This window comes from Ursus arctos, unplaced genomic scaffold (assembly GCF_023065955.2).
Source record: "Ursus arctos isolate Adak ecotype North America unplaced genomic scaffold, UrsArc2.0 scaffold_32, whole genome shotgun sequence".
Taxonomy (NCBI): Eukaryota; Metazoa; Chordata; class Mammalia; order Carnivora; family Ursidae; genus Ursus; species Ursus arctos.
The window spans coordinates 8,185,859-8,256,546 of record NW_026623008.1 but is presented as its reverse complement, the minus strand read 5'-3'; the positions used below and the strand labels follow the sequence as shown (position 1 = coordinate 8,256,546).

At 52.5% G+C, this 70,688-nt stretch overlaps 1 protein-coding gene across 1 annotated transcript; it reads right to left on the bottom strand.

The window, feature by feature from the left end:
* Nucleotides 1-16,792: 16,792 nt before the first annotated feature.
* DISP3 (dispatched RND transporter family member 3) lies at nucleotides 16,793-44,327 on the bottom strand. Its single transcript, XM_026520181.4, has 20 exons — nucleotides 43,229-44,327; nucleotides 42,096-42,315; nucleotides 35,128-35,264; nucleotides 34,099-34,233; nucleotides 33,639-33,799; nucleotides 32,172-32,311; nucleotides 31,095-31,243; nucleotides 30,727-30,888; nucleotides 29,726-29,887; nucleotides 27,559-27,672; nucleotides 26,627-26,763; nucleotides 25,344-25,528; nucleotides 23,341-23,471; nucleotides 23,091-23,263; nucleotides 21,962-22,088; nucleotides 21,277-21,422; nucleotides 19,250-19,409; nucleotides 18,561-18,674; nucleotides 17,930-18,096; nucleotides 16,793-17,155 (listed from the first exon to the last, which is right to left on the bottom strand). The coding sequence occupies exons 1-20, from the start codon at nucleotides 44,325-44,327 to the stop codon at nucleotides 16,793-16,795; spliced, it is 4,182 nt and encodes a 1,393-aa protein (XP_026375966.3).
* Nucleotides 44,328-70,688: the final 26,361 nt, after the last annotated feature.

Here is a 70,688-nt window from a genome sequence, read left to right as displayed (position 1 = left end):
ATGTGGGGCTTGAACCCAGGACCTTGAGATCATGACCTGAGCCAAAGGCAGATGCTTAATTGACTGAGCCACCCAGGTGCCATGGAAGCTGCCAGTTTCTAAGGGCTGAACCTGGAAATAAGGAAAACATTACTTTTGCCATATTCTAGTGGCCGACGGAGCCACACAGTGCCTGGATTCAAGGGGAAGGGATATAAACTTGCCCATGAGATGGAAGGAGTGTCAATGTTACACTGTGAAAGAACATGTGGGATGGGACATATTGTGGGGGTCATGAATGGAAAAATACAGCACACATATACTCAGTCTTAGTGTGGTTGTCAATAAGGGTGTTTTTCTTGTCTAGGAGTATGAAATTTTGGGCCTGTGGTGACCCTCTTGGCTACCGGCTGGGGCAAGATGCCTGCAGAATGATCCCAAGCAGACACATGCAGAGCTGAGAGTTGGAAAGAGACAGAGTTCTAACAACATTGTTTGAGCCTCTGGGTAGAGTCATGCCCCCATCCAGGTCTTTTCCAGGATTTTCATGTTTCTGGCACAACTGAAAGAATTCTTAACAATAAAGCAAGGGAGAGAGAGATGATTATACCACAAAGGTAGTGGAAGGGCCAAGATTTTGAGCCCAAGTCTCATTTGGTGGGGGAGAAAATTCCTCCAGAGGGAAGCAGAACATCTTTCAGGGGAGAAATAATGGAGACTGCTTTGGGGAGTTTCCACCTCCCATGGAGTATATCACCCCCATTCTTTCCTCTCCTCTCACCATTATTTTATCCCTCCAAAATCCAAGAATCATGGAGATAACCTAGAAGTTAGGCAATTAAATGTAGCTGCTTTCCATTCCTGTGATATTGAGCAAGTCACTTAAATCTCTCCTAACCTCACTATTCTCATCTAAAATGTGGAGATCATAGGGTTATGGGAAGTTTAAATGGGATGACACATGGGAAACCATGAGCACAGTCCTGGGCACACTGCAAGCTCTTGATGACTGGGACCTATTACCTGAGCTCTTTGGGTGGTCAAGATTCCTCTAATGTTAACACGAAGATGAAGGTCTCTCACCTCCCAGATAGTCTCGGCTCTGCTCAGCCTTCTCTCAGTGCAGCCTGTGGAACTATTAGAAATGAGAAGAGGCTCTTTTGCAGATTTATATGTATGGGCGAGTGGTAATTTCCATAACAAACACAGGCACACACAGGAGGGGCACAGATTCCTCCAAGGCCCAGGAGCTGCAAAGGGAACACCTACTAAATCAGGACAGATGAATAAAGCCCAAGGTGTCTTCCTCCCTTTTCCCATGCTAATGAGCTGACATATTCCAATTATGAGCCCAGTGGAAGGGCCTGGCCATGATGGAATTTGCCAGAGGCCTTGAAACTGAAGTAGCAATGTATACCCAGAGGCTGCATGGAGCACAGGCATCTTTGTGCCTGTTTACCCCTCTTGGGTATAACCAGAGAGTTTGCAGGATAGCCAGGGCCCAGTAGGGGCTTGAAGGGCCTGGGAGAAGGGGAAGGGGATGTCTGGAGTGAGATGAGTAAGGCCCGCAGAATGCACTGCTGTCAGTTCCTTCTAGAAGAGTTAGGATTTACCTGAATGAGTTGTAATTGCATCTAAGCCCTCTCTCATTCAGTTGGTAAATTTGTGAACAGTACTTGTGACCTTGAGGCCTCAGTTTTCCCATCCTGAAAAATGGACATAATATTGCATGCTTTCCATGCTTTTTTGGGATTTGGGGAGTACAAGAAGAGAGTCAAAAGAATGTGGGAAAAATTAAGGTCCTGGGGCCATTACATATTTAGAGATTTTTGAGCTAGAAAATCATGAGATTCAAATAAACCCCTCATTTTACAGTTGAGAAAAATGAGGCCCAGGGAAAGGAAAGGATCTGCCTGACATCCTCAAGTGAGTTTATGAATGAGATGAGACCAAGTGCCAGAGGCCCTGATGCTAAGTCAAGTGATCTTTGTTTTTCCCCTCATTGCTCAGTTTGCTCCCTTCCTGGTGGTCATATTGGGTGCAAATTCCCAAAGCTCTTATGGCTGGCAAACTTAATTGGGTAGAGCATGAGTTTGTGCACTGTGCATTTGTGGTCTCCCCGGGTCCTCTGGCTGGTCTGAGAAGTAATATCCCTGTTACATTAATGCTTTAAGTATCATATATGTTGATGCTTTTGTTCACTGCATAATTAATGGTGTATAGTCTCCCCCATTGGCATCCCATCAGCATGAGCCTACAGTTCTCACTGTCTTGATGAGGCTATTTCTCAGATGATGAGCCATGAGAAGTGGATTAAGTGCTCCACATGTCCTTCCTCCCCAAGTGGTAACCCATGAATTGAAAAGAGTGAGAAAAACTGGCATCAAAGAGGCAATAGATTCTATTTCTAGATGAGACAGGCTTCTCTGAAGCCACCATTCATTCATTCTTTCAATGGTAAATAAACCATAATATGTGACCCTGTGCATGTTCTCTCATAATATCTCACAATAACCAGTGTGTGGCCCTGGTTACAAGAGGGACTGGAGAAAGGGAACATGGATGGCTCAGAGAATGTATCCTTAATTTTGGAGGTAAATTGCACGTGGTGGGAGGTGAGAAGGGGTTATCATCACCATTGTCTCTCAGTGGACCATCGTAACAGCCTAACTTGGTCTGCTAGCTTCCTCTCCCACCTCCCCAGTCCATTCTCCACATAGCAGCTAAAAAAGCAGGTTGTTTTAAACATAAATCAGATCACTCTCATGCTTAAGATCCAAATGTCTTATATGACCCACAAAGCCCATGTGATTGGGTTCCTTCCTGCTTCTCCAACCTTATTTCCCCCATGTCTTCCTCTCATGCACTATATTCTATCCACAATGGACTCCTTTCCACCCTTTGAACATGCCACACCTGTTCCCACCTCAGCACCTATGCACTTGTGGCACCCTTTTCCTGGAATGCCTTTCTGCCAGCTCTTCACAAGTCTGGCTCCTTCTCATTGTTCAAAACTCAACTCATACATCATCTCTTCAGAGCAGGCTTCCTTGACTCTCCTAGCGAGAGTAGTTCTCACCCCGTCACCATACAGCCCATTTCTCTACTTGTTTTCTTCGTAGAACTTACAATGAACAGAAATTATCCTCATTATTGATATATTTATGTGTATACTGTCTTTTTCTCCCACTAGACGGTACGCTCATGAGAGCAGGGAATTTATTTGGCTCACCATTTTATCTCCAGTGCTTAGGACAAGGCCTGGCACACACTAGGATCTCAATAAATATTAATTGAATGAATGAATTAATTGATAGTGTACATATGTTAAAGGAAAGATTTCTAAATGATCTTGCTTTTCACTCTCTCAGAGAGGAAGGTATTCTTGCATCTTGCTGAGGGAAAATAAGTTGGGTCCCAGGGGTTCTGTTCTTCTACCCATGTGCTCCACTGACAAATCTACAAATGAGAAACCCCATTTACCTGGGCATTCCCTGAAGTGTGGGTCCCTTGGGAAACACCTGGATTGGAGGAAGAAGGTGGAGGTGGAAGGAAGGTAAATGTTGGGTGTTTTCCAAACCAATCTTCTCATCACACATACATTTTTAATGCTGTCAGAATTTAATTTGTTATACAAAACTGGAAGGAGTAGCGTTGTGTGTAAATAGCAAACTGTGGGAAGATTGCTCTCTGCAAATACGTTTTGCCAGACCAGTCTACTTCCGTACCCATTTAATGCACGAGTCGCTGTCCCTGGTGCTGAAATAATAGAATCAGCTGGGCACCTCAGCCTCGCGGCGTGGGGGGCACCTCTGTCCGAGGTGCTGAAATAGCCTCTGAGAGTTACACGTGGCGTGTGGTCACTAAGCCCTGCCATGGTTGGGTCACTGCATTGATAGCTGTTGGAAATCACAAGGCTGGACTATAATTCAATTCTAATTTGGCATCTCTTGAAGTTAATCCAGGAGTTGCTGCGACAGCCATCCTATTCTGCTCTAGGGAGAGTGGCAGGGCTGTGGGATGATGAGAACTTTTGGCAGCTCCAAGGGGCATGTCCAGCCTCAGGCGTTGTGAACCACATCAATAATGCCATGAAGAAGGACAGAGGTGACACAGATCGCGGTTCACAGCTGTACTCACCATGACACCTGTCAGTTCAGCCTTACAATGTGTGGTCTGAAGCAGAGCCTCTGCCCAAAGATCCCATGCCTCATTATCCTCATTTGCACAACGGGCAGGTATGTTTCCATTTCCCTCAAGATGGAAAATAAAGCACAAGCTCTGTGAATTTCATGGCCCTCGAGAAGTGAATGACAGATGATGATTTAAATTTTTATTTAAATAGTGGAGTGGAGTGACCATTTAAAAATATTTGTTAGTCATTTTGAGGAATAACTTGTAAAAAGTACACAGATCTTAAGTATACAGCTTAAAAGTGTGTGTGTGTGTGTGTGTGTGTGTGTGTGTAATCACCATTCAGATAAAGATACATAACATTTTTCAGCACCACCTCCCTGTGTTGCCTCCCACCAGGAGTAACCCTTTTTCTGACATCTGTCACCATAGATTAGCTTTTCTTATTCTTGAACTTCACATAAATGTATTCACTCTTCTGTCTCTGACTTCTTTCATTCAACATTATGACTTGAGATTCATCCATGTCACAGCATATCAGTAGTTTGTTCTTTTTTATTTCTGTATAATACTCTTTTGTGTGAATAAACCACAGTTTATTGATCCATTCTACTGTTGATGGACATTTGGGTTGTTTCCAGTTGGAGACTGTTATGAATAAAGCTATGAACATTCTTGTGCATGCTTTTTGATGGACAAAGCACCCATTTATGTTGGGTTTATAACCAGGAGTGAAATTGTTGATCATGGTATATACATATGTTTCTAAAGTGGTTCCATCGATTCACAGTCATTTTTTGAAAAAAAAAAAAAGGAATTTCTCCTTTCTGATTTTGCCTTTCTTCATTCTTTTGATCAACAGAGAAGATGTTCTAGGAAAGACTCTGTTTAAATAATGTGGGTTTAGATTTTTTTCTGGAACATTTATTGATCAGTATTGATTCAGTGACTATTCCCTACTAGTCTCTTCCTAGAAACCAGAGACATCCTTCTCTCAGACATTTCTTCTCTTTGGTTATCACCATGACTGACCCCTGTAATGGAGTGTGAATGAGATGATGCAGAGCTTAGAAGGAATAACCTTCTCCTTCTTCCTCCACACCCCAAGTACAACATGTTTGAGAGAAGAATCTGATCAAGAAGAGCTAGGAGCATGGTATTTACCCCTCAGTGCAATGGTGGAATCTTGGGAGTTCCACACACTCAAAGGCCACTTAAAAATCTGCAAGGAGCTTTATGTTCCAAAAATGGGATGGGGACAGGTAGCAGGGAAAATAGCAAACTCCTTCTCCTTTGTTCTTTCCCATTCTTGTTTTTATTCCAGATTTTATGAGATTTGGGAGCACTGTATCTACTGCTAGTACATAATGTTTAGATAATTTTAAGATTCAAATTTGGGCTGTATTATAGACAGCTCAACGATCTCAAGGGCACACGTGGAGTATTTTACAGATTGTCCTAAACATTGATCCATTCATTAGGAGACCCGGTGCTCACAGTCTGCTTCACCTCCCTGGCACTTCTCCCTGACCTTGGGGTCATGAGATTTTCCATTACACATTTACTCCTCTGTAAAATTTCTCTCTCTCAGTTGCTCTATGCTCTCCTTTTTTAAACACTAGGTTTCCGTCATTCTTCCCACTCCTTTCCTCTGGACCTCTCGTTTTCCCTCTCTGCTTTTCCTCCCACTTCCTTTTGTCTGGCAAACCCTTTGGGAAAAAAGATCTCTGGGTTCAGAACAGCCAAAATGGCTAGTGAAAAATAAAACGAGACTCCAATGTTCTCTTGAGATGGAGCTAAATGTTCTTACAGCCACTTTAGAGGTAGCAATAGAGATGGATAATGATTTGTGCTTTATGAAATGGAAGCAATCAGAGCTATGCCAACAAGAACCAAAGACCTTCCACACTGCCTTTCTGAGTTGAGGTTGGAGAAGCTCTTGGCCGAGCTGAGGGTTAGAGGACTTGAAACTTAGGATGAGGAAGGATAGTAGAACACATTTGTGGTGTATCTTGACTTGCATCACTCTGGCCTAGGGAGTTGGGGGTTAGGTAGGCATGGTGGGACAAGAGAGAGTGCAGTTTTCACCCTGGGGCCCTGGGAATCTTGAAGGGTCATACAGGTCCCTCACATGCCTTTAGGGAGTCCCTGCAGGACTGGGATTAAGAGCTCTGTCTGTCTCAAGGTTATTTAACTTCTTCATCAGCCATCAAGGCTACCTGCAGGTCATACAAAAAGTGATCTCCAAATCTGCCACAGTTGCGGGATTCTCCCCTGGCCCACCCCACCCCTCTGGTCTGAAGATGGTCACTGTCAGCACTTTCCCTCTCTATGTAGATCAATAGGGCCCTTGGATATGACCTCAAGTTCAATTATGGCTTCAATTATGGAATAAAGAGGCCGTTATTACACACCTACCTCTTATTAAAAACACTGCACTGGGGGGGCTGGCAGAGACTGGACCTGGGGGAAATCATTAGCCCACTAATTTGAAATCAATTTAAAGTGCATTTGCTTAATGGTATAAGCATAGTGAATTATCTACAAATTGTTAATTTAGTTGAATGTCACACCAGATTTTCATTTTATAAATTGCATTTTGGGGTTGGTAAATGCATGTGTCCTTTCTCTCCCCTCTACCCGTGCTTCCTCTTTTTTTCTAAAACAAAGCTTCATAATCCATCTTCTGGGATTCAACCCGTAACAGGAGGGTTGAACACAATTCAAGCCATAATAGGAGGCCTTGTGTGCTCCCACTCATTCTCCAGGAACCATGACACTGCCTTGTGAACAAGTCTGGTGAGTGACATATGGCCCCATGACCCCTATTCCTCCAGCCTGACAGTGAGCCAAGCCCCCAAAGCAAAACCACTCAGCTAACCTACAGCTGACTGCAGACACAGGAGGGAGCCTCTAGGATCGGAAGAACCACCCAGATGAGCCCAGCTTAACTTAATTAGTTTACGGAATCATGAGCTAAAGAAATGGCTGCTGTGTTAAGCCACTAGTTTTTGAAGTGGTCTGTTAGGGAGCAATAGGTAACTGGTATATTGAAACTCAGAGAGCTCATGTGGCTTTCACAAGGTTGCACAGCTATGGGTGAAACCTAGGCAGCCTGATGATCTGATTACCACATCACGGGGAAAGGATGTGTCCCAAGATCCCCCTGGGCAAGGGCCCCAGGGTTCCTGAGTGGGACCTCTGGAATTCAGTGATCCAGGAGATGAGGTGGGAGGAGTCTTGCCTCAGCTTCGCTATTTGCTGTGGGATCTTGGGAGAAATCACTTCACCTTGCTGAGCCTCCATTTTCTCCTCTGTGAGATGGGGTGGTGATAGGCCTGCTTGGCAAAGTTAGGAGAAACCGGTGAGATGGCGGCTTGTGAATTGCATAGTACTGTACACATTTTAGGCCATCTCTCTTTTTATTGTAATAATGTCATTGATGCTCTCTGTCCCTTTTGACGCTACCTGCACCATTGAGGTGCTCAGGATCATTGCTCGGTGTGGAGGCAGCTGCCTGCAGTAGAAACTGACCTTGGAATCAACCAGCCTGGGTTAGAATCCCACCACTGGGTGAAGATGGGTTACTCACTGTCTTCTTTGAAAAGTGGGGATACAATCCTCCTTTCAGGGAGGGTGGTAGGGATGAAGTGATTTCAAGGCACGTGGAAGGGACTCGGTTGCATGACAACTTCCCTCCACCCCTCCCTCTCTCGCTCACCCTGCAGAATTCTGCCTGTTCTCACCAAGGCAAGGCAGATCTGCCCTGAAGGCTCTCTGGGAGGCAGAGTGGAGTGACTCTGGGGACAGCCTGGTCAGAAACCCTTCTCCTCTCTGCACACAAGCCGACAAGTGCAAGCAGGGTCTCTGTCAGGTAGGCTTGTGCAGAGCAAAGGCTCCACTGATCTGCTGAGAAACCACATCCTTCGCCTCAAGTCCGTTTGACAAGAGGTGGGGGAGGAGGTGAAGGAAAGGAGGGATGCAGGGTTGCTGGAGAGTAAAAGGCACCTGTTAATTTATTCCCCTGTAGTGAAGCAAAGCAAGGGCATCGCTCTGCCCCAGTTCTGATGAGATAGTTCCCATTTTACAGGCAAGCAGATGGAGGCTTGAAGGGGCAGGAAATTCTTTCAGTCAACAAATATTTACAGTGAATATACTCTATGCCAGGAGCTGGGGATTTTCAGTCTTTTGCCTTCATGGAGTATGCCCTTGTGGGGAGAGAGAGACAAGTAGAAATCAGGGCAGAAGCAATCCAAAGGGCTGTGGGGTCATATCCCAGGACCACCAACCCAGTCTTGGAAGCACTGATGAGGGCTTCCTGGCGGAAGCTGAGTCTGAAGGGTAGGGAGGAGCTATGAAGGTGCAGTAGGGGAAGAGTGTTCCAGGCAGGGAGGACTGTCTGTGTAGAGGCTGGAGTAAGCCACAGCACCACATGCATCAGGACTGAAGGAAGTTTGGTTCGGTTGAGGTCTGAGGAGCAAAGTGGAGGCAGTGGTGTGAGATACAAATGGGAAAATTGTCCATGAGATCTTAAAAGAATTTGAAGGACCTTCAACTTTATTGTGGAAGTCATGGCCTATGCTTCAGTCAGCTACTGTTGCAACAATGTTGCAAAACAAATCTCCCCAAACTCAATGGCTTAAAATAACAATCACCAGTGTCAGTTGAGAGTCAGGTGATCTCTGCTAGGACTGGCTCTGTTCTACTCCAGACTATAGTTGGGTCAGGTCTATTCCACATACCTCTCTGCCTCCTGAAACAAGTGGGCTCCCTGGGGCATGTCTTTCCCTTGGAGAAGCAGAAGCTCAGAGGGCGAGTTCCCTTGGACAGACATATTTCAAGCCTTTGCTTGTTTCACTCCTGCCAGCATCCCAATAGACAATTCAAAGTCATATGGCTAGACCCAGCATTAATGGAATAAGAAAACACTTTCCACCCATATTTGGAGAAAAACTAATTGGGGAGCAAATAGTTCCTGTTTGCTGAAGTGCTTTGCAACTCTAAGCACATAAATGCTACCCTGAGTTGGGAGAAATCTGTTTTATAACAATGCCGATGGTAGTGATGATGGTTGAGCAGGTATCGCTATGGCCAAGCCCTTGGCATTATATTACCTCATTCAAAAATGCAACAACCATGCACCATGGATTATTCTATTTAATGGATGAGCAAACAGGTTAAGATGGAGCAAATGACTTGCTCAAATTCACACAGTTAATGAAGGCAGAATGAGGACACAAGCCCTAATTTCTAGGATTCCACACTGGCACGGCCACAGGGCCCAGCCCCAGCCCTTTCCTATCACCCTGTGCTGCCCCTTCCAAGCATTCCCTCTGCCTGCTCAACTCCATGGGGGAGAGGGAGAGGCAACAGGCAGTGCCACACTCCCAATCACTACAAAGGCTCTGATTAAACTCTTTGACTCCAAAGCAGGTGATTGCCCCATGTTTCTGCTTAGAGAAGGAGGCAGGGAGGCTGCTGCTGGCTGCACCAGCTCCGGCAGTGCCTGGGTTCAGACAACCTCAGCTGATGTTTGTTGATGCCTTTTCTGGGTGGGGGGGTGCACCCCTCTCCTTCTTTCTCACTGCCGTCTGTGCATCACTCCACCCTCCTCCAGTCCACCCTCTGTCCTGCAGCCAGAGTGAGCTCTCCAAGGAGCAAATGAAAGCCACATCTCTCCTCTGCTTAAAAAAAAAAAAACATCCAGGTACTATATTCCTGCAGTCAAAAAATCCAAGAATGTGAAAAGATTTATAAAAAAGTCTTCCTTCAGTTGTTGTCTGCCATCTGCCTCGTAGCACCCCCCCCCCATACTGCCAGGTAACCAGTGTTTTAGCTTTTAGTATTCTTCCTTCAGGGGTTCTTTATGCATACACAAGCAAAAATCAGTATATATATCCTCTCACCTACCCCCCCTTTCTTAAACACATAAGCTAGCACATTTTACACACTATTTTGCAACATTGCCCTGTTTGATATAGGTGGGCAATGTTTCACATGCTGGCACTTAGCTTCCTCGTTCTTTCTTTGCAGCTACAGAGTATCCTACTGTTGGAAGGGACTAATTTATTTCATTGGTCCCTGTGTTGATGGACATTTAGGAGCCCCCAGTCCTTTGCTATACCAGACAAGGCTTCAGTGATTAATATCTACACTTGACCAGTGTAAGTTTATCTTCAGGATTAATTCTCAGAAGTGGGTTTGCTGAATCAAAAGGATCATGCGGTTGTGAATTTGTTATTGCCAAGTTACCCTCCTTGATGGTTGGTTACACTCCTACCAGCAACGCATAAGAGAACCTGTTTCCCCATAGCCTTGCCCACAGAGGGTGTTGTCGAATGTATAGATTTTTACCAATTGGATAAACCTAAAATGGTTAAAAAAAACCCTGCTGCTTTAAAAAACCCCGTTATATTCCCATTCCCTTGGGATAGAGTCCGGCTTTCTTGGGGAGTCTTGGGGATGGGCACAGCCTTTTCCTTTCTCAAGGGCTTATTGTCATCCAGGAAGGTAGATGTGGACACAACTCATGACAGCATGGAGCTTGGTGTCCCATCAAGGAGCCATGAGAGAGAAGAGGAAGCCTTCACGGAGAAGGTAGCATCCGAGCTGAGCCTTGAGGGACAGGTCAGAGTTTGACAGGCGTTAATGGGGAAAAGAGAGGGGGACATATACGCATAGTCCAGAATGGAGATGGGGAATGTCTGGGGCAGGTGAGCAGTCTAGGATGGCTGGAGGACCTCGAAGGAGATGAGCCTGAAGGGAGGGTTGAGGCCAGGTCAGGATGGGCCTTGAATGTCATGTGTTAAGAGTTGGGGCTTAAACCTGTAAATGATAGAAACGCTAGAAGCCTTTGGGGGAGACTGTTTAGTTAGGACTCTTGATTTAAAGTGAAAAAGAACCTTACTCAAAGTGGCTTAAGGAAAAGGGGATTTATTGGCTTAAAAAAGAAATCTAGGCGCATTTAGCTTCAGGCATGGCTGGATCCAGTAGCTTAAGTGATGTTATCAGAAATTTGACTTTTACCCTTTGGTCTGCTTTCCTCTGTTTTGGCCTCACTCCTACGCAGGCTCCAGGCTTTCCTCCCACAACCTAGAAATATTAGTCAAAAGAGAGTCTATCTTTGCCATAATTCCCACAAGTCCCCAGGAAGACATTCATTGGACTGGCTTGGGTCATTCCATCCCTCAACCCATCACAATGGCCAGAAGATGGAATGCACTGATTGGCCAGCCCTGGGTTACTTGCCATGTACACCTGGTTGGGAGGTAATGTAAGGGGGTAACCCGGGACTGTGTATGGGGGAGGGTGGCCTCAGCTGCATCTGCACCACAGGTCTGGGATGCGGGCAGATCCTCAAAAAAAAAAAAAAAAAATCAATCAAGGCGCAGCAACCAGAAAAGGGAAGAACAGGTTTGCATGAGAGACAGATTAAAGGTGGGGAAACTAAGGAGGAGACAGTCAAGGCTGAAAAGAGGATGGGGGAACTGGAAGAGGCTCCCTTGGAGCCCCGCTGTTGGAGGTGTGGTGTGGGGGGCCTAAGCGCTTCTTTGTGGCTGGGAGGTGCACTCTGCCATCCTGGTCTCAGGATGCAGACCTCGTCTCTAAGGCAAATCCAGGTAGCCTTGGAGGGCAGGGCTGGGCAAAGACATCAGGCCCTGTGCCAGTCTGAACCCCCCAGGGACAGTGGTGTGTGGACCCACAGCCCCTGCAGGGTGGGCTCCTATTGTACATCCGTTCAGAGTGGCCAGCATTTCACACACTCTGCTGGGCCTTGAATGCCAAACGCAATGGTATTTAGCCTGCTGGAGCAGGTGTGGCCACCACCCCACCTCCTCTAGAGGCCCCAAGAGACAAAGGAGACTGTGTTCTTCCAGAGCAACTTTCTCCATCGGAGCCGAGGCTGGCCTGAGAGCCCTGGGCACAGGGCCACTCCATGTGCTTTGCTTGGCTCTCTTGAGTCACCTGGTGGGTTACGTGTGTCACTCTGAGCCAGATGTTCTCTCCTGGGCCAGCGTGTTGCCCGTTTCCGTGTCTGCTGCACCAAGAAGGCTCTGGCCTTATCCCCTCTAGGATCCAATGATTCTCTTCTTTTATGCCTTCACGTCAGCTTGCAGTAGGCTGTCCTTTGGCTCAGAAGGCCTGTGGCTGGTGGGATCAGCTCCCCAGAGGCAAGGCAAGTGGTCATCATTCTTCTCCAGGGACCCCTCTGCCAGCCCCAGCTTCATGGCTTTGTGCCCTTATGCCTCACTCTTCTCCCTCACTGCCCTCTGGTTTGGGGTTATATGTTCGAGGAGCTCTTTTATGAAAGTTCTTTTCCCCACCTCACCGGTGAGGTCCATGAGGTCAGGGTCTGGGTCTGTGTTTGTGTTCCCTTGTATCACTGAGGCCTGGAACGGTGCCTGGCACATAGTAGGTGCTCAGTAAGTAAGTTGTTGAACCCCCATGAACGCACAGTTCCAGTGGGCATTCTTCTGCTTATGAGATGTGAACAATGATGAGAACAAGACTCTCAGGGGACGGCCACCCATGGCGGGCACAGGGGGCAGCTTGACTTCAAGAGACTCAAACCCTGCCAGCATAGCAGTGGATCAGAGCTTTGGATGTCATTTTGTCCCCTGCCCCATTTCCCAGATTAAATCAGTGTTCAGTGGCTTGTTCACCCGGGCAGGGCTGGAGCTGAGACTCGGATACTGGACTCTCAACTCCAGATCGGGTGCTCCTTTCTCTAGGAGTAGCACGCAGGTGAGGGGACAGCAACTGAGGGAAGCTGGTCAGCTGGCCCTGCAGTCAAATGTGGTGCATCCTGAGAGGCTGTGGGGGACAGAGAGTATGTACTCAGGAGCCAAGAGCCCTGGGGGGGAAGCCCGGCTCTGTCTCTCACAAGCTGTGTAAGCTCAGGCCAGTTACTTCATGTCTCTGAGCTTTAATTTCCCTTAGCAGTGAAACAAACACGAAAACATTCCCTTCTAAGGAATGCTGTGAGGATTCCCCAGAATGCATGGATAGGACCCAGGACACAGTAGGTGCTCCAAAAAAGCTGGCTCTCATTAATAATATCTCCTGGCCTCCAAGAGAAGGAGGGAGAGAAGCAGGGGCTCAGGGAACGTTGGCAGGTGACAGGGGTCTCTCCCCTGGGCTCCCCTTGTGCCCTGTGGCCCTCCTTGGCCTACTGAAGGCCTGCACCTCCTCGCAGACCCCAGGCTAACTGCTGTGCCCGAGCTACCGGGCTAATGAAGGCCATCTCATTAACGCTCGGCAAAAGCTCATTAAGACCGCGAGCTGTGCATCAGTAACAAAGGAAGGTCAAGGTTCTTTTCATGGGAGTTTGTGCCTCTGGGACTCTGTGTGCCGATATTCACAAACAAGAGAAAGGGGGATTTATTTGTAGGCAAGTAGACAGCCAAGCTATGTGGCCCCAGATAGTCACCCACATCCTTCCCCCAGCCTTGCCCCTGCCCCTGGGAGGGAGAGCATTACTGGCCAGGAGCTGAGCAGACGCAGGGCCCGAGGGACCAGGACAGGTCAGTTTTGATGAGGAAATAAAGATGCAAAGTTGAGAATGCCACCTGCAGAGGGTGAGGGTGGCAGGGTGGCAGGGAGGGGCAGGAGAAGCAGCCTGGTGCTGCCCAAAACTGCCTTCCCCTCTCTGGACCCCAGGAGCTCATCTGTAAGGTGGGAACCCAGCTCACCGGAGAGCTGTGAGGGACACCAGAGTTGTACATGGGCGGGCCCGCCCTAGTCACCTGGGGGGAGGTGACAGTGACACCAAGGCCTGGCTGCCTGCTCAACACCTCCCAATACTCCGAAAAAGGCAGAGACCAAGGGGAAGGAAGAGGAGCAGTTTCTTAAAAGGAAATGGGCTGAGGGTTTCTTTACAAATGGGCATTATTTGGCTTGTATGCAAATGACATGCAAACGACTCAGCCTCCACATTAAAACTAGGTTATTGGAGAGGTTATTGGACGGGGCAGTCATTTCTCTGAGCGTCTTCCAGGGTGTCTTATCACCTTGCCAGCTGCCTCCCTCACCCCCTCCCATCTGAACTCCTCCCATGAGCTTGCCCAATCCTCCCACAGCGTCAATCACTGGCCCCCCAAAGAAGGGCTGCCGGAGCCCTGGGTTCTCCGGCCTGAACCCCTGAGCAGCCCCTGCAGGGCTGTGTGGTCCCAGCCACGACCTGCCCCTGAGCCTCAGTGCTCTTTGCTGGGCCTCTGAGGGCTCGGGTTTCACAGAAGGCTGACGAGAAAGTACTTAAGGGTGAAGTATTGTACACATTCAAGGGTTTCCATCCCAGATTTTCTAAGAACAGGCCTCTTGATTTGACCACCAACCTTGAATGTCCCCATCTGTCAGGCTTTGTTACAATTCTCCCAGAGGTTATATACCTTTAAAGGTTGAGTTCGCACCCTAGGGCAGACTGGCTGGGGGGTGGGGGTGTTACCAGCTGTGTGACCTAGGCAAGTCAATCTCTTAGAGTCTTGGCTTCCCCATCTGTAAAATGGGTATCATAGCACACACTCCGTAAGGCTAACGAATGAGCTGATGCGTGTTGAGCCCTGCCTGTTGTGGGTTGAAACGTGTCCCCCCAGAGATACACTGAAGTCCTAACCCTAACCTAATCTATGAATGTGAGCTTACTTGGGAGATAGGATTTTGCAGATGATCAATTGGAGCCATTAAGATAGACCCTGATCTGATACCATTGGTGTTCTTGTATCGGGAAGAGGACGTGAACATCACAGAGAGAAGATGGCCATGTGAAGGTGGAGGCAGAGATGGGAGTGACGTGTCTACAAGCCCAGGAACACTGAGGACTGCCTGCAGCCAGCAGAAACCAGGAGAAAGGCCTGGAACAGATTCCCCCTTGGAACCTCCAGAAGGAACCACCCTGCCAACACCTTGAGTTTGGACTTCCAGCCTCCAGAACTGAGAGAATAAACTTCTTGTTTAAGCACAGTCCCCCACCCCCACCCCTGGTGGCATTTTCTTGCAGCCCCAGCAGACATACAAATCCTGAGAACATCTGGCACAGTAACTAGAACCATGACTTACTTGGGGTCTGGCTTCACCATAGATGGCGGATCCAAAGGTCTGCTGTTCCCCATACAAATACTGAGTCCCCACTTGGTCCCAGGCAAGCACGAGGTGGGGACACGCCGTTGCACCTCTGCCTTGCAGACCTAGCCCCCCAGTCAATATTTACAGATGACCAGGTGAGCTAACCTGGAGGTCACCCAGGACATCTTTCCCACCAGTCCGTGGCCAGCTTCCTAATGCCTGGGGGCGGGGCAATGTCTGCCCCAAGGAAGGACAGGACCTGGCACACCACAGGTGCTCGAAAATGCCCTAACTGGGCCGCCTGGGTGGCTCAGTAGGTTAAGCGTCTGCCTTTGGCTCAGGTCATGATCCCGGAGTCCTGGGATCGAGCCCCGAGTCGGGCTCCCTGCTCAGTGGGGAGTCTGCATCTTCCTCTGCCCCTCCCCCCACTCATCTCTCTCTCTCTCTCAAATAAATAAAATCTTAAAAAAAAGTGCCCCAGCTGATGAAACAGATGAGCCCCTTAGAAGAAGGGGCATGTACTGAGCCCCACTCCCACAGTGCCACCTGAGGCCCCCACCCTCAACCCTGGCACGCAGAGCACTCTGGGACCTTGGTCCCTGGGAATCTGGCACCCTCCACCCACCTCCATCTCCTTCCAGGCCCCGGCCCACCTGTCGTGCCCGGTTCAGGCCAAGCGGCCTGAGAGCACTTAGTTACTACAGTTTGAAGAACGCGGTGGAGCCAGTGATGCTTACAATGCTCGTGTTAACGGCGGTCTGCACTGTCATTGGCCAGGAACCATCTGCTGTGAGCTGGCAGCAGGCTCAGCCAGCCCCCCACCGGGGACTGCCTCCCCCAATTCCACTCCCCAGAGTCGAATGGGGCAGATGGGGGCTTGGATCAGTGAGGAAGGCTGTGTTGGGGCCCCACAGCCCCCTGGGGAGGAGGAGCCCCTTGAGGCTAGGGCCAGGGGTAGGACATGCAGAACCCCAGGCCAGGGTCTTGTGCTCTCCGGCCAGGACCAAAAGGCCTGGGAGGGACCACAGGACCACCCAGCATGGGCTGCCATAAAGCTGGGGGAAGGGGAGGTGGGGGGAGGGGGTGCAAGGCCCCTGCCCTTGAACCCACTGTGCTCTTCCTGCAAATTCCCCGAGGGAGGCACGGGGCTCAGGAGGCAGCTGGGCTCTGCCACCAACCCAGCTACATGTCAATCCATTGGCCTCCTGGTGCCTCAGTTTTCACATCTGTAGAATGGGGGCCCTGTAACCCCCCGCCATGGGAAAGCTGTCGTCAGCACTGAGGCAGTACGAGAGGGACACCCTTGTGGTGAGCCGGCATGGAGGGGGGCTGGGCTCTTCCACTGTCAGGGGGTGCCTGACGCAGCTGCTGGCAGCCCAACAGAATGGGGTGACGGCCAGCTTCCCACCCAGCTCTGGCTGGGCACCGTCGAAGGCAGTGCGGGCCACCCAGGTGGGCGTCAGCTCCCACACTGAGCGATGGGGCGCTTTTCCTGCCCAGGCCTGGGAACAGAACTGGTTACAGTCAAGCTGGGAAACAAGGTGCCACTGGGGTCAAAACAAGCCTAGTTCCACACCTGCTGGACAAAATGTGCACCAGTCAGGACCCAGGGCCGGGGCTATAGGGAGGCCCCAGTGGGCAGGGGAATCTTATAGCCGCTCCGGAGGAGCACGAGGCAGGCGGCCAGCCCCAGAGCCCCTGCCAGCAGCACGGCGCCCAGGGCTTTGAGGAAGGAAGTCCTGGTCCGGGTGAAGGAGCCGGGAGCCATGATGCCGAGCAGGGCCGTGCTGACCGTGAGCGTGTAGAGAATGGACACACCTGTGTTGAGAGCGACGATCTTGCCGAACTTGGCGAACGGGGCGATGATGCAGAAGAAGAGGGGCACTGTGGCAATGACCGTGGTGAGGGCGCTGGACACGATGGCCACTCCCACGTGCCGCACGGCCTCCAGGGTCCGCCACTGGCGCTGCGAGTGGGCATCCTGGGTGCAAGGTGAGGGCAAAGGCTGAGGCTGGGGAACCTGACACACCAGTGGGGTCCCTCCCTGCTTGGGGCCGGCCCGTTCCCAGATGCCCCCCATTCTGCTTCAATAAATGGGGCCGGTGACAGCACCTCCTCCCCGGGCTTGGTGGGAAGATGGACAGATTCCCTGACAAGGGCGCACAGGCAGGTGCCCCGCGGTTGCTAGGACAACCAGGCTGCTGCTGCTTGCGTAGTAGGTCCTCAGAAATGGCTCTGATTGAAACAGATTCCTTTCTTTTGACCAAAAGCAGCTAAAAACATAACTGATTTAATTTCTGTATTTATGAACGTTTCCATACCACCACAACTCTGAATTAGGAGAAAACAAAACACTTTACAAGACCCAGAGCTGGGGCTGGCACGGAGTCTACGAGCATGTTCTTGCAAAGCCACAAAGTTACGACTAGAATGGGCCGCCCCGCTCCCCAGGCTGGAGAAGGAGACTGGGACTCAGGGAGGCAGGGAGGGCCCTTGGACCTCACCTTGTCCGACCCCTAATGCTCATTAGAGAAACAGGCTGGGGGACGGGCCCTCCCAAGGCCCACGACACCGCTCTGGCGGAGCTGCCTTTGAACCCACATCCCCTGGGCGTGGAGATTGGCCGTGAAAACCTCAGCCCCTAGAACACAGTCTGGTTGGGAGTGGGGCACCAGGGGTGTCCAGCTGGCGTTGGCGGCCCCTCAGCTGCACTGGGGACAGCGGATGCATGGGGTAGGGCTGGCAGGGCACTCACCTCAGCCTGGTGGGGGGGCAGATTCTCTCCGGCCAGCAGGTAGCCTTCAACCAGATGGACGCAGTAATCCACGGAGGAGCCGACGAGGATGGACAGGGAGATGGCTTCCACGGCCCCCATCTCCCAGCCGCTCCAGTACATGATGGTGACCACGAGGCAGACGATGCCTGCAAGGGCAGGGGACGGCGGGCAGGCGGCTTGGACCCAGCCTCCCCCACACAGTCCTGGAGGGGAGGTGGGAGAACTCAGGGGGCCCTGGGGAATGGGGCGAAGCCTAGAGTGGAGCCCCCACCTCTGGTGACAGGAGGAACCAGGAGGACCAGGGCCAGAGGGAAGTGGGGGTTCTGGGGGAAGGGACAGGTGCAGCAACGTAACTGGGCCAGGAGCTACCACCTGGCGACATCCAGGTCCCTCCTGAGAACACACAGGCTGGTGGGGCACTGTCCTGTGAATGAGCGTCACAGAGGGTCTTTCTGCCTGGGGTGGGGGTGGCTGGGAAACCTTCACCAAGGACATGTGACAGTTAAGGACGGGGAGGATCCCGCTGACCTGAGGCCATCAACGGGACCCCTGCCCACTCCTGGGCCCACAGCCCGACGTCTATTGCCCCGCCCCCCCCAGGCCCACGTACCCAAGATGCTCAGAAGCACAGGGAGCAGGAGGAGCACGTGGGTGGTGAACACGGCCACCGCGGCCACGCAGATAAGCAGGGACAGGGCCAGGCCGTACAGGGCGCTCTGCACCCCTGGAAGGCAAGAGAAGAGGGTACGCAGCTGGGCTTCATGGGGGGCGTGCCTATAACTACCCCCCCCACCCCTCCGTGGTTCAGGTTACTGGGGTCCCACAGATGGGCACCGTCACAGCTAGCCGTGTCACTCTGGGTAAGCCGCAGAACCTCCCTGAGCTGCCTGGGCAACACAGGGCAGTGAGAGTACCCACCCCACACGCATCCTCTGGAGTTTAAGGAACACAGTCAGGCCCTTGGCAAGGGCGTGGCCCCGGGAAGGCCCATGGTAACAGGGAGAGAACTGCCATTACGGGATCGCTATTACTGTCTAGGTGGCCAAATTAAGGAGCAAAGAATGCGGTCAGGTGCCCCTGAGCAGGAGACCCACACTCGGCTTCTGACTGGGGCTCCTGGCCACTGGGCCATTCCGGTTGCCCCAGGGCTCTTGGCCAGAATGGAGAAGATGACAAGTTGCAGCTCAGACAGGCCATGCCATGCCCTCCCTGCCCAGGTCACCTCTCCATCCCCCCTGCTACCACCTGCCCCTCCAGGCCTGGGGAGTTAGGGGGGTGAGGAGCTGGGCTGCCGCTTGCCTATGATCTCCATGAAGATCTGTTTCCAGTGCTCACAAGTCTGGAATCCTCGGCGCAGGGCCGAGCCCTCGGGGAACGTCTGCAGCTGCTGCTGCAGGAAACTCTCCCAGCGCAGGTAGTCCGAGTACGTCTGGAAGGAGGACTTGCCCTTGTACGTGGTCTGTGGGGCACATGAGCCAGTGAGACAGGTGGGGGGCAGTGCCCACTCACCCTTCCCAGGTGACGGCTGGTCCGCTCTGTGGCAGGTGCAGCCGGCCCTTGGCCACCTGGACACGGAGAGTGCCCCAGTCCAGGATTACTTCCCACTGGCCTCTGGGTACAAGGGCAGCAGGTTCTGATGCCACCAAAGTCCCCATCCCTTTCCAACAGGACCAGCGGCAGCCCCCAGGGCCCCCATGCTCTCGTGCACCAGCCTGTGCACATGCTGTTCCCTCTGCCCCCACAGCCAGCTCCCATCATCCTTCGAGGCTCTCACGGGTTCTGTCTCCTCCAGGAAACCTTCCTGGAAGCCCCAAGACGGGACTCTGCTGGTCTCTGCCAGGCCTCGGCGTGTCCCCATCAGAGCTATTGTCACTGCCAAGCCACCCACCCACCTCCAGCCCCCAGCTCTGCGGAGCCGTTCAGCGGGGAGACAGGCCCTCACCCTGCTCTGGGACCTTCACACGTATGCTCCCACGCCCACTTCTGCTCTCCCTGCGCACAGACTCGCTTATAGCATGTGTGTCTGCGCCTTGGTGGGGTCAGCTTGGAAGGGACGCCCTGTGGTGTGGATGAGCCCGAGAGGGGATTCTGTCCTCTCTCAAACTGTCTCAGGCTTCAGCCTTTGAAAGGAAGGGGATTCGGACAAAGGGCAGAGCATGGGTGAGTCGGAGACCATTATGCCAAAAGGGATGGGCCAGACACCAAAAGACCGGTGTTGTGGATTCCAGTTACCTCGGAGGCCCACAGTAGCCACGTCCACAGAGACACGAAGTAGAACCGTGGGTGCCAGGGCTGGGGGAGGGGGGGAGGGAGGTCGTGTTTCACGGGACAGAGTTCGGGAGGCGGATGGTGGTGCCGGTTGCATAACAATGTAAATGTACTTAGTGTTACTGAACTGAACTTCAAGAACGGTTAAGATGGTCGATTTTACGATGTGTGTTTTACCATAATTAAAAAAAAAAAAACCTGCCCGGGGCTTTGAAGTGGTGTCTACACTAGCCTGGGGCTCCCTTGGAGGAGGACCAGGAGGGGCTCTGGGGCCTCCTGACTTGGTGTGGCTGCTTATGCGGCAAGTGGCAGATGGCAGGAAGGGAAGCAGGGCGGGGGGCCAGAGAACAAGGATGGGTTTTCATTCCCCGTGTCTCTACGTGATGGCCCTGCTGCTTCCCGGGGCCTGCCAGACGGAGGGCAGGGATCTATAACCCTGTGCTTCAGAGGACGCACTGGAGGCCGGCGGGGAGACGGGACTGGCTCAAGGAGACACAGCGGACCAGGACCACAGCTGGGACTGGACCCTGGGTCTCAGCACACGGGCAAGAGCAGCAGGCTTGGCAAGCCTCTGGAGCCAAGTGTCACGGCCACGGGGCCCCGCAGAGGCCCAGGTCAGTCGTGCTTGTGTACGTGGGCCTCCCTCCTTGGACGGAGTCCAGGGAGTGTCAGATTGAGAGGAAGTAGTGAGGTGTGTGGATGGCTGGCCCCTGGCTACCAAGCTCTCCTGGGGGAGGCCCAGCACCCAGGTCTGTGGCCCAGAACCCGGCCCCCCCAGAGTGGCAGAGGGAAGCGTCCTGGACTTTCACCAGGTTCCAGCCCCACTGGCTCCCTAGCCCAGAGGTGACAAACCAACACAGACCCTGGGCTGGTGCGAACAGCCTACGTGGTAGAAAGGGCAGCGCCCTGCGGTCTGGTGCCTGCTTGAACACTTGATGTCAACACTCATAACCATGGGGACCTGGGGGGAGTAATTTCACCTCTAAGAGCCACCCCTCTGATCTGGGCCAGGCACCGTGAGGCGAGCACTGTGCCTGGAGAGGCCGCTGGGAGCTCACCGACTCAAAGGCCATGGAGATCCACTGCACCCGGCCCTCCTTGACGCCCACCGCCCCGTGCGACAGCTGCCCGGGGAGCAGGTTGGGCTCGGGCAGCTCTCTGCAGTCGGGATGTAGCATCTGCAGGAAGGAGGACGTGCTGTAGCCTGCGGGGAGAAGGGGAGAGAGGGGGTCGGGCTGGGGACCCTGGGAGAGCACCCCTCCCCACCCCCCACTCCACCTGGGCATGTGTAGTCACCCACTGGGTGAGCGTGTGGGAGGGGCACAGCCCTCCCCCAACCTCCAAAACATGTCTGTCACCAGTGGTAACCTACAGCAGTCATTTGCCATCAGGGTGGAAAAGGACACCTTGTGGCCCCTTGAGCAGAGCCCTGGCATGACCTCACCCGGGTTATCTGTGTCCGCCCCGGCCCTGGCTCCTGAGTGGGAAAAGCCACGCCAGCAGGTGTGCCCACACCCACTGCACACATCCCCACACACGTGCTCCTCTGCACCGAAGCGTGTCCGTGCACAAGACGGCTCTAAAGACTCACACTCCCCTCGCCCCAGTGTGGATGCAAACTCAAGCACACACGCGTGTCTGCAGGACTCATGCCAGGCATGGGTGTCCTCGTGGCTGTCCACCCTGCGAGAAGCGTGGCCTCCCCAGCGTGTCCTCCCTCTGACAAACAGCTCTTCCGCGCACCTGAGGGCAGGCACTGGGCCCCGCCCGGCTTCACCAGCGCCGAGTTCCCTGCGATGGCCTTGCAGAGGCGACACAGGTGCCCGATTTCTTTGAAGAGATCAAAGCTGCTGTCATAGATGACACTGCCCTTTCCCAAGGAGACACAAGTGGGTGCGGGCCGCTCAGTGAGTTGGGAACTCGGTCCTGAGCCCCGCCCCAGGGAGAGAACGTCCACAGCTCCCTGCCACCGTCACAGACATCAGGCTGGAGCCTCTGCATGGTTGCCTGAGGTCCCTGCCCGAGCCCACTCTGTCCTGCTCCCACCAGCACCTTCTGCTCCCAACACTGCCCATCCTGCACAGGGCCCCTAGGCTCACCCCTGCTTGACTCACTGCTCTTTCCTGGGCTTTCTACTGTCTCTCCTCCCTCTGCACAGCCAAATTCCCTGTCCTCCCTCACCTGCTTTGTCTCCTCCCTGCCTCCCCACCCTCCTCCGAACACCTGGGGGACTCTCGGTTGGGGACTGTGCACACAGATCGCGGACTGTCCTGGCTCCCGAATTACTTCGGGTCTGAAATCCTGTATACGCAGCCGGACTGACTTCTCAAGGCAGGAGCTCTGACCCTACGGTCCTTCCCACCACCTGCTCAGCACCCATTCCACGCCAGACAGACCTAGCCACAGCTCCATCAGTTTCTCTCCCTTCCAACACCCGAGAGCCCAGCGCAGGGCACAAGGATCCACAGGGGTAGGAGCCCACATAGAGAAGAGGGCCCCGCAGTCAGGCATGCAGCTGGGGCTGTGGGTGCAGGGAGGGGCCTCCAGCAGAAAGAGGAGGGTGGTGGGGTGGGGGGGAGTTACACACTTGTATCTCCCTCAGCTCCATTTCAGCCCCTCATGGTGAAGGGCAACCAGCTCAGGCCCACAATGTACCCAGATTCCTGGGCAAGTCTAAGAGCTCAACCCTGATCAGCCCTCAAGAGAAACAGTGCCCTCGAGGGCCCGCGATGGTCCTGTCTGGGCCTCGTGAGCAGTCAGAGGAGCAAGAGGGCTTGTGGGGAGCTGGGCCAGTGGCCACCTGAGCTGGTACTTGTTTGCAAGCCTGGTGCTGTCCGGCCCTTTGGCATCTGCCCAAAGTGGGTCCACGTACCGGGTCTCCGATGACATGGTTGTCCACCTGCTGCGTACGGTTGATGCCAATAATTCCAAAGACCACGAAGACCATGGCCCCTGTATCCACCAGCGGCCGCACGGCTGGCTTCCCGCAGCCCGTGTTCACGCAGGGGTTGAAGCCGAAGGTGGCAGAGAGGCGGGCCTTGGGCACTGCAGAGGGAGTCACATCTGTATGGGAAGGCGGGGCCCAGCCTCCCGAGGCCCCAGTGCAGCCTCCCCGCATGTACCTTTCTCACTGGGCACATAGAAGAAGCCTTTGGTCGGGCCGTCGGGGCTGGAGCTGAGCAGGCAGCCAGGAGGCGCCGCGCATACACGCCCGTGGAAAGGGGGCTTGTGGGACTGAGCAAAGTACACTTTCCTGTGGAGGCAAAGGAGCCCCGTTGAGGCTGGGAAGGCCAGGAGGAGCCTGGGAGGTGAGGCAAGCACAGCCGCGTATGGCTATGTGCGACAGCTGGAAGAATGCAGGGACGGACTTGGGGGGGCCCCAAGCACAAGGATTTAGTCTCAGGTTGGGGGCTGGGGTTTGGAGGTCACTTCTGATCTCGCCACTGCCAGGACGTATCATGTGGCCTGCTCCACAGCCTCCGGCTCTGTGGCTCTGTGTGTGTCTCCCCACCTGCGGCATGAGGGGTGGAGACCAGGAGTTTCCAAACTGTCCTTCAGGAGGTGCAAGAGTTCACAGAGGGGCCCCAGGCCAGCCTTGCAGTTCCCTGCTCAGGAGCACCCCCGCCTTAACCTGAACAGTTACTGAGCCTTAAAATTCTGCATGAAGCCAGGGTGCCATGGTTAGCTTGTTCACCATTGCACCTGACATGCCTCAAGGTTCTTTCTAGAATGTTCTAAGCTCGTCCAGGCAGCCTGATCCTGGTTGCTGTTGTGTATGTGCAGAGTGAGCCCAGCCCTGGGCTCAGGGGAGAATGGGCAGAGGGACCCCCACCCCCTGAGCCAAGGTACCCTGGGCTGGAAGGGCCCAGTGAGCCCGTCTTGGTCACCTGCCCCCACCTCTATGCCACTGCCCTCTGCCTCAAGTGGCGTCCAACCTCTATGGGTGCCTGGCGCCCGCAGGCCAGGCTCTGTCAGAGGCCAGAGCCCTGCGTGTCACCAGCGCAGGGCCCTCACTGTTGCTCTCTAGGCCCAGCACCGCTCCCCCTTCCAGAGCAGAGCACGTGCCATCATGTGTACCGACGCTGTGGCTGACTTGGTAGCTGCTGTCTCCTGCTAGCCAGCCTAAGGGCAGGAGCCACGTCTGTCTTGTATCCCCAGCATCAGCGGGGTGCCGGCACACAGTCGGTGCCGCATGTTTGATCAATGAACAATGAAATACAGCCTCAATGGACACATGAATGTGGGGCTCTGGTCAGAACACAGGCGCCCCCAGCTGCTTGGAGTCCCCCGCCCCTCAGGGAACAGAGTGCTGTCACCCGTTAAGTATTTTGGGGGCACTTTTACATGCCAGGCACTAGGCAGGGCCTGAGTATACAGTAGGTAAATACAATAGACATAGTCTCTCTCCTGTCTCCTTATGGTCTGGCAGGGCAGGGGGGGTGGCATTAATTAAATACTTGCTGAATTAATTATATAGAGAAAGTCAATAGTGCTTTGGAGAAAAGGTACAGGGCGTACCCATCCACTCATTCGGCAAGTGTTGACTGAGCACCCCTGGGTGCCAAGCCCTGCGCTAGGTGCTAGGGACACAGCGGGGGAAACGGTCAAGGTGCCCACCGCAGGATGCTCCCAAGGAAAGACAGGTTATAAATCACAGGTCAGAGTGATTCCAGGTGGCGATGGGGATGGGAAAGGGAGCAGGGGTAACACATGGAGCAGGACCGGGCATGGTTCTTCCGGACGGGGAGGGAGTTCCGGTCAGGGACAGCCTCTCCCAAGAGGGGACATTGGAGTGGACACCTGCATCCTGGAGAGAAGTCATCGTACCCAAGGAGCTAGGGAAGAGCATTCTAGGCAGAGGGAGCGGCAAGGGCAAAAGGCCTAAGATGGCACCTGGCTGGCACGTGAAGGAGCAGCGGGGCCCGCACGAGGCAGAGGGGTAGAGGGGGGAGCAGGTCACTGGCCTGTCCTCTGCGCCGGGGTCCCCCACACCCCAGTCCTGGGCCGAGAACTCTCTGAATGCATGCGTGCACATGGACAGGAGTTTCCTAAAGGTGCCCGCTGACATCTCTCGGGGGAGAGGGGATCTGGCTGGAGGCAAGGGGCTTATCCTCGAGGCTGTTACCGCGTGTGCTGCTGCTCCTTGGCGGCCGCGTAGAAGCTGAAGTCAAACTTCCAGCCCCGCTTGGCGTCGCAGGCCAAGGTTGTCACCATCCACTTGCGGGAGGGGCTCGCCGGCTGGAGCAGCCCTACTGTAGACATACAAGCGGTCAGCTTCTTGCTGAAGTTACCCAAAGGCGCTCGATACACCTAAGCAGTGGATCGACAGAGACAAGACAGGTGACTCCGGGGGCTGCCTCGGCCTGGGCCCGGCCTCAGGCTCCGGCCCCTCCCTCCAAGGCAGGCCCCCCCACCCTGTCCCAGCCCCCGCCATGGGGGGTGGAGGGGGCAGAGCCCTGGGCAGTGGCTCAGGAGGCCTGGGTTCGAGTCTGCAGATGGAGCAAATGCTTCCCTCCCTGTCTGAGCCTCAGTCCTTCCTCCAGCGAGCATCGCCTCTGCCCAGGCCCTGAGCGGGGCTCTGAGCGTACGGCAGCGGGTGAGATGGGCTTGGTCCCTCCCCCGTGGAGCTGCCAGTCACGGTGGCTTCAGGTTCTTTTAGGGGCTAGGAATGTAACAGGATCATAGGACACGGGATAAAGGGGCAGGGGAGGACGAGGGCGAACTGAGAAGTGGGCCAGCGCAGGGCTCTAGGAGGGGATGGCATTTATGCTGAGGCATCGGTGAAGGGCCTGCCATGCGTTACGCTGAAAGGAAAACTTTCTAGCAGCGGGAACGGCAATGCAAAGGCTCAGAGTCAGAAAACACCTCAGAACCTCATCGTTCAGATAGAAATATAAACCCTGAACAAATGAGTCGACACAGGGTATAACTTGTCAAAAAACCACATGATTCTGAGAGGGAGAAACAGGAGACCTGCCGGGGTGGCCCTCAGAGGCTGTTTTCTGGGGTGCTGGAGCAGCTGTCAAGACCAACCATATACTGCCTGCTGAGCACTTCCTGTGCCCCACATCCTACGTACCATGCCGGCTTTACCCCACGTACCTCCAACCCTGGCTGTGCTTCATGCACCCCATTTCACAGATGAGGAGACTGAGGCTCAGAGAGATTAAGTAATCTGCCCAAAGACACACAGATTATAAATGGCAGAGTCAGGACTCGAACCCAGGTCTGGCTGACTTGGAAGCCCATGCTGTCACCACTGTAGGTGCCAAAGACCTGGCTGGGAGCGCGTCCTCGAATGCCTCACAGTCCCTGCCTCTCCCTCCCTACATGGCGAGGGCCCACCCATGCAGCTCTGAGGGCCCCTCCCCCATACTGGTGGTTTATGTCCCGGCAGCCCAGGCTCACCTGGAAGGAGGGTACCTCCCCGTCCCCAGGGGACACGATCTGCCAAGGGGCCGGTACGCTGGCGTTGAGAGAGAACCTGTACACAGCCGGGTGGCCTTTACTCTTCACCTTGGAGACATACACAGTTCCTGGAGAGTCTGGGAGACAAATGGAGGATGGAGGAGGGGTGGACAGTCACCTTGCCTGGCTTCCCCCGACCTGGAGCAGGCCACTCTCTGTTCTGTGGACTGAGGAGCTGAGCCCTGACTTGGGCTCCTCTCTAAATGCTGCCTCTGTTCCTCTCTGTTGGACCGAAACCATGGCCATGATGGGGGTGCTGGTGGTGGACGTGGGGACGGGGTGGTGGCATATATGAAGTGGGAGGTGGAGGTGGTCACCAGGATGGAGTGGCAGCATAGGTGGGCGCATTGACAATGATGGTACAAGTTGTGGTGAAGCTGTGCCATCTGGGCTAGGGTAGTGGCGGTCCCACTGTGTTAGGGGGAGGGGCTGGAGCTGCAAATGATCACGGCAGGCACAGGGGGTGACGACAGCCATGGGGCGAGAAGGACACACAGAACTGCCCCATAGGGGGGCTCATTCCTGCACATGTCCCAACATCCCAGCCTCTGATGGGGACCCAGGCAGGGATAAGCCAGCCTCCAGGGCTCAGGATGCCTCTGCCCTCCTCCGGACACTCAGGATGGATCTGGCACACACTGCATGATCATGGGGCGTCAGAGGCCTGGCTGAGGTCGTGGCAGGAGGGGATGCCACTGTTCTTAGTGAGGAGCACTAGCAGAATAGTGGGCGAGGGCCTCGAGCTCACCCCCCAACCCAACCCCTCCTCAGTGACCCCAAAACACAGACTCTTGTTCCCATAGGAACACCCTCGTATTAGGCAGGATCTCCCGAAGCCCCCCCACCCCAGCCAGACCACACTCCCCACTAACCCTGTGGGGCGGCCTCAGGCCGGCTGGCCCAGGGGACCCCCGAGCCCCGCTTCTTCTTCTCCAGGGACGTCCGGATGTTGTTCTGCACGCTGTGGGGCTTCTCCTGGAACAGACCTACCCCCGCGCCTCGTTAGGGACGGCAGGGCCTTCCTGGCTGAGCCCAGCAGGCGAGGGCAGAGATGGAGAGAGATGGCCCCCCCCCAGGGCCATGGGGCCCCCCGGCTTGGGGGAGGGGTGACGGGGGTCTGAAAGAAACTGGATGGAACTGAAAAAAGAAGCCAAATACTGAATCTTGGCCAAAGAAAGGCACCCGTTAGCTCCATCCAGAGAAAGACACTCGGACGCTTTCCCTCCTCATCCTCGCCACGCCTCAAGTCCCTCCTCTGTCAAACGGGGTGATGTGGAACCGCCAGAGGGTGGCGGAAGGACCAAACGGGACACTGCATCTCATGCATTTAGCTCGTGACAAATGCTTGATGAGTGGGAACAATTAGACATGGGATGTCGTCAACTAGCAGAGATGACAGGAGACTGTCCTGTTTCGCCTCAACCACTGGGGATGAATTTTCTGTTTTCTTTTGTTGTTTCACGAGAGAAATTCTACACCGTCAAAGACGCAATCTTCACGGTAATTCTCGGAGGTCGCTATCATTAACCTCATATGACAGAGCAGAAAGCAGAGAGGTTCGGGGAGGTTCTGTGACCCGCAGAGGAAGTGAGAAGCGGAGCCTCATTTGGATCCAGTCCTGACGGCCCGAAAACCCTTTCTGCTACAGCACCAACAGGCCTCCCTAAGGGCAGCTCAGAGAGCTAAGAGGGGCAAGGGGCCGGTAGCTGGACTTGGGCTCACGTCCTGGCCCTTCTCTGGACAGTTCCAGGAGCTTTGGCACCATCCTGGGTTTTGTCCATCCACGAAAGGGGAGTGGCTTTTTGACTCCAGCCCCGAGGGATGGCAGGTGGCCTCATAGCAGCAGTGGCAATGGAGTTTAATGTGTATGCGCAGGCGGGCGGGAGAGGAGCCGGGCATGCGGCCGGGGCTGGTTCCAATTTAGGAGGGACTCTTCGGGCACTTCTCTGAGCTGCAGTCGATTATCATGCATTTGGCTAATGCCATTACCGGGGGGAAGGCCAGGTTAATGTGAACACCGCCCTAATTAAATGAAGGCAATTATAGCAGTCAGCGGATCTTCTCCTAGGAGCTCAAAGGACTAGCCCCGCATCTTCTCATTTGGTTCTAACTGACCTGGCAAAGCTGTATGACCTGGGCCAACCTCCCCTACCCCCAACCCTGACCTCAGGCTCCCCTCTGTAAAATGAGGGCCTGGATCAGACCTGTAAAGCAAGGGGACATCCTTAACCCAGCTCCTTGCTCATCCCTGACACCCACTCCATCACCAAATCCTATGGATTTCACCTCCTAAAAACCTCTTGACTCCGCTGTCACCATAAGCACACTGGCCCCAGGCGCACTGTCTCATGTTCAGATGAGGGCACCAGCCCCCTACCTGGTCTCCCAGCTAGCTTCCACCCTGGCCCTCTCGTCTGCCTCCACACAGCACCTAGGAGACCGGATCATGGCCCTTCTCTGCTTAAAACCCTCTACTCGCTCCCCCTGCCAATTAGAATCAACTGCAGACTCCCCACTCCAGTCCTCCACTCCCTGGCCCAGCCTACCTGGCTACCCTTAGCTCCTGTGACCGACTCTCTCAAACTTGGCCCTGGTCTTGTCCACCTCTGGTGCTTTCCCCTCTGCCTAGACCTCTTCTCTTCTCTCTCTCTTTCTCTCAGCCTGGCTAACTCCTTCCCTTTCTTCGAGTCTCAGCTTAGACATTGCCTCCTCCAGGAAGCCTTCCATGATGCTGCGCTTCCCAGCCTCCCCATTCTTCCTCCATCACAGCTCAGATCTACTATTACTAGGTTGGTGCCTAGCAGACAAATGAACTCCCTGAGCTCAGGAAGCCTGTCCTGCCCACGACGGTTTCCCCAGCACCTGGGAAATACCTGTTTCAGGAAATGGGGAAACCCTCGGACTCAGACGTGGAGTGATTGGCCAAGGTCGCATGGTGATGGGGAGCCCGGATCTTACACCTTGTAGACCAACAGTCTTTGAGACCTGAACTCCAAAGAGAGCAGGGAGCCACAGGGGACTCGCTGGCCGAACGCTCACCTGAGCAGGTGATGCAGGATATGCCCTCAGCACTCAGGTTGTACTTGAGATCCAGGAGCACCTGGATGTTGGTATCAGGCCGGAAGAGCAGGGGGGCCCGGCTGGCGGGGCGGAGCCGGCTGGCGAAGACCAGGGACAGGATGAGGACGGAGACGAAGAGCCCTGCCAGGAGAGGAGGCACGCTAGGCTGGGCCGAGGGACTGGGGCCCAGGGGGCCTTCACAGCCCTGGGGAAAAGCTGCTCCCTTTATAGGGGAGCTGTGTCGCATGGGGTCCCCAGAGAGCTGGCAAAGGTGTGGCATGCCAGCCTGCGGGTGAAGCTAGTCAGGGATTGGTCCTCTGGGGGCTGGGTTTGGATGTTATTCATATCACTTGGGGGGCAGACTAGAAGCTACAAGCTCATGTTCTTGGACAAGAACCAGCCACCATCTTAGAGTACTTAACAGTTTATAGAGAGCTGGCATGTCCACTTGACTACACAATCCTAAACACTGTCAGTGATTATAATAATAACAGCACTCAGCATTTATTGAGCACTTACTGCATGCCACACACTGGGCTGAGTTCTTTCCCTGCACCATGGCTTGCCCTACAACTGCCCTGTTAGAGATACTATTCTTAATCTCAGTAACGCATAGGAAACTGAGGCTCAGACTGACGGACACACCCAAGGTCACGCAGCCAGTACGCGGTAGAATTAGGATTCCAACCCGGCCAAGCTGGTCGGACTCCAGAGTCCAAGCATTAAGCACTCTGCTCTACCGCCTGGCATGATGACTGGTACACAGTAGGTGCCCCATAAACAACAGTTATGCGGGAGCAGCTCCATTCTACATGGGAAGGGGGTGAGGCCCAGGGAGCAAGACGCCAACCCAGGGTCATTTGCAGGAGGGGGCTGGGCTCTCAGAGGCGGTATGTCCTTTGGGGGAGTCTGACCCCATGCCTCGGGCACTGGGGAAAAACTGAAAATCAGAGGGGAAGGAGGGCGGAGACCCCACTTACCCACAATCACCCAGCGGCTCTTGACAGCGGACCACAGGGCCCAGTGGTGCAGTAGCTCCTGCAGCTGGGCAATGAGCTGGCCCCGGCTGCCCCGGTCGGGGGCTGGCTGGAGGCTCTCGGGGGGCACAGACACCAGGGACACGTCTCCCAGCTCCAGCGACACTGCCAGGGCAGAGCAGTGGCCCATCAGATGTCAAAGCCCACCCCGATCCCCGTCCTCTCTGGGGAAGTCCCAGTGCTTGACGAGGATCCCTGAAGGCCATCAGGACCAGCCTGTCGTCACACCATCTCGTCAAAAGTGACCTCCCTGGCAGATGCAGGCGCGAGTCTCGCCAGGGTCAGCAGGGCAGGCCGGCGCCAGAACTCACCTGGCTCTTCCTCAACGTTCAGCAAGGGGATGTCATCATCCAGGTAGGGCATGGGGCCCTGGGCAGGGCTGCCCTCAGCCCGCTCAGCAGCGGCGAACACATCCCCGGGGAAGTGCAGGGAGCTCTTACGGCCACACTTCTGGTGGCAGCTATGGAGAGAGTAGGGGAGAGGGCTAAGCCCCGAGGGCCCCAGGTGTGCAGGGAGGGTGGGGCAAGGCCCCAGCCTCCCCATGAACCCCGGCAGCACACTGCTGTGGACATCTCTGCTCCCAGAAGCCTGTTGCCTGATTTCTTCCTGGGGCTGTCTCCCGCCCCTTCCACCCAGATCCCCAGTGCCACCACTCTTCCTCTGGGGAGACAGAGGGTGACGGCAACCATGATTCAAGGAGAGGGTGCCCTGTGCTGGTGTGTCCCGCCCCAAGCCCAGAGCCCCTGCCATTCCTAGTACCCAAGCCCAGCCAGCCACCCAGGCCTGACTCCATGTGGCCCTCCTCCCTCCCTCCCCACCTTCCCCGACCACCCAGCCTGCAAGACCCCAACCCCTTGACCTCTGGCAGCAACCATGGGCCGACCTGTCCAACCCTGCACACAGCTCACTGTGTCTAAATATGGTTACTCCACCAAGGCGAGAATGCGAGAGGCATTTAACATAGCGGCTGGCATGGGGGCTGGTCAGACCACTGGATTTAAATCTCGGCTCTGCTGCCTCCTGAATGGGTGCCCTTGAGAATGTCGCCCACCCTCCCCCAGTCCTTGTTTCGTCATCAGTAAAATGGGCAAAACAATGGAACCCAGCTCTGAGGGTCCTGGGGGCAATAAGGTCTTACATAAAAGTACTTTGCCCACTCCCTGGCACGGAGCAGGTGTTCCCAAAGGGTAACTACCCAGCAGGACTCTCTTCTCCCTCCTTGCTCCCGCAGGAGTGCCCAGCATAGAACTGGGCACACAGAAGGTGCTCAATAAGGGATTACAAAGCTTTTAGAAGAGAGGGTGGGGCTCTGAGTGGCCCCGGAGGACCTGTTATGGACATTCAGGGAGAGGAGGACACAGCCCCTCCCGCCCCTGCTGGCCGCTCACCTGGTCCGGCAGGTGCTCTCTAGCGGGGCCAGGTAAAGGCTCCAGATGCCCAGGGCGGCAGGCATGGTGAACAGCACAGCCAGCCAGCAGCAGGACACGATGAGAGACATGAACAGGCCAAAGTCGTGGACAGCCGGGATCTGGCAACGGAGAGGTACCGGTGGGCTGTGAGGCCGCTCAGGCCCGGAGTCCAGGGAGCCTGGGCCTCTGCAGCCAAAGGCACTCAGGACCCCAGACCACTCCCAGAATGAGGCAGGGCTCCTAGAATGAGGCAGGGTGAGGAGGCCCAGGCTGCCAGCCGCTGGCCCAGGAGAACATCGGAAGGCAAGGGCTGGTGGAAGGAGGCACAGGAGGGAAGGAACAGTCCCACCTCAGGGGCGGAGGCTCAGGTCCACACTGCAACCCACTGCCCACCGTGCTGCCTGGCACAGAGCAAGCACTCGCTAACGGTCATTACCCAAGTGGGGTCAGAGAAAGACAGCCCGTTAGACCAGGCCACGGGTGAGTGACAGTAAGGGAAAGAGTGCTCACATGTGCACCTGGGGCTGGGGAGCAATGGGAGTGCTCCAGGGTGTCGCAGGGACCCCCGCATAGGGATGTGGAAGTCAGAAGGGAACTGTAAGCAGCAGCACATAAGCCTTCGCTGTTTGTGAAAAACTTTGACGACCAGCTCATTTCAGTCCCTGGATAATCCACACACAAAGCAAGTGAGGCTCAGAGGTCCTGAGGTCACACGGCCAGTCACAAAGGGGACCTAGAACCCAGCTCTGCCTGTTTTCTGGATGCAGTTCGCTAGCAAGGCCTGGATAATCCCAAAGCATCTAGTGGTTTCTAGATGGGACACTTGGCCCAGGTCATTAAATGTTTTGAAGGCTCAGGTGGCTCATTGCCTTTCAGGTTCTGTCAGCACCAAGGACCTGGCCCAAACTCAGACCCTTCTCCTGAGCCCAACTCAGGGGCCTGAAGGAGCATGGGGCCAGTGAGAGGGACGTTGACCAGAAGGATGACAATGCAGGGTGAAGCTGGTGGGTGGAAAGAGCTCTGGACTGGGGGTCAGGGGACTTGGTCAGGCTTACCACTTACCAACTGTGTCACCTTGAGGAAGTCACTTTACTTCTCTGGGCCTCAGTTTCAGTATTAGGAAAATAGGGATGTAACCGTACCTTTGTCGTATGTCTTGAAAACTAAACGTGGAAGAGCTTTGGAAATTGCCACACACCCTTCAGGGCAGAGGTTGGATGACTATTAATGAGCATTAATAATAAATACTATTTGCATTTTCATAATTTTCCCATTTGTGAAGTTCTGGTAATGGCAACCAGTAGCAAGAACGGAGTCTAGGGACATGGCAGGTGCTTTGAGGAAAAGGCTGTATGGCTGCAAGAGAAGGGGTGAGTGGGAGAAGCAGAGCCCAGGACCCATGGGAGGAATGGAGAGGCCGGGCCAGGGACAAAGGCAGTCTCTCACCTGGGAGAAAACATTAGCTGCATAGGCAGCGGCTGTGGTCAGGGAGGTGAAGAATGTGGCCTTGCCGGCCGTCTGAATGGTGTGGATCATCCGTAGCTGGGGGTCCTCCAAGTGTGTGGCCTGGCGGTAGGTGTTGATGAACACAAAGACGTCGTCCACACCTATGGGCGGGAGCCCCAGGCCAGCAGGGGCAGGCTCAGGATCATGTTGCTGTCTCCAGAATCAGACCCACGCTGGGCCTACGCCAACCCTGAGTGGTCCCCTAGAGGTCAGGCTCCACGGGAGTCCTGCTTCTCAGCCCGAAATTTGGAAAGACCCATCCGACTTTGGCTCTACCCACCAAGAATCCAAGCCCTACCCTCCATGCTCCCTGGCTCTACTCCTTCCCCAGAATGAGGTCCCTTAGTCCAAATCTTCACCTCCTTTCCACCATTCCCACCATGCCACAGAGGCAGCTCACCGATGCCCACGATCACAAAGGCGGCCACCCCATTGAGGATGCCCAGGTACTGGATACCGAAGACCACATGGTACAGGAAGAGTGCCACCAGGCAGCTGAGGCCAATGCTGGCAATCCCGAAAAAGGACAGGAACACTGGGCAGGGCAAGAAGCACATGGGGTAGAGTGGGAGGGTCCAGCAGAACACACACCCTTCAGGGACACAGCTGGGTCCTGTCTCACACCTCTTGTCCCCTCAGAGTGCCCTTCACCACCCTGGGTATGCCCTGAACAGTTCTCATGCCCAGAGAGAAGGGGCCAGGCAGGAGGCCAGAATGGCAAAGGGTGCCATCTGGGTGGGTGGTTCACAGGCCCTCATCTTCATAGAACTGACCTCAATTGCTAGTAGGGAATTATCATATATTTAACGTCTGTCACCCCAGTAGACTAGAGGTTCCATGGGCGTAGTAAATGTGTCTGTGATGTTCATCATTGGATCTCTGGTACCTCAGAGCATCCGACACATAGTTGGTGCCCAATTACTATTTGTTACATGGATGAATGAATGTCTTTTCCATTTTTGAAGGTATGACTAATCTGTCATTCACTCGGGCAATAGAGAGTACCTACTGTATACGCAGTAAGAAGCAGCCAGGATATGGGAAGGTGGCAGTGTTAAAGTGAACTGAGGAACAAGGGCAGCTGACCTGGGACTATAAAACAGGCTACGGAATAATCCATAAAGGAGGGTCCAATACTCCAGACTCCCCCAAAACAAAATTTTTAGCAAGGAAACGATGGTCAGAGGGCACAAGGTTAACCATGTGAGGTCCCGGGAGTGGGGGCCTTCAGGTATGGCCCGAGCTGTGTCTAGACCTCAGTCCACCTGCCTAGGGTTGGAAGGTGATCTCTGCACACCCCGCCCCACCAGCTCTGACATGGCAGATTTGAGATGATTTCTGGCATTCTGGAGAAGGCAGGCTTTGGTGGAACAGGAGCACGAGGGGAGGGGGGGAGCTGGCTCCTGCTGGACCTTCTGAGGAGGCCTACCTGAGCAGGAGGTGAGAATGTAGACGAGGGCCGCGATGCAGCTGCTGCTGATGAAGGCCAGGAGCATGTCATTGTTGAAGGTCCTGCGCACCTCGTAATCAAAGAGGTCTGTCCCCCCATACAGAACCTGGACTTTGCTGGGGGGGGGGGTGGAGAGGAAAGACGGAAGTGGGTTGCAGATGGCTGTTGATGCTTGGAGGAACAGGAGCTGTCCACCTCCGCAGTGGCTCTTTACCTTGGCTCTACGTTGAGTCACCTGGGGGCTTCCAAAAATCCTGATGTCCAGGCCGGACTCTAGACCAATTAAACCAGAATTTCTGGGGTGGGGCCGAGTCATCAGTGTTTAAAAATCTCCCAGGTGATTCAAATGTATGGCCAAGGTTGAGACCCTGCTCGAGACAGATAATAATCAATTACAGTCAAATCCTTTGTCATCTCCCAATTCTCCATATTCCCTCAAAAACCTAAATTCAAACCAGCTTCCACATATGCAGTTTTACACGGCTATTCAGTGTGCAGGTAACACAAGCTGTTCTTAACAAAAACATAATGGGCTGGTTACATTGAGTTTTAAAATACAAACAAGAGTGACATCTGCTTCTGCCATGATGGAGTGATAAGACGAAATCTAGATTTACCCTCCCCATGAGACTAACGTAAAAAGAAAAAGAGAAAAAATATAAAACAAGACTCTGAGATCAAGAGTCACATGCTCCTCTGAAATCCACTTTAAACATAGACACAAATAGGTTAAAAATCAAAAGGACAGAAAAAGATGTGCTAACTCAAACCAAAAGAAAGAGGGAATGGTTATGTTAGTAACAAAGAAAGTAAATTTCAGAGCAAAGAATATTAGTAGGCATAAAGAAGACAATTTCAAAATGATAAAAGGTTCAATTCATCCAGACAACACATCAACCAATTTGATCCAATTGGTATTTATTTATTTTTTTAAAAAGATTTTATTTATTTATTTGACAGAGATAGAGACAGCCAGCGAGAGAGGGAACACAAGCAGGGGGAGTGGGAGAGGAAGAAGCAGGCTCATAGCAGAGGAGCCTGATGTGGGGCTCGATCCCAGAACGCCGGGATCATGCCCTGAGCAGAAGGCAGATGCTTAACTGCTGTGCCACCCAGGCGCCCCTCTAATTGATATTTATTAAACACCCCACCCAACAATAGCAGAATATGTGTTCTTCTTAAGGGCACAAGGGAACATTTGGCAAGACAGACCACAATCTGGACCATAAAAGAAGACCCAATAAATTTAAAAGGACTGAAGTCATACAAAGTATATTCTCTGACCACAAAAGAATTAAATTAAAAATCAGCCACAAAATGATGTTTAGAAAATTACCAAATATTTGGAAACTAAATAACATACTTTTAAATAACACATGGGTCAAAAAAAGAGATCAGAAGAGAAAATAGAAAGTATTCTGAGGTTAAGCATCTGTCTTTGGTTCAGGTCATGATCCCAGGGTCCTGAGATCGAGCCCTGAGTCAGGCTCCCTGCTCAGTGGGGAGTCTAGTTCTTGCTCTTCCTCTCCTCTGCCCCACCCCCCTGCTCGTGTTCTATCTCAAATAAATAAATAAAATCTTTTTTAAAAAAGTATTTTGAATTGAATGAAAATGAAAACACAACATACGAGAATTTGTGGAATGTGCTAAAACAGTTCTGAAAGGGAATTTTATAGCAATAAATGCCTATATTGGAAAAGAAGAAAGGTTTCAAATTAATGATCTCAGCTTCTACTTCAAAAAAGTCTAACAAGAGAAAATTGCAGGTAAAGTAGGCAGACAAAAGGAAATAATGAAGATCAGAGAAGAAGTTCATGAAGGACAAAACAAAACCAAGAGAAAAAAAGCAAAGAAACTTAAAGCTAGCTCTTTGAGAAGAAGAGTAAAACTGACAAACCTCTAGCCAGACTGATCATAAAAAAAGAGAGAAGATACACACGAAAGAGGTGACAGCATTACAGTTTCCACAGATATTTAAAAGATAATAAGGGAATATTATGAACCACTTTATACCAACAAATTTCACAATTTAAATGAAATGGACAAATTTCACGAAAGACTCAAAACTACCAAAGCTCATTCAAGAAGAAATAGACAACATTAAAAGCACTAAGTATATTTTTTAAATTAATTTTTTAAAAATTGAAATAGCCCTGTGGGTGTATGTGTGTGTGTGCAAATAAAGAAATAGGTTGATGGAATCAAGAGTCCAGAAATAAACCCACATATATATGGACAATAGATTTTTGTCCTAGGTGCAAAGGCAATCTTTGTTGAAGGGATAATCTTTTCAACAGATGATGCTGGAACAATTAGGTATCTGTATAAAAATGTGTGGCATCTCCATACACTGGATTACTGCTCAGCATCTAAAAATAATAAACTATTGATACCTGCAACAACATGGATATAACATAAAATAATTAGGCTGAAAGCGGTCAACTAAATGAGCACATACTATATGATGCCATGGATATAAAATTCTGGGAAAACAGAAAGTGGTGCCTGAGGTAAGGGTGGACAGACAAGAAGGGGCAGGATAGAGTGATCAGCCAAGGTACAGGAGGAAACTTTTGGGGGAAATGGATATGTTCACCATCTTGATTATGGTAAAGGTTTTATGGTGTATACATGTGTCAAAACTAATCGAGCTGTAAATTTTAAGTATGTGCAGTTGGTTGTATGTCAATTATATCTCTGTAAAGCTGTTTAAAAAACCAAATGGAACATTTAAAAGCCAAGTAGAAAAGATCTTTGGATTGTCTACTTTGTTGAACTAAATAGGTTAATTGATCTTTCATTAGAGTAGAACACTGAAAGTTCAAGCAACTGTTTTCATTCATTCATTCATTCATTCATTCATTTGTACAGCATTTATAGAGTGCCTTTGAAGTTCTAGGTCCTATCTTAGTTGCTGGTTATAAAAAGACACAGGCCCAAATTTTTACTCTCAGGTATAAAGGAATAGCTCGTGGAAGACAATATTCCTGCCACGAACTACAAAAAGTCAGATAAAATTCAGAAATCATCTGTTTGATGACAGTGGAGAGTTCCTAAAGTAATGAGAAGCAGAGGAACTCCAGAAAGAGTCTGGAAAGAGAAGAACCTGGGAAAGGTAAGTTGCCTTCTACAGCTATTTTCATCCTGGAAGCATCTGCTGATTCTGAACACAGGCAGAAGGCTGAAAATCAAGGCTAGGAGTCAGATGAATTAGCAGAGTTTTGGGCAGAAACTTGTAGACCAGTAGAGTATATGGTCAGTCTCTCCCTCAGTACTTGTGCTGAGTACTGGAGCTGCATGAAGCATTAGACTAAAAGTCTAAGCAGAAGGCCTCTGAAAAGATAATAAGGGAATATTATGAACATGGAGTGGCATGGAGTTTTTGTTTTGTTTTTGTTTTTGTAGTTTTGAGAAACAAATATTAGAGTTTGTAATCTGTCAGGGGAAAGAGTTGTGCAGAACACACCAGGCTCTCAGTTGAAGATTCTAGAGAACCAAGGGCAAACAAGAAGCAGACTGAGACTTCGCAGGGCTGCAAAACAGCCTTGACTCAGCAAAATGGTTGGCTACGTAAGGTGATCAGTCACAACTCTGTCTGCCTAGTGGAGAGGAGGATAAACTTTCTGTGCAGGAAAAAATATCATCTGCACCTCTGTTTTTTATACACAATGTTCACCACCCAATAAAAATTACCAGGCATACTCATAGGCAGGACCACACGACCAAAAACCAAGTGAAAGAACAGACTACAGAAACAAATCTACAGGTTATCCCTATATTGAAAGTCAGCTGATAAGGACTTTAAAATAATGATAATTAATATGTTTAAGGACAGAAAGGATAATATGGACAAAATAAATAAAATGGAAGAATTTCACCAGGAATTTAGATCAATAACAAAGAATCAAATGGAAATTCTCCACAGAAAAACATAACATTAACATTAAAATCTCAATAGACATTAATTAGCAGATTAGATATGACAGAAGACTGGAGTATAATAGTGAACTGGGATATCTAAAACAGAAAGAAATGAAACATAGAACATAGAAAAAAACCTAAAACCTTGGAAAGAGCACTTAAAACACATGGAACTCCATGAAAAGATCTAACTTTGTGTAATTAGAATCCTAAAAAAGAATCCTAAAAGGAAGAAGGGATATTTGAATAGGGAATAGCCAGGAAACTCCTAAAACTGATGAAAGTTATCAACCTACAGGTTCAAGGAGTTCCGTGCACCCTCAGCAGAACATATACAAAGGAAACTACACCAACATAAATCATAGCCTCGGTGAAACCAAAGCCAAAAAGAAATCTTAAATGCAGCGAGAGAAAAAAGATAAGTTTTCAAAGGGGCAACGAAAATATTTACAGCTGACTTTTCCACAGAAATGATGGAAGTCAGAACACAATGGATTGACAGCTTTAAAGTATTAAAAGAAAATAACTACCTATTTATAATTCTGTACCAGCAGAAATAGACTTCGGAAATGAAAGTAAAATAAAGATGTTTTCTAGGCAAACAACACAATTTATCACCAGCAAACCTGAGCTAAAAAACCCCCAAAAAACTACTAAAGAGTGTTCTTCAGATACAAGCAAAATGATTCCAGAGGGAAACATGTAGTTGTAGAAAGTAATGAAGAGCAACAGGAAAAGTAAATAAGTGAGTAAATATAAATGAGTACTGACTCAGTAAAGTAATAATGTAATGTCTTACGGGGTTTAGATGTATATAGAATTAAAATGCATGCAACAAAATGCAAAAGCCTGAAGGGATATAAGCGCAGTGCACGTGTTCTAAGATTCTAGTATTATCAGGGAAGTAGTAAAAGTGATTATGTGTATTATCCTGTAATAAGTCAAGGTGCATGTTGTCATCTCTTGGGTAACCAATAATAGAATAATAAAAAGATCTGATTATTCCACAAGAAGATACTCAAGTCAAGTCTATAGGGACTCTGCTTGTCAGCACACCTGTGAAGGTCTAGGCGGATGGGAAGCAGAAGCGAGGCTTTTCCACGCAGGCAGAGGTTTTGTCAGCAGCTAACGTATTACGCAGAGGTAACTGTCGGTATCTGAAACCGTAAAGATCCTCCTGCAGCCAGCCCCTGCCAGTGCCTTTCCAACCCAGCCAAGTACCTATCTCAGGAACACCTCCATTTATTCATCCATCCACTCATAGACTCATTCATTCCCAAGACAAATCCCTACTGGGGCTAGGCCTATGGAAGTGAACCAAGAACAATCCCGGGCCACAACAGACTCACACTCTACTGAAACATAGTGAAACTAGACTTCCTCAAACTTTAAAGTGCAAACAAGTCACCTGGGAATCCTTCAGGTCAAGGAAAGGCCTTGAGATTCTGCATTTATAACAAGCCCCCAGGTGATGCTGATGCGGCTGATCTGAGGACTGCCCTTTGAGTGACAAGGAATTAAACAACTAAAATACAGACTGCCAAGGGCTATGATGGAACTGTAGCTGAGAGAATGAAGGAGCCCACTGAAACTCCCACAACTAAGTGGAGTCCCTGGTATGCGACCCCAGGTATATCTAACTCAACGTATGCTTTTCCCTGCCTCATTTAGGGAGAAGGAAGGGCACAGTGGAAGGGGGCAGAGTGGGCTTTTGATCCAGCTTCAGGGAGAAACTGCCCAGGCTGGATCTTAGTGGATGAACAGAAGTTTCCTTGGCAAAGAAGCATGGCTGGGAGAAGGCTCCTAGTGCAGCGACTGGCATAAAAGCACAAAGGATAAGGGGTCCAGATTAGAAAGCCTGGATTTTTTTTTTTTTTTGAGAGACAGAGCATGTGCACAAGTGGGGAGGGGCAGAGGGAGAGAATCTTAAGCAGGCTCCACACCCTGTGCGGAGCCCAACGTGGGGCTCGGTCTCAGGACCCTGAGATCATGACCTGAGCCAAAATCAAGAGTCAGATGCTTAACTGACTGAGCAGCCCAGGTGCCCCAGAAAGCCTGGATTTTAATGCCATTCCACCACTTATGGCTTTATCATTTTGGACAACTTCTTTAATTGTGCTGTGCCTCAATTTCCTCAATGTAAAATGGAGATAATCATAATAGCACCTACCTCATTGGGTCAGTGTGAAGATTAAATGAGATAATGTGTATAAGGGGCTTCTACATGCTCTGTGCCACATGAATGTTAGCTCTGATTTTCACAGTAGTTGCACAATGTAGTTGCTCAATGTAATGGATGAGTAATGGAAGGAACAAGGGCATTTCAGGCAAAATGATTCCTCCTGTGTCTGGGGCTGGCCTGTCAGGGCAGAGGACTGAGAAGCATTCCAGTTATTGTCCATCAGGACTGACAGATGAACTATTTAATGCCTTTTTTGGGTGAGGGAGGGCCTAGTTATATTCTTAGACACATATCCTAAGGTTTCCAGTACAACCAAAGCACCCACTGCCTCAGATTACCTTCACATCTCTTGGCTCATCCACTCCTAATGCCTCCAGAAGGGTATCAGGACTCACCATCCCCACTTTACAAGTAGGGAAACTGCAGCCTAGAGAAGAAGAGTGACTTGCCAACTATCTCCCTGGGTAGTAGAGGCAGAGGGGCCAATACTCCTTGGTCAATACTCTTTCCAGAAAGCCTTCTAGCACCACCTCAGGAGGAAAGCAATACACCACACACCCAGGGGCAAGAGGTGTGGGATTTCCTGCCTTCGCCAAAGCTGTCATGTTCTCTACCCATTAGCACTGATCAAGAAAACCAGTGTTTCAGCTGTCAGAGTGACAGTGAGGATGTACTGGCTCTGCCCCTGATTCAGGTAGAAAGACTTCCCAGGGAGATGGTTCAGGGCAGGTGATCTGGGGTTTAGGAGAAAGAAGCACCTGGAAGAGAGTTTCTTGCCCTAACACAGCCCTTTCCTGGTATACACAAGGGCAAACTACACGCTGGGTGCAGCTGGACCTCCTACCTAGTAGACTGCTTGGCCAGCATGGCCACGTAGGTGACCACAAAGCTCTGAAACTTGGCCCGCTGCTCCTCCCAGCGATCATCCACCGAGTAGTAGTTGGGCAGGGGTGCTCCAAACAGGATCTCGCTGCGCAGGAGGGAGCTCTTGAGGTTTTCTGCGGAGAGGCCCTCGTCCACATACCAGTAGAATTCGGGGTGAGTCATGGCCAGCTCTAGGGAGCCTGCAGGGGCAGGGGTGGGGGCCCAAGGAGCTCAGAGGGTCAAGTCCCCCCAACCCCTCCATCAGTGTCACCCTGCCCTCGCTTGCCATCTGACTCCTTTCTAAGGGGGTAAGAAACTCCCCCTCAGGCTGTCTCCAACTGTCCCTAATGGGACAGAGAGAGGGTTGCCCAAAAGCAACAGCCCCCTAGACCTGCTCAGGCAGGCCCCAATAAATTCACATTTTATTGGCATGTGAACTTCACCTAATTCCAAGTCTCAATCTTTGCAGTCTTAGAACTCCACCTTCCCATTTCAGTCCCCCTCCATCTGCCCAGAACCCTGTCCACGTGTCCCTTAAAAGGTACACCTAAGCCCCCAAGACCCGCAACCATTCTCTAGCCCCCTTCAAGTCTCATCCCTAAATGACCTTGCACTTACCCCACCTTGGTCTTCCTTCAACCCCAGTCTCTCCCCCTATCTTCCCCTGATTAGATGCCCAGTTTTCTGTCACCACACCCGGGCTTCCCTCTAACCAACCTCATGCCCAAGCCCCAGCCCATGCTTTCTCTAACTCCCAATTTCCCTCAACCGCGATGTGTGCCCAAACCTCCTTCCTTGCCTCCCTCAGATCCCATCTCACACCCAACCCTGCTCCCAGCCCTTGGACCTATCACCTTCAGGTCACACCCAGCAGTCAGCTGCAGCCTGACTCCGCCCCACAGCTGAGTCCCACCCCATCCTCCTTCAGGTGTGAATCCAAGGCCAGGTTTCCTATGGGCCTCTAAAGTACCTTGTCTCAACCCCAGAAGACCCAACCCCCAGCCTCATCGAGGCCCTGCCCCTTACAAGCCCCACCTACCCAGGGGCCCCATCTCTTACAAGCCCCTCCCTACCCACCGGGCCTCACCCCGGGCCACACACAGGTCTGCTCACCCCGGATGTCAGCCAGGTCCTGGCCCATGCCATCATAGTAGATCTTGCCGCCTCTCTCAGTGGGGAAAAAGTAGGTCATGAGCGAGCTGGGGGGGGAGCAGTAGGAGTAGGACCCTAGTGGAAGGTCCTTGAGCACCTCATGGGGCTTCCAGCAGAACTCCCGGAAGCCTGGGTGGTCCATGATCTTGCGCTCAATCTCGTGGATCGTGAGGAGCCGCTCACTGGTGAAAATGTTGCGCTCTGCGTCGCCGCGGGCCAGGAAAATGAGCTCGATGCGCCAGTGCGCATGTGTCTGGGTGTTGGCGCTCACATAGGACCGGGAGTAGTCCCAGCGCGAGGCACCTCGGCGGGCTCGGCTCTGATTGGCTGCAGCCACAGCAGGGGGTGGGGCGCTGGGTTGGCACCGCCCATTCTTCTTGAGCCTCTGGTTTATTGGGCCTTCACTCTGGTTGGCTGCCAGATCCGCCGGGGGTGGGGCCTCGCGCCGAAGACGCCCACTCCGATTGGCTCCTGGTTTCTGGTCCGCAAAAGTGTCGGGAGATAGGCCTGGGCCATGCATTGGGGCCTCAAGGACCGCCCGTGGGATCCTGTTGACAGGCCGGGAGCGGTTGCCCAGATGCAGCTGCTGCAACTGCTCTGAGATAAGGCGCTGGAGCGTCTCAGAGGTGAAGTCGGCCAAGTCGCGCCGGTTGCGCCCCCAGGACCCAAACTGGGACTTGAGCGCCAGCGCGAGGGCATCAAAGCGCTGGGAGGCCTCGTGGTTGCGGATCTCAAAGGCGTTGTAGGAGATGTCAATGTCCAGCGGCGGGTAGTAGAGAAACATGAAGGCCGACAGGGCCATGGGGATGCTGCAGCCCAGGAAGAGCACCAGCCCCGCACAGCACGGGTTTGTGAAAGCCCAGCCCAGGGTACTCCAGAAGCCCGAAGCGGGGGGCCGGGAAGGCAAGGTCCAACGCCGCCAGCAACACTGCCCTCCTTCCCCAGCTTGAGGCCCTGGCTTCTGGGCCCTCCTAAAGGCCTCACCCGTTGCCTCCTCCTCCTCTTCCTGCTCCTCCTCTAGCCACACATCCTGCAGCAAGGGGTCATCCTCCGAGTCCATAGCCTACAGGAGAGGGAGAGGGTCAGCGGGCTGGAGAGAGAGAGAGGATGGTGCCCTGGGGCTGCAGTTGCCCTGCCCTGGGTATCAACCCCGTCCACAAATACTACGATGGCATTGCATGGAGCAGGCATTTAACTCAACTGAATTTGATCACTCATACACGAAAGAGAAAGAAAAAATATGTTATTTGTCCATCACCTCCCCCAACTAGATCTTGGCTTTCAAGGTCACAGAAAAGGGAAAGTCACAGCCCAGTTGCAAACAGAGGAGACATTCTTCCCTACGTAAGGGCTACTAGAGGGGAACTTGACTACACATGATTTCCCAACTTTTGCTTCATGTTCTGATTTTAGAGCTCAAGGCCAACGTGAGGTGTTACTCCACTATAATCACTTTTATTTAATCAGTGACTCTGAAGTACCTTGCACAAGTATCAGGGTTGAAGGGAAGGAACGTGATCTTTGGAATCAGATGGACCGGAGTTTGGGTCCTGGTAGCATGAACACTGGCAAGGTGGGAAACCTCTCTGAACCTCAGAATCTTTGTCTGTAAAATAGAGGTGGCCATTCTTGCTTCACACAATCACAAGGAGGGTCAAGGGTGGAAGCAGACTGTAGTCTGTGTAGTAGATTAGTTATTATCTCTCACATAAACAGATTTCTTTGCTCCCCTTGGGGGTGCTGTCGTGTGCTCATCCATTGCCCATGGGGCTGTGCCAGAGCGAGATGCCTGTCATGGCTCTCCTCAAGAACTCTCAATAGCTCCCCACCCCCTCTTTGGGACGCTGCAGCTGCAGCCACTGTTTGTCAGACTCGGACCACTTAACATGCAGCTCCAGCAACGTCAAACCTTTGGGCATGAGCAGGGGCCAGGCAACTGTCTCCCCAAGACTTGGGCACAAGCAGCAGGAGGGCCTGGCAGGAGAGGGCAGGCTGGGCAGCCTGAGGACTCCAGCAGGGTGGCCCGAAGGCAGGAGGCCTTCCAGCATCCCCGGGCATGGCCTGTCCCCCTTGTCCCTCCTGTCCTCTGTTTGGACGGAGAGAGACTCATTATCCAGTTAGACGCCAGGCATTGAGAAGAGGAAGCTAATTACGCCAGAGCTGGCTAATTAATGCTGCCTTTCCTATTAACATTCTCTAGAGTGCTCCATTTCAATTAGGCGGTCTGTCCAGGAAGAGAGGGGGCTGCCAACAGCCCAAAGAAAGTGAGGAAGAGAGGGTGAGGGGAAGGAGGGAAGCAGAGACAGAGAGACAGGAAATGGGAGAGAGGAGAGACAGAGACAGTTGGAAAGAGGAGACAGAGAGGAGAGTGGAATTGGGTGGGGGTGGGCAGACAGAGATGCAAATAGGGAAACAAAGAGAGAGAGAAACAGAGTGGGACAAGGGTGGGTAGGAGAGGAGGAGAGCAAAGCAGAAGACTTGAAAGGGAGAAAGGCCTAGAAGGGGTGGGAACTGCTCCTGGTAATATGCAAGATTCCTATGATGAGATAATCAAACTTTGCATTTGCCATGCCCTAAAGCAAGTCTGCGGAAGGAATGCTATCTGCTCCGGGGCCCAGTTTGTATTAGCAGAAGCCCCGAGTGTGAACCAGACACAGCTCAGACTCACCCTGCGTCCAGACGGCAGAACGAAGTCTGCCTGCAGAGGCGGGGGGGGGGGGGGGGGGGGGGGGGGGGGGGAGGGGCAGGTGGGAGCTCGACCCCACTCCCACCCTTGGAAGGAGGATGCTGATGGCGTATGATGGAGGGACTGGGGCCACTTTTGCTTCTTTTCTGGGGTCCATCCACCCTGTCCTCAGCCTTTTGGGGTATACAGTTTACAATATGTTGATGTGTGTGTGTGTTGGGGGTCCAAGGCCAGGATTCTGCGTCACAGCCACACTCCCTGAGTGATTTGGGGGATCCTGCAACCCACTGCTATTTCACCAGGAATGCCACTCCCTTCCCCAGGTGTCCAAGTCTAAGGCATCTTTCAAGGTCTTGCTCAAGTGTCACCTCTGACAAGAAGCCTTCCCAGATTTGAAGCCCTCAGCTGCCTGTGTAAGCTTCTCACAACCCTTTGGGGGTAAAAATTACTTAGGGAGAAGGAGGGAGAGGCAGAATGTTAAAAACTATGGCTTTGGAAGCAGACAGACCTGGGTACCGATCTCAGCTGTATGACTTAGGGCAAGCAGGGTAGCCTTCCTGAGCCTCAGTATTCCCATCTGCAAAATGGGGCTAACAGTACTCCTCATAGAGATGGCTGGATGACGTACACAGCAGGCTGACCACAGTGCCTGGGAAATGACTGCTAATGTTCTGTTATACTCTCCTTCTCCCCAAAGGCTCTGAACTCCTGCAAGACCCACGTGGCCCATTGCATCTGCCACAGATGATCACAGCAATCTCTCTCATTTCAAGCGCTTTTCTCATGATATGACTGAGACTTCTCCCATCCAGAAGTAATGTCTGCATTCCTTCCCCTTGTGGTGGTGTTGAGACCACAGCAGAGGTGATGCTCTGAGACTTCTGAGGCAAAGGGAGAGGCAGCTTCCCCCCGGGCTCTCTTGGGACACTTTGTCCTTGGAACCCAGCTGCCATGCTGGGAGGAAGCCCAGACGAGCCCAGGCAGAGAGACCACACGTAGGAGCTCCTGCTGACAGCATCAACCACCAGATACATGGGTAAAGACAGCTCTGGTCAAGGAGTAACCCAAGCCTTCAAGTCTTCCCAGCTGAGACCCAGGTACCGTGGAGGAGAGCTAAGCCACCCTCTCTCGTACCCTGTCCTGACCCGCAGAGTCCATGAGCATAATGCATTGATTGTCATACATCACCAAGCTTGGGGATGATTGCTGACATAGTAACAGTAACTGGGACAATTGCAGTGGAGCCCTGTCCCCTATGTGTGACTCCATGCCCTGCAGACAACATTTGCTGGATTTAAGTGACCAGAAAATTGGGCACAGCCTTTCTGCCTCCCGGTGAGAGCCTCACAGCTGGGTGGACATGAACTCCAAGAGAGCAGCGACTTTGCTGTTACGTTCCCTGCTGGGTTCCATGTGGCCTAAAGTACTCGGTGTGGGGTGTGGGGTGGTGATCAGTGCTTAGCAGATATTGTTGAATGAAGGAAGGCAAAGAAATCTCTGTAGAATCTGAGTTAGGTGTTAGGTAGAACATCCCCTTGGACAGAGGATAGTCACCAAACAGTACAAACATATGGCCAAGAGTGTGGTTACTGCTGCCTGGGGAGGGAGTGGGGAAGGATCTTGAAGAGGATGAAACAGACCAGCTAGAAGTGGACTCGATGAGTTGTCTATCGTGCCCCCTCCCACAGGTGCCCACCTTCTCAGTCCACCCCTGAAAAGAAAAGCTGCCATGTGGGCAATGACACCAGATTGGTGTTGGCTGCACGTCTGGCTCAGCCACCAACTTTCTGTGTGGCCCTGGGCATGTCCCTCCCTTCGTGGGGCCCTGTCTCACCCATCTGGCATGGGGATGGTGAAGACCCAGATCCTTCCAGTGGTGACATCTCTGCAAATTGCAGAGGAGCCCTAGTCTGCAGGCCAAAAAGGGTGGGTGAGATCTGAGAGACCGTCCCCAAACCCAGGGAGGCCCAGCTGGCAGTTGGGGGCTGACAGCAACGCCTCAGTGGGTAACCACCTCCTCAGGCCCTTCCACAGGGCCGGCAGCAAACTGCACATTTATTTTCCTTTCTCAAATGATGGGAATTGATTAGCTTCGCAAGGAGCTCCAGCTGCTCCGTGGAAAGGAGCTAAGGACAGCCCCACAGTGCCCGTCATGAGCCGACTTCCATCGTGCCTTTATGGTCTCCCATCAGGGTGGGCCCTCGGGGGTGCTTCTGCTCAGTAACTAACATCCTCTCTCTTGCCCGCTCTGTCTCTGTCACACACACAGACACACACACACACACACACACACACACACACACACACACACACTCAGAGGTGGCCAGAATTAAACTCCGGGCCTCCCAGGAGCCCATGAACCAAAGTGGACATACATCCACAAAACAAGCTCTCTTCCCTTCTCTTGGGAGAAGTGAGTGGGGCAGCTGCCTGCAAGGGAATGGTAGACCCTCAGGGCCTGGGAAGGAAGAACCTGGCCCAGTTGTAAGGGCCAGGCATGGGGCAACCCAAGCCACATTTGAAACATAATCTCAATGTTATAACAGAAAAAAAATTCCACGTGTATATGCATTAAAAAAAACAAACAAACTCATTTACAGTGGTTATCTCAGTCTGGGAGGATTATGGGTGATTTTTATTTTCTCTTTTATTCTTGTCTATTTCCAATTTTTCTGCAGTGATCAGGTGCAGCCTTACTTTTAGAGTGAGAAATAACTGTTATTTAAAAATAGAACGTGTGTGTATGTGTGTGGAAGGGATTTTGCTAACAGCCTTCAACTCTTTGAGGAGTTACTATAATCGGCCTGGGAGGAGGGTTCTGTCCGCCAAGGAGAGAAAATGAGGAGGGGTGACCGAGTTGCAGCAGGAGAGACCCTGGTTAGACAGCAGAAGGACCTGGCAAATGCCCGATGAGTGAGCGAGTATGGAAATCTCCTGCTCCCCTGAGATGAACAGAGGGGCCTTTAAAATGAACAGGGAATAGATCATGGCTCACCGAGCCCAGAAGGGACAACAGAGCACAGCCAGTCCAACTCCTTCATCCTCCAGCTAGGGAAACTGAGACCCACAGAAAAGAAGGGACTTACCCGAGGTCTTATTTCAGTGGCAGAGCCAGGACTCTCGGCTTGGAGTGTTCAGTCTGCTCCATCACCGGATTCTGGGTGGCTGGTGGGGGGGGGGTCGGCAGTCCTGGGGAACGACCAGGCATGTGCACCCAAAGAGCCAAATGGGGAAGCTATTTTTAAGGTCTAGGGAAAGAAACATTCTTCAAGTCCCAGGCCAGATGGACTGCCCCACCTGGACAGAAGGCGATGTTGCCTCAAAGACATCCCCAGCCCCCTCCTTGCTCTCCTGCAGAGTGGCTCCCAGGGATGTGGCTCCACGCCAGAGGCTGCCTGCAGCCCTGGTTACAACTTCCCTCCTCCCCGCGACGGGTGACAGAAACCTTCCTTCTTCATTCCCTTATCCCAGCCAGACTATTAAAATGTAATAAAAAAGATCACATTAGACATGCAGATTCAACTTAAAATACGTATATGTATATATAATTTAACGGCAATTAGGAGCTAATCAGCTTTTTCTTCCTGTCTCGGGGTGTTTTGCCTCCCTGGTGCAGCGCTGGTCCTTGGAAACATCTCGGGGTCTTTGATTCTCCTACCCTTCGGCTGAGAGATTTGGGCGCAAGTTCAAAATGAGATAGTTTGAGCTGAACAGTCCCATTTTCACCTGACGCTAGATTGGGGACATTATGTCTTTTTCTGCTTCCTGATTCTGGGTCTGGTTCTTTGGTGAATTCAGCTCATCTGAGGCAGAGAAGGGAGGACAGCAGGTCCCTCCTGGGCAGTGATGTCCTAAGTCTTAATGCCCCATCTTCTGAGAGCCTGTCATCCTCCCGACGCCCCTGCTGTGTGCCTGCCATCCTGAATCCCAAGCCCTTCTCCGACACCAGGGCACTCCATCTCGGGCCAGGAGGCTGCAGAAGTATTAGAGACATGGTGGTGAAACTGAGGCCGAATCACACAGATGGGGTGAAACCGAGAGCCCAACCGGCTCAATGCAGAAACTGGCACCCATCAAGATAATCATAGCCTAACAATCAGCTGCGTGACTACCATGTGCAGGAGCTCTATCCACCCTCTCTCATACTCGCATCAGCCCTGCAAGGGAGGTATTACAAGCATCCCCATTTGACAGCATGAGAAACAGAGAGGTTAAGTGACTCCCCTGTGGTCACACAGCTAGTAATGGTTGAAACTAGAGTTTGAACCTCAGGTCTTCGGATTCTGAAGTCCACGATGTTTTCTCCATTCCAGGTAGCCCTTAAGTTCCTTGAGAGCTGAGATGTCAATACCCAGAGAGGAAACCTACGGCTCTTTAGCAAGCCTACACCAGCCCCACAAGACCCAAAATCACTCAGGGGTCGTCAATTCTGCTTCTGGTACATGACAGCTCAAGGCATGACTTAAAGGATGTCCTCACCAATCTCAGAAGCCTGGTCTTCCCTTTGATGGGAACATGGGTTGATGGTTAACTTTATGTGGCCGGGCCATGCGGTGCCCAGACATTGGACCAATGTGTGGGTGTGGAGACTGAGTAAAGCAGAAGGCCCTCCCTAATGTGGGCCTCATCCAATCAGTCGAAGATCTGAAGAGACTAAAAAGGCTGAGTAAGAGGGAACTTCTGAAGGCTGCTGGAGCTGGAGCATTGGTCTTCTCCAGCCCTCAGACTCGGCCTAAAACATCAGCTCTTCCTGGGTCTCAAGCCTGCTGGATTTTGGGCAGCAATTTATACCATCGTCTCTCCTGGGTCTCCAGCTTGCCAACTGCAGACCGTGGGACCTCTTAGTCTCCATACTTATGTGAGCCAATTATTTTATCTATCTATCTATCTATCTATCTATCTATCTATCTATCTATCTAATCTACCTTTATCTATCTATCTATCTATCATCTATCTATCTATCTATCTATCTATCTATCTATCATCTTATCTATCTAATCTATCTTTATCTATCTATCTTAATCTATCTATCTATCTATCTATCTATCTATCCATCCAACCACCTAGCTATCTATATCCTATTGGTTCTCTTTCTTTCTAATACAATTTCCCCAGAGCAAAAGTGGGGGTGAGGCAGGGAGCCCCATCCTAGCAGCTAAATCTTGGGTGTCTCCTAGAGTCTTCTCTCAAAAAGCCCCAAGGCTTACCGAGCATCTCAAATGAAAATGGCTAAAGAGCCAGGGAATGCCCTCCAAATCTGTAGAGGGAGGGACGTGTTTAAGGCTATCGGAGCCCTTCCCTCAGCAAGACGTCCTTAAATCTCTCAGCCCCATCCTCCCTGCCCCAGCCCCAGCCCCGGGGAAACCTGTCTTTGCAACTGTTGCAGAAGCAAGCACCTGCACCTATGCCCCTTCAGACCTCCTGCCCCCCAATGAACACCAGCCTCATTAGCTAGATGTGCCAGCAGAGGGCAGGAAGTTCAGAGGGATGCACAGGACCACTTCCCACAAAGAAAAGCTGCACCTATCTATCGGGAACCGGGAGGGTGGGAGAGAGAGTCGGCAGGGGCTCTGCGGTGAGGCTGTCTAGGCCGTCATTTCCCAGAGCAGGGTAGACTGCGGAGATGGAGCTTGTGAAGGACAGCTGGCCTCCCTGGGTTGACAGCTGGTGAGGAAACTGGGCACTGACTCATAAGCCCAACAGCTCAATATATATCCGGCAAACAAGCTTTGCTCTGGTCAATATATCACCCGGGGAAACGTCCCAGCCAGCACCAGAGGAATCCAGTATTAATGGTCACAAGAGCACGGCCACCCTCTCCCGTTCTGTGTTCTTTCTAGTGGGCTCAGGGGGACAGAATTCATCCCCCCAACATTAAGAAGGATGTGGGGTACTGAGAGCACCAGGGCCTGATTTTGGGGGGTGGCAGTGGGGAGCTAACTAAGCATGGATTTTGCAGTCGGATAAACCTGGGTTTGAACCCTGGCTTTCTTTGAAAGACCCTGCTGCCCTGGTCACCCTCCCCAGTCCCCAGGGACTTTTTCCAGCAGGTGGCCTAGCCGTTGGTGTTTCCCCACCCTGGGGCTCACACTTGCCTCTCTGCAGGCTCACCACACCCCTGGTCCAGAGGATAGACTCAGGCTCCTGGATCTCCGGCCAGGGCTCACTCCTCCAAGCGCCTCTTCCTCCAGCCGTGGGGAGGGAAGAAATGATGGCATCTGGGCCAGGACTTTATGTTCAGAGAGAGGGACACAAACAGGCTGCCCAGATCTGCCAACCAGCTCTTCAACGAGCAGTGAAAGAAAACAGAAGGCCAAGGGCTTACTGTCTGGCAGAAGCTGTACGAAGGGCTCAGGCAGGGAGCTTTGCATCTACCAAGCACTGCCACGTGCCCAGTGCTGGCCACTTCACTTATTTATGCCATCTCTGATCCAGTCTCAGCTCTATGAGGCAGTGTGCAGGGGTGGGGGCCTGGGGTCCGGGCCTCTGCAGGCCAATGTCAGAGCCCATCAATTTAGCCTCTGTGCTCTACTGACAGGAGGAATTCCACCCAGACTGACTCACTCTTGCCCCCCACCCCCCACCCCCACCTCTTGCCACCTAGGAACTCAGGCCTCACAGCCCAGAACCATCAGTCCTGGCTCCTGCAGCCTCCAAGCAGCCTCGGCATCTCTGAAGAAAAGGCAATGAAAGCTTAGTAAAACCAGTAACACTTACAGAGCCCATAAAATACAGCCAGTCCCCAGGCGCCCCTTGCGTGAAGGGTCAGAAGGTTCCTGAAAACCCTGACTACATGCCTTGGCCAACCCGTCTCCCTCCCACCATCTCTTCCCCACCCCCAGTCCCAAGTCCTGGCCGCTGTCTGGACTTCAGTGTGAGCCCGGAGGACCCCCTGGGCTCGGTAGCCAGTCAGCTCCCCAGCCCCCAGACTGCTGGGTTAATAAAAAAATAAAAAGATCCCCACAAAATACGACCAATAACCATGGCCATAAAAGCCAAATTGGATTCCTTCGTGGATGATGAGCTTGGGGTCCATTTCTCTCTCTCTCTCTGAGATCTGATTAACAAATATGTAAAACAATTCCCCTACCATCTCTGGCTCCAGCCAGGTCTCCCTGCAGCTCAAAGCTCAGGGACAAGGAAGGAGCAGGGGATGCCCATCTGGGGCAGTAAAAGCAGCCCCGGGCTCTGGGAGTAGGGACGCCCCCTGCCACTGGCCTGCTGTGTGACTCAGAGCAAATCGCTTAATACCCCTGAACGGTGGTCCCCCATCTGGGGAGAGATGCTCTCAAACCCTCCCCCTTTGGATTCTCAGCATCTGCCCAAGACAGGGAAACAAAGGACAGAGAGAGGGCTCCCTTTCATCCCATTGGGAAGCTATTGTATAACTGGGGGCCCAGGGCCATGCAGGGAGGGTCCTGCTGTGACATGAGCTAAGCAGGGTGTGCTGTGTGCCATCAGCTTCGCTGGGACACAGCAGGCAGCCCGTCAGTTCTTAGCTCCGGGGGCAGCTTTGGAGAATCTATCCCTCCCCTCCCCCCAGCACACCCAGACTACATCTGTGGGTCTAGGGACATTGCCAGACCCTTCTCAGCCCCACACCACAAAAGACAAGCGTGGGGGTAAACTGGAAGCTGAAAGATACAAAGCACATAATGTGTGCTCAAACCCACAGAGAGGCCACCATGACTGGTTTGGGATGGAGCTCTAGGAAGGCTGGACCCCAGCCTGATTGCCCAAAAAAAAGGGGAGAAACCTCAGGGTAAATGTCCCCTCTGAACCCTCAGGGCTCTCCCAGCCCCTGCTGCCGGGGCTTGTGGAGAGCCAAGGAGGTCAGTGCCAGATGAAAGAAGTGAAGCAAGGAGATGACAGAGGCTGCTTGGGCCCTTGTGTCCCCAGGCCCTTGTATTCCCAGGCCAGAGCCACCGCTCTCCCTGCCCCTCCCATCCTGGAGGACCGAACGATCTTGCGTCTCTGCAGCAACTTACAGCTTGTAGATCATTTTCATATGGGTTTCCAAGTCTTAGGAATTATTTCTAATTTTCAAACAACAAAACGGAGGCTAAAAGAAGTAAAGGGATTTATTTGAACCAGATTCCTGATAAGCTTTGATACTCTTCTCACTATATTTGATTTTATTTGAGTCTTACATGGTTTGAAAACTCTCTGAGACGTGGAGTCAGCCTTTCCGATCCCCACTGGTGTGCACACATGTGAGCTCCTTCTTGCTCTCTCCCTGTCTCTCTCAGTGTCTGTCCCCAGAGTTTTCTGGCCACAGTCTAGGCACAGCTCTGGCCCCAGGGAAGGGAGGAGAGAAGCATCAGGGACTAACAAGCAAGTTCATCAACTTGAGTGTCTAGTGGAAAGGCACTCACAGCTCCCGCACAGGTCAGTGGCCCCGGGGAAGGGCTTCCTGGTTACACTGATGATGGACAGCTCTGGTGCCTATAGTGGGGGGTTGAGCGGTCAGTCTAGGAGGGGTACCCGGTACCCCCACGCACATGAGGCCAGCACAGAGGCCCCTGACAGAGTGGGGAGTCTGACACTGGCTCTTAGCCTCAGCCCACACTCCGTGAAGGTGCAGCTACCTACAAAGAAGGAATTGAGGGTCGGAGCTGAGCAGTCAGAGCAGAGGGCCTGGGATGAAGAGCAGATCTCCATGTATCATCCCTCCTCAACTCTGCTGCCTTTCCCATAAAAGGGTTGGGAGATTCAGGGCCCCAGGAACTAACTGCTGCTCCCAGCCCCAGAGGCCAGGAGAGACCCCAGTAAAGTTACCTGGGCTCGAGAATCTCAGTCCCTCTTTGCCCCCCTCCCCACTCTGTTCAAAGGTGCAGTGTTATCCTAAGTCAGTGGCAACTCTCCCCAAATCCTGCCACAATAATGAGGCTCTGTCTCCTATCTGCTTGTGATCTCGGGCTAGTCTTCCTTCCCGGGTCTTCAGTTTGCCCTTTGTCAAATGGGAATGCTGGACTCAATGAGCTTTCAGATCACCACCCAGTTGTCATCTGGAATCCTCAAAGGGCCAGGACACAGAAGTGTGACAAGAGAGAAAATGGGGCAGCTTAGGGCTTGGGGAGCAGCTGGGAAGGTGAAGAGCGTTGCAGATTTGTGAAGGTGCTGGGGCTGCCACCTCCATCAGCTTTGCAGCCCCCTGGTTCTAATCCCTGCCATGGCCAGAGCCAGAGGGGTCCTGTGACCAGAGGGTCCAGCAGAATGGGTGGGGGGGGGCGGTGTGCAGTGAGAGGGCAAGTTTCAAGGACTCAGACTCTCTCAGCTGATTCTGAGCTGAATGGTGTTTCAGGGGACAAGAACAGGTCCCTTCCCTTTGTCAGTACTTGGGATCAGGCTCGGTCAAATCCAGGACCTGACTGTCAAAGGCCACTTGCCATTCATTCACTCACTCCCTGATTCAGTCATTCATTATCTTCCTTCTTTCACTCATTGGTGCTCACAACATAAAATAAACACTTTCTGTTAAATTGCCTTTATCTGGAACTCCTTTTCCCCAGAAGGCTCTACGAAACTTCCCACCCCAGATCTATTCTTAAGCTCATTCATGCCCAAGAGTGCCTCTTGGCTGACACGTCCCTGTTCATCACGAATTCCTGGCTCTGTTACTCTGGAACCATCTGCTCAAAGTCTCTGGAAGACTGGGTCAGAAAGTCAGGAACTCTTGCAAGGAACATGCAACACCTACTACCTGCCATGCTCTTCACCAGTCAGCTTCTTTCCAGCTTCTCTGCTTGAAGAAGGGAAGGCAAGGTCTTCTCCTCTGGCTGCTGACACTTTTCCAAAGCCTGATTTCTCTCTAGCTTAGCCTAATGTGTCTCAGGCTTGGATAGCAGAGAGGAACAAAAACCAACATCCTGCCTATGGGAAGTCATAAGATGATGCTTTAAAGCCAGGAAATACTTTTCATCCAGGGATTTCACACATGCAGTCGTGTCCAGAGGGATCCAAGTCCCAGCTGTGTCTACGTGGAATGAAAAGGGGAAACATCTGGAGGAAAGCCAGATAAGTTCTGCCAGTCTGCCAGATGTTGTGCACATCTGGACATCTGAAACATGATCTGTTTGGCTGCTTGGCAGTCAAGAAGCAAATGGTCTATCCAGGTCGCCCTGTCAACCAGGACACAGCCCCATACGTACAAATTGCTCAGATTACTGAAGGAACCAAAGGTACTTTGGTTGCAATCTTTAGAGACCCAAATCAAGTTAATATCAAGGCCAGAGCAGAGCCTCAGTCATCATATGGTGGCTGTGCTTACAGCACCTGAGGCCAGCCTGCCCACGTTCCACTCCTCACCAGCAAGCTGCTTCGTCTCTCTGCATTTCACATTGCTGATCCTTAAAATGGAATAATAATAGTGATGCCCTCCCAGGGAAGGTATGAAGATGAAGTCGTAATACCAATAAAGCTCTAAGCCCAGTCCCTGGCAAGTAGTAAACATTCCAAACATGTGAGCTGTTATTAGAATCATCATCACTGGAGTGGTCACCTCACAGAGCTCTCCCAGCCAAGGACACGAGAAATCCTCCAGCACAGTGCAAAGGCCAGGATGGGGGAGAGGGACACTCCTCCCCAAACATCCCAGGAACACCAGTTTGCCAAACCCTTTGCCCAACTCAGCCCCATTTAAGCTGCCTTACCCAGAGACAAGAAGATCACCACATTCTCCTCCATGATAGGAGTGGCTGCCAGCTGGCAGTCATGTCTCCTCTATTAAGGTTTGGCAAAGGACACATTGTCCAGGTGCCAGTATGTATGTCAGATGCTTCGGGCAGATGGTTGGGTGGGCATGAGCCTTCCCTACAATACCCCATCTCCCACCAGGACATCAAGCTGGGAAGAGCACCCAAGTGTGCTGCAGGCACCACCCGTGGGAAGGTTTTCTCCTGACCCTAGAATGACTGCTTGCTTGGATCATGTCCTCTGAGCCACCGGGGTCTGAGGGACACTGGGGTCCCTCTTCTACTTCTGGTAGGGGACCTAGAGAAGCCATCGCTTTCAGTCATCGCCTCTGCTTCAGGCAGGAGATGCTAGGCAGGAATGGGAGACTCTGGTGAGCCCTACAAGGACAAAGACAGGCTTTTCCATCTCTGCACCCAGTACCTGGCACACAATGGGCCTGCCTGAGTTGACATGTGTGGGACGGGGGATTAAGGAGAAGACTTTTTCTGGTAGAGAAGGTTTAAGCCTCTGGACACTGTCTCCCAGGACATCATTCCCTGGTTCCAAGAAGCATCCCCTATAAAAGACCTAGATGGCACCCACTGGCATCTGAATCCAAGCTGCTCCTTCTCATTGACCCCACCAACTTCTCATGTCCAATGGTCAGGTTCACTGGGTACAGCAAGACCCTAGATCTGCCATGTGATGGCTGTTTCTGAATTTCCCAGGTTCCCAGTCTAGTTCCCTCAGAAGGACGACAAAGGAAGGAAGCAGGATGCCACAATCAAGGGCATGCTCCAGGGGTTCCGCCTGCCCGGTGGGTTCTCCTCCGAGTTCAGGGAGAAACATACCCAGACCCAATGCTTCAGTAAAGTCCCCCAGGGGATGGTCCCAGGACCCTGAACCAGGCTTCTTCTTTCCAGGTTTTGGCAGAGACACAGCTCCTCCTGGCACAAATGCTGGCAAGCGTGACAAGACCTGGAGGTATAATATAAATAGCCTGCTGCTGCCCAGCAGCTCCTCCTTCCCCTTGGCTTTGGTTCCGGATTTTCCCCTTCCTTACCTCCAGAATAAACCTGCTAACGGGGGCTCAGTGGGTTCCACCTACCTCCTGGCTAGCTGTGTGACCTTGGGCAGGTTAGTCAACCTCTCTTAGCCTCTGTCCCTTCAGCCGTGAAGTGCAGTAAGTACACCTACCTCTGGGTTGTTGTGGGGATTACATCAATTAATGTGTGTAAAGCATTTAGCACAGTGCCTGGCACACGACAAATGTTCTGTATTTGCTAGTGTTGCTGTTTATGATGATGGCAGAGGTGGGGACGTGCGCAGGTCAGCAGGGTCAGACTTGAGGTAGGGGTGCAGGGTGCAGAGGAGAGGACTTGGTGTGAAATGCAGTGAAAGCCAGCTGCATTTCACCCCTGCGCTTGGAAAGGAAGTATTATGTTTACTGCCTGCCTCGGTTCAGCGCCTTCACTGGGGTCCCTTGGATGCTTGCTTCCCATACACTCACCAGCCTGGCTCCCTGGCATTCAGGGTCTGCCATCAATGTGCTGCTGTGTGAGGCTGGGCAGCTCGCCCTCTCGGAAGTCACTTTCCCATCTGCAGAGGCCTCTTAAAGCCCTGACGTCTCATGGAGTTAAATCATTTTTCCTAGTCCAAGCTTCACAGGGGGTTCCCAACTGAGCCCACCCACAAGCAGACAGGTTTGGGCTCCCATGGCTGGGGACAGAGTCCAAGACGTTGAGGCAAAGCCCCCAGTCCCAGTCCTACCCCAGAAACCTCAGGTACCCACCCCTGGTCCCTGAGAGATGGCTAGAGCTAAACTCAGGCCACAGCACTGCCCTTCACCCTTCACCCTTGGTGGGGCCAGTGGAGGAATTCACATTCTTTTGAAAATCATCATGTTAAATGGTTTCTCGACAAAAACTGTTCATTCAATGAATGAACGGATGGATGAATACCAGAAACAATGCAGAGTACTGGGCAAAATAGGGACTTAAGGTTTATTGGATAAAAATCTGTCCCTAGTTTGGCCTCTTCTAGGTGTATTTCCTTGGGCAAGCCTCTTCACTTCTCCAAACCTTGGTTTTCCTGCGTATTAAATGGGAATAATGACCCCTACTCCATGAGGTAGTTACAAGGTTGAGTGAAATAGTATATGTAAATACTTGGTAGGTACTTAACAAATGGCAGCATCATGGTCAGCATTATTATTACCAGCCTGCTGTTCCCATTGGAAGGCAGAGGACCTGAGGTCATCAGCCTTGAATGGTGCCCATTTCCAAAGAGCTTTGATGACCACACAGACGCACGCTAATTGCCGTCCACCCACCCATGTGCCTTCCAGCTGGTGAGGAGCAGGAGTGGCCGTCTGGTCTCCCAGTGGACAGGCAGGGAGCTGGCTCGCTGGGGGAGGCTCTGCCACCTTCCCTGGGCTATCCTGGCAGCATCCATGCCTCTGGCCTTTGTCGAGCAGCTGGAGTGTGAGCTGCACTGTCTGCCCGTGAAATGCGACTTTCAGAAAACATGCATATTTGTGAGTTGGTGCATGTTTCTATTTCGGGCCGACACTGCCCTCTTTATTTATTTTCCCTGGGCTTTGCATTTGGAACCCAGCTTGAAAGGGTGTTTTGACAGACTTTGACACTGCTCCCAGCTCCTCTGGCAGGAGACATGCTCTGGTTGGGGGTGGGTGGGCAGGGGGAGGAGGATTTAAAATGACAAGCTTTCTCTCAGCTAGGACCCACCAACAATCAGACACCCCTGCCTCACTGGTCCAGCCCTCAGTCTCTCCATATTTGAGTGGGGGAAGGAGTAGAAGAGGTTCAGGTGGGGAAACAATTTCAAAGAGGGAGAAAAAACCAAAGAGGCTGATCGTTATCAATACCAATAACGTTATTATCAACCACTGTTACCACCACCACCACCACTTTTGGGTGCCTGTTTTTATGACTGACAGTGGCCTGGAAGACTGCCCTTAGGGAAACCACCCCATCTTTCAGCATCTCACTGTGCTCATCTGTAAAGGCGTTTTGCAGTACTCAGCTCGTGGGGCTGTAACAAGTGGCCACTCAGTCAAATGGCAGCAGTGACTGTCTTCCCTCGGGCCTCAGATCTTGGCCAGCTGCCCATGGACAGCTGACTTGGTCCAGTTCTTAAGGATTTGGGGCTGATTGCCAAGACCCTACCCACCAGGCAGGCCTCTAAAGGTGCGCTCAGTGAGTCCCTTCTCTGTGGTTATTTACAACCAGCCCAGAGTTGACCTTAACTCAGGGAGGAAGGACCTTAACTCAGACAACTCCATCTGCCTTTGGATGACCAGATGAGTGAAGGGGAGATGAGGAGACAAGAGAAGTGTGTTTAAACTGTCAGAGAAAAGGGCTTAAATCATAATTCTAAGGCTCTGAGAGTCAGAAGATCCAGGTTGAAGTTCCTACTCTTCTATTCATTCATTCATTCATTCATTCATTCATTCATTCATTCACCAAGCATCCACCAGCAGAACTGAGGCAGAATCAATGTCTGCCTCAATGGAGAATGCACTTCAGCAATGTGACCTCAACAAAATTACTTGACATCTCTGGTCCTATAAAGGAAATCATCTGAACATTCCTCTTTCAGGGTCAGGATGAATTCACCAGTGGTGGATACTTAGAGCAGGGGGGAAGGTACTGTAACCTCTGAGATTAAAACCCTGATTTTCAATCCCACCCCCACTCAAGAGTGAGTTAATATTCCACATTATTAGGACCAAACAGGGACCCTTGAAGGTCACTTCAGCCAACCCTGTTCTTGCACAGTTGGGAAGCCTGAGGCTCAGGGAAGGGAAATAACTTGACCAAGGACACACTAGGAGACTGTGGTCAAGCTGAGACTAGAATGCAGGTCTCCCTACTTCCACTCCAGTGCTCTTTCCACCACATCACACTGGGACTCTTCCTCTTCCAACAGAGTTTTGGATTTTAAGGGCAATAGCAGAAGAGGTATCAAAGGGCAAGCCAGAACATGGGTACCAGATCCTTCAAAATCCTCATGGGGTGGGGGCTTGCTGTGATTCTAGAACAGAGGAATCCTGGCCCCTTGGAGAGACTGTTGGGGCTCTGGGGCATCTGGCCCTAGACATGTTCCCAGGGAGGGGCGGGAAGCTGCCGAGGCCATGGGCAGGGAGGGGGCGGTGTCAGACTTTCAGAGAGAGGGGAGTGGGGGGCATGGAATCTGCCTGGAGAATGGAGTCGGCTCCCCCTAAGGGTCAGCTGTGTCCATATTGGAGCGAAGACTGACGGCGTCAGACCCAGGCTGAAGGAAAGTTGGTGAGAGAGTGAAGGCAGCTCAGAAGGAGGAACTGGGAAGGACAAAAAAAAAAAAAAAAATATATATATATATATATATATATATATATATATAGAGAGAGAGAGAGAGAGAGAGAGAGAGAGAGAGAGAGAGAGAAAGAGAGGAGATACATGGGGGAGGAGAACAGAGCAGGGAAACAAAGAGAAAGTGCAAGCAAAAAATGATGCAGAAAGAGGGGTGTGTACCCTGGTTGTAGGAGATTTGTCTGGAGTAGGGTCTGAGGAAGGGGAGCAGGCATGGGGGTGGTGAGCTGAGCAAAATGGACTCTGAGCCTAAAATCCAGATTCTGTAAGGCCGGGCCTCTGCCCACAGCTTCCACTGGGCCACAGCCTCTTCCTTCCATTTGGCAGATGCCTGGCTTCCTGCTCAGGTCTGCATTGGGGGGTGTTCTTTCCCCCCACCAAGGAAGCGTGTGTCTCTGTGTGTGTGTTGTGTGGGGAGTCTGAGCAACTCCGTGAATCACTGGGTATCCCTGTGAGCATCCAGAGAGGAGCTCTGGAGTCTGGGGCTTAGTAAGATGTCCGGAGACAGCAGGACCTGGAGGAAGACGCCGCGCAGATGCTAGCGCTTGTGGGAAGACCTGAGTTTGTCCACGTGTGAGTGGACGGATCGTCCCTCTGTGTATGGACTGTAGTGGATATATATTTGCATGAGTGGACTATGAGTCTGTGTGGATATTGTTTGCAGGTGGTCTGTGGGTCTGCGTGAGTGGGCTCGTGGGTCCGTGGGCGTGCGCGGGGGTTGTGGATCTCCAAGGCCGGCTCGCGGCGCTGTCCGCGGTGCTGACCCGGGGCGTGGACGGGAGGGCACCTGCGCCCAGCCTCAGGGGGACTGCAGGAATCTGGTGCCAGCTCTGGAGCAGACAGGGGCCTCGGAAAGGAAGTCTCCAAGTCTGCCCTTGGAGGCGCTCTCCCAGTCCAGCTGCGGGTCTCCCCGGGGAGTTGGGAAAAGTTCTCCCAGCGGCGGGGTTGGCTCATGGGACTCCGCGCCACTTGCACCAGGAATCTTACCCCAAGCCTCAGCGCCGCCACTGCTACCCCCCCCCCCCCCCCCCGCTCAGCCCACCTCCACCCTCACTCTCGTCTCGGCAGGGCCCGGGGACCCTATCGCTCTCGGCTTCCATCGCCCGCCGGGTCTCCCGCGCACCCGACTGGACCTGCAGCCAGGTTAATTTGCTTTCCAGGACTCGGGAAATGTCCGGCCGAAAGCACGGAGTGCGCTAAGGTGGGGAGTGGATGGAGAGGAGGTCATTAACCTTTTCGTCCCTCCGCTCTAGCCCGGCCGAGAGCCGGATCCCGGGCGGCTTCTAGACCGACACTCAACTTTTACGGAATCAGTCATCCACCCGCGAGGACGAGCAGGGGGCTGGAGGTCGGAAGCCTCCCCGGAGATCGGAAACCTCGCCAACTGTGGACATCAAAGTGACCCAGGCAGAACGAAGCTGCTCCGGCCCCGGGAGGAGTTGGTGCGGAGCTGGGGCCCGGCGGCGGGGGCAAGCTCCGGGCTCTGCCCATCGCCAGCTGGCTTTCCCGGAGATGCCAAGGCCTGCACCCAGGGCTGGCTGGAGAACTAGAGAACTTCACACACAGCCCCGCGCAGGGCGGGGTGGGGGCGGCGCGGAGGGCTTGCCCCTTCCTCCGAGGAATGCATCCCCCCAGCCCCGACCCGGATGGCGCCCAGCGGCCGTCGCACTCACCTCGGCTGGCCAAGCTGAGCTGGCTGAGCCGCGGGCGCGGGAAGGAGGCGCACCGGAGGGGCTGGGGGCTGCGGCCACCCCGCCGTGAGGACTTGTCCCCTCGCGGGAGTCTCAGGCAGAAGCTCTTCGGAGCTGCAGGAGGCCGGGGTTCCCCACTCCGCTCCAGAGAGCACAGACCGCGCACAGCCTGGTGCTGATTCTGGTCCCCAGCGCGCAACCCAAGCACTCAGCGCCGCCGCCGCCTTTTATTCGCCGCCCGCCTTTGTTTGGGTCCCGGCTCCTACCACGGGATGTGGGGGTGTCCGGGACAGGCTCTGGAGCTGAGCCGCCCCCCAGCCATTGGCGCCTCCGGCCTCGGAGCCGCCTGGCGTTGCGTCAGTGTCCAGTGAGGGCCTGCGGTCCGCCGCGCACTGCCGTCTCTGGAGCCCGCCGCCAGGCGCCGCGGTGGCCGCCTCTCCCCCTGCGGGAGTCGCGCCGTGGTACAACCGGGCTCCCAATACCGGCGGGCGGGGCTGCGAGCGGAGTAGCGACCCCTGGGGGTCGATGCACGCCTCTGCAAAAGGCCCAGGCCGTGACTCCTGCCCCGCCCCCAAGTTTCCTAAGTCCCCAGGTCTCTCTCCTGCCTGTGCTCCTGTCTTCCAGTCCGCACAGCCTTGGCAGGTCACCAGCAGCCTGGACACTCGAGGGCATCCCCAGGTCTTCTCCGGAGGGAGCTGCCAAACCCGGGCTCCTGGCTCCGACCCTTCTTCCCTCCTTCTCCATTCACCTTTCTGGCACCAGAGCCCAGAGCCATGCCAACCCCTGGGACAGGGCATCCCTCCAGCTTTAGCACGTGGTCTGCCTGACACCCCTGTCCGAGAGGCCACAAGGAGAAGGGGCCGGGCAGCAAAGGCCAGTGCCTGGCCCATTTCTCTCCATCAGGACTCAGAAGGCATCGGCACTGGTGGGGCAGCCTCAAAAGCAGAGTAGCCTCAGGACCCCAGCTGCAGAATGGAGAGGTTTTACTTACGGAAGCCAGGAAGAAGGGAGGCCACCGCCACTGTTGTGTGAGGGGTGAGCCAGTTTATCATAGGTCCTCAGAGTGTGTACGGAGAGGAGCACGGAAGACAGAGACCGGGGAAACACAACTCTGCCTGCAGCAAGTTCCCAGCTTCTGGGGGAGATAAGGACAGGAGAGAGTTCTAAAAAGAAACACCAAGTCCCACACCCACACCCGGGTACTCAACCCATGCCAGTTTCTCCAGCCCTTCTCTTTAAAAGAGTTGAGGGCACCTCTAACTTCAAGGTGCTGAGTGGAGCTCCCGCTCTGTGGCTCACCTGCCATTCCCGCTCTGTGGTGTCCAGTCCCTGGGAGCTGTACCCGCTGGCTCGCTGCCAACTGGACACATTGGTATTTATGACCCTGGATGCCTTGAGGGCTCATCTATGCAGAAGCAAATGGCCCGAGCCAGTGTCCCTGCCCCAGCACTCACTCCCCATGTGCTCAGGATCCTCAGGGGAGCCGTTGCCAGACTGGCCAAGCCTGTTAAGAGACTCCAGTGGCTTCATCTGGCCTTGAAGACATTTAGGGTTGGAAGCAGCTCCTGACTCGAAGGATGCCACCCTGAGCTGTGAAGGGAGGGAGACAGAGATGGGAGGCCTCTCCCGAGAAGTGGGGAGTACGTGTGTTGCTGCCCCCCAAGATCGGTGGCCAAATCTGACATAGGAGTATAAAGGAACAGACCGAGCACCACCGTGCACACTTCCGGTCTCTCTTGCCACACCCCAGAGGGAAGCCAGAAAATGTGGAGCCATGGGAGAGGGTGGAAGGAAGGAAAACAGGGAAAAGATTGGTTTTTAAGGGAGCAATAGGGGAGATACAAAATGTATTCCCAAGCCCAGCTGAGAGCAAAGGGTTTTCTTTGCTGGGTGAATGGCTTACTGTTCTCAGTTGGTTTGATGGCTGCTTCTGGGAGCCTCCTCAAAGTTCTCCAAGCCTCCTGCACTGTTGCTCTCAGTCTGACAGATCCACAGGGAATGCCACTGGGGAGCCTCCATGGTGCTGTGCCACCCTCAGCCCGCACCTGGGGACACAGCCCCCACTGCCCTGGGAAATATTTTTAGCGGATGAGGGTCCTAGCTTCATGCCACCTAGCTAGCCACAGCTGTGACCCCCTTGGCCACACCCTCCTCCAAGCCCTCCCTGCCTCCGGGGGTCTCCAGATGATCTCCAGTGGGGGATGGGCTTGCTCTGCCCTCATCTGGGGATTTCTGGGTACCGAGAATGCAGAGGCAGAGGCCCACGGAGTGGGGGAGGAGATAGGGAGCGTAGTGCCCAAGAACACTGAAAGGATGCAATTTTCCCAGGCCATCAGCAGAGTTTTAAAAATGCAAATGGAACCGGGCCTTTGAAATATGCCTGCCATAAAGTGGAACTGGTGGTGGCAGCGGGAGCTGGCGCGGGTGTAGAAAGTCATAAGAAGCCTCATCGCAGGGCCTCATCCTCAGACTTCCTTCCCTCCACTCCCCACTCTACCTGTAGGACGCGTGTTTATAGGGGACTGGGGATGCAGGACTCAGAGATCCCTGCCCAACCTCAGGGCACCTCCCTGAACCCTCCTTTACCCCAGTGATCTGCCCAACAGAAAGATGGCAGAGCCTGAGACTCTCCATCCCCCACAGTCTATACCCCCCCTTACCCCTTACCACCCCTCCCCTGCTCCAATGCTGTCTGCTGGAAGTTCTTCCTGGGTCTGATTTAAATGCCTCTTGGTGCCGATAAGCGGCTTCCCTTATACTCTGTCTTCACGACTAATTGAAAAGCTTCTTTTGTAAGGGGTTTGAGCTATAAAGGACTGCTTTGTCCTTCATTCCCATCCCTTTATTTCTGTTTTCATTTTCTCTCCAACTATGTCTGAAGCAGGGCCTCTGAGCCCAACCTCTGAGTCCACCACTCCCAGTCAAGCCATATTTCTGTTCCACCCCTTACCAGCTGTGTGACCTTGGGAAAGTCACTGCACCTTGCTGAGCTCAGTTATTTTGTCTATAAAATGGGGATGAAAGAAGCACTTATCTCATAGTAGTGGTTATAAAGAGTTTATTAAATGAGTAAATCTCAGTGCACAAATAGCATTTAGCACAGTGTATGGCACAAACCAAGCTCTAAATAAATGTTAGGTGGTGGTGGCGATGATGATGATGGTGATGATGATGGTGGTGGCCTGCTGAGCAAGACATGCCCTGGAGGTGTGTTGCTGGAGATGACCATAACACTTCCCACTTCTTTGCCCCACCCCTAATGAGATGAACTGCATCCAAACCAAGTCTCTCACCAGATGGTTGAGCAGCTCAGGGGAAGAGTATATGGGGAGGGTTGGAATTGTTTATCTTGAAAAATATAGTAGATTAAGACAGTTGCTCCATTGTTCTAGCATCAGGGAATAGAATAATTACATTTAAAAGTAATTCTCTCTTCAGTCTGCTAACACACTGACTTTGGAGCTCTTGGCCCCAACCTCTAGTCTCACTTCTCCAGGAAACCATGGAGTAGAGGAAAGTGGACTTGGGTGAATTGGAAAGAGCTCTAGATGTAGAAGTCTTTCACTAACTGTATGATCTTGGGTAAGTCACTTCATTTCTCTGAGACTCAGTTTCCTCAACTGCAAAATAGGAGTATAATGATCTGAGCCTATAATATGCCTGCAATTATCTTTTCAGCTGAGGTGGAGCACAGACTTATAGGCAACCATCTGATAATTAGTTACATATTTAGTTACATGTTGTTATAGTTATATAGAGAGATGGGTAGAACGATCAATCCCTCTTTCCATGACTTTCAGGGTTGACTGCACTTCATTTGTTATAATGGATGCAAAAGATCTCAGGAAACTTGCCCAAGTTCATGGTGAACAAATTTCCGACTCAAGGTCATGTAGGAAGTTAGTGGAAGAGTTGGGTTGGACCCAGGCCTCCCCGGGTTCAGTCTTGAGCTTCTACCAAGGCACCATCTTTCCTCCTTCTCCCTGGAGCTCTGTTCAGGAGGTGAGTGTGAGTTTATGGGGGAGGGCCACAGGGTAGAGGGGTCAATAATTCAAGAGAAGAGAGGAAGTTCTGGAGAAAGGTGATAGGGCCAGACTGGGATAGGGGCGCTATAAGATAGGGCCTGGGGGAGGCTGGACAGATGGCAACCCTCTACTCCTGCCTCCAGAATTCTGCAAGCAGCCAGACCTAACACTCCTTTCCCAGCCTTGCCTGCCTCCTCCAAGGAAGCAAGCAGCCCGCACCAGAGTGAATACGATCCAAGTTATTAATTGCCTGCAACAATTAGCCCTAGTGCCTGGGCCTGCAGACTCTGAAAAAAAAAAAAAAACAACAAACAACAAACCAATTACAGCTTTATCAATATTCACTCTGCTGCATAATCCTCCCCCCCACACCACCCTACTACCCATCCATGTTTCTAGGGGCCTTTGCTCTGATCCCAGCATCTGGAGAAGACCGAGTTTTCCTGAGGTCTTCAAGAGTGGAAGTCACTCAAGGATTAGACCCTAAGGGGTATTACACATAGCAGGGCCAAAGCACTGGCAAGGAAGGGCAAGACCCTGCCAAAGATCTGGACAGTGTGGCACTAGCAAAGACTATCCCACTGTGTAGGAGAGAGTACAACCTTCAGGTTGAAGGTTTTAAATAGATTTCCTGAGGGTCTCATTGTTAGTCCTGGCAAGCGAGGGGTCAGAAATGCCCCTCAGAAAGTTCTGGCTTGAATCAGTTCAATCACTTTATGGCTTTGGGAAAATCCCTTCATGACTCTGAGCTCATTTCCTTATCTATAAACTGGGAACTGTGGTCACACCTCTTCATGGAGGGAGATTCAGGGAATGTTGTGCAGAAACACAAAGCAACACAGTGGGGGGCATGAGCTGGAAATAAATGGTAGCTATTTTCTTCTATATGGACAGAGCCCTGGCAAGAGATTCCATGCTGCCTGTGGGTCCCCTGTGCCTTGGCATAGGAGACATAGGAGGCAATGGGGAATGAGATAGATAGGGAGTTAAGAGACCTGGATGCTGAACCCAGGTTTGCTATAACTTCCACTGTGGTCCTGGTGCCCTTTCCACTCTGGCCTCTTGTTCTGACCTGACAAATGAGAGCACAAATCTAGTGAGCTCTAGAGCCCCTCTAACCGATTTTTTAGGAGAGTGTGAGCAGAAGGAATGAGTTTAGAATGGGTAGGAGGCCATGGAGAGTGTAGAATCCCCAATTTTTCAGGGGTGAATGGCAGTAGTGGTACATGTGATGGAACTGCCAAGAGAACATGAAACCGGTGACATAAATAGTTAAGCCTAGAGTCACAAATCTGTTGGTTCTGCAACAGTAAAAGAAACTGCTTACCTTTTATCAAGACAGGGAATAAAGATCATTACCTGGTTCGAAACTACTTGGAAGAGGCTGGGTAGAAGTCCCCAGCACAGTTCTTACGGCAGAGTGTTTCAGGACCATGAACAGTGGCACATGCCCGCCTCCAAACACCTGGGCCATGATTGAGATGAGGGCAAAGGGAGGAGGGACTTGGCCACTCAGTTGGATCCTCAGAGATGGTGTGATGATGCTGACATTCCAGAATAACTCAGTTATACTTGGTGGGGGGCTCTGAGTGCCCAGCGGGATTCCCTAAATTTTAAGAGAGTAGGGTCATGTATAGCCTCTCTCCCAGTCCCTCTCCAGGAACATCTAAGTGTCCTGGTGCACCTGCCTGTGTGTGAGCTCTTTAATGACTAAACATGCAATTCCAGCCCCATCTCTCTCCCCCGCCCCACCCCACCCTGTGCTGACCCTTTGTCCCTTTGGCCTCAGCTTCCTGGCACAAGTTGGCCAGTGCTTCCCTTTGCCTCAGCCTGGCTGGCCCACTGGCGCCAGAAGCCAAGCTGGCTTTAACCCTGACCACCAGGCCCCATCTGGGCCTCAGCAGTGACAGCAAGGAAGAGCTTTTCTGGCATTTTCCCAGTCAGAAATCTGTGCAGCCCTGATGGCCTGCCCCAGTGCCAGCTCCTATTCCAGCACATCCAGTGTGAGCAGGGTGGGGAATGTTTTGTGGCAGAGAACTCTGTGGCCAGGGCCCCTGAGCTGGAATGAAGGGCTGGTAGAGAGATCATCAGTGCTCAGGCAGTTAATATACCTTTCAGGCAGCAAGGGATGCTACTGACTACATCAGCATCATTAATAATTAATGGCTACCATTTGTTGCTTGCCAGGCCCTGTATATGTATTACTTCACCTAAACTCACAACCACCCCAAGAGGTGAGTCCTTTATCATCCTCATTTCCAGGTGAGGACATTGAGGCCCGGAGGTTAAGTTACTTCAGGTCACACGGCAGGTAAATACTGAGGACTCAGCTCTAGGCAGTTTGATTCTATAGCCCAGATTCTTTACCACATTATTATTCCCATTTTGCAGATGGAGAAACTGAGGGTCAGAGAGAGGAGGGACCTGGTTAAGGTCACAGAAGAGTGAGTGACGGAGAGGATTTGAACCAAGATTTGCCTGCTGTTAGAGATACCACATTTATCTGTTCATCCTGCTTGCTCCCCATTGAACTAGGTCCCTGTTGGGTGCTCACTCCCAGAGCCCCCTTCCTAGGGGACACAACTAAGCTTATCTCCCTGTTCTTCCTTAGGGAAGTCACTGCCTCTCTCTGAGCCCCAATCTACCAAGGGCAACATGCGAAGACAGAGCTTACATTCCAATTTGAGAATTTCTTCATCTGGTAATAGTCCCCCATGGAGACTAGAAGGGCTATCCTGCAAAATGGCAGGACAGCCCCCAGGACCCAGAAGGGCAGGGTCATACTCATCCCTTCCAGGACAAGATGCAGGGGCCAGGGCCGTTGGCTGCAGACACACTACATGATTGCCGTCACCTGACACAAAATGCCAGGCCAACTCCTAGCTTCTCATTTATGAGAAGACGAAAGCCCAGGGCAGGTGACTGCAGTGGTGTGGTTGCCTCCTGACAGCACTGTCCCTCTGGCCATCCCTCCAAGGCTTCTGTGTCCTTCCCAACGCCTCTGAGTCCTCATTTTGCAGCTGGGCACGTCTGGGGACAGCTGTTCTCGCTGGCATCCAGGGCCACATCTGCCAGATGTGGCAGCAGGATGCAGGGGGAATGCGTGAATAGTCTTAATGACCACGTGGGGGAGCAGCCTGGGCCAGGCTCGCATGGTTGGTTGTGCCTGGGGAGCTGTGCTGGTGGCATGTCCCCTTACCCTCCTTCTCCTCTTTGTCCTCCCTGTCCTCCTCCTCTCTCCCTGCCCTTCCACTGCTCCTCCTCCTCCCCCTATTTTCCTTCCTCTCTTTACCCCCACACCTCCAAACACCTCCAAGCTCCTTGCTTTCCCTCCTTTATACTTATTCCTTCCCTTGATAATGACCACAGTCAGCATTTGCTGAGCACTTACTGTGTGATAAACCCCATTTTCCTGCACCATCCTCTTAGATCTTCACAACAGGCCCTTGGAGAATAATCATCTCTCTTTTACAGATAAGGAAAGTATGGCTCAGAGAAGTCAGGATGTAAGGCCCACACTCTCCTGTCCCTTTGTTCTGCTAGGGACACAGCACCTCATCACACACACAGGGCAAGAAAGGCAGAGGTGGTGTGATCCATTCTCTTTGGCCTTGGATGGATTGTTTGGTAGATGTGTTTTTTTGTCTTTTGATTTTCCTTTAAAGCTCTGAGCTGATTTCATCCCCTCACCCTGGATTGCTGTGTTCTCTGCACCTTCCAATCCCTCCCTTCCCACAGGGGATTGGATAGCCCAGAGTCAGCTGTTCATCATCCTCGCTAAGTCAGGAAAACGCAACCAGACCACCACACCCACGTGGGACCAGGCGTTCGTACAGAGGACTTCTGTCCTCCCCTGGGGACTTTGTGGTGATGGTCATTTCAAAGCTTTTGGGGCGGGGGGCGGGTAGAGGAAGAAGGAGAGAGAGAATCCCAAGCAGGCTCCACGCTCAGCATGTGAGCCTGACGTGGGGC

Bases quoted from the DNA above. Each gene is read 5' to 3' on its own strand.
- DISP3 (XM_026520181.4), bottom strand. From the start codon at position 44,327: ATGGACTCGGAGGATGACCCCTTGCTGCAGGATGTGTGGCTAGAGGAG. The intron at 29,888-30,726 runs GTAAGTGGGGTC...CTCTCCTGGCAG, and splicing joins GAGCCGCTGGGTGATTGTGG to GGCTCTTCGTCTCCGTCCTC. The intron at 23,472-25,343 runs GTAACAGCCTCG...TTGCCTCCACAG, and splicing joins AAGGAGCAGCAGCACACGCG to GAAAGTGTACTTTGCTCAGT.